This window comes from Petromyzon marinus, chromosome 13 (assembly GCF_048934315.1).
Source record: "Petromyzon marinus isolate PM22_M1 ecotype Great Lakes invasive population chromosome 13, UKy_Petmar_22M1.pri1.0, whole genome shotgun sequence".
NCBI lineage: Eukaryota > Metazoa > Chordata > Hyperoartia > Petromyzontiformes > Petromyzontidae > Petromyzon > Petromyzon marinus.
The window spans coordinates 10,791,709-10,863,797 of NC_133679.1; the positions used below are offsets into that span (position 1 = coordinate 10,791,709).

The 72,089-nt window shown below is 40.7% G+C and overlaps 1 protein-coding gene and 1 long non-coding RNA gene across 4 annotated transcripts; one reads left to right on the forward strand and one right to left on the reverse strand.

The window, feature by feature from the left end:
* Window positions 1–562: 562 nt before the first annotated feature.
* On the reverse strand, window positions 563–46,589 carry ZNF608 (zinc finger protein 608). Of its 3 annotated transcripts, none has more exons than XM_032953492.2 (9): window positions 44,282–46,589; window positions 18,825–19,224; window positions 9,928–10,015; window positions 7,251–9,660; window positions 6,607–6,973; window positions 3,987–4,117; window positions 3,451–3,604; window positions 2,195–2,258; window positions 563–1,950 (listed from the first exon to the last, which is right to left on the reverse strand). In XM_032953492.2, exons 1-9 carry the CDS (start codon window positions 45,278–45,280, stop codon window positions 1,944–1,946), a joined length of 4,620 nt encoding a protein of 1,539 aa, XP_032809383.2. In that variant the 5' UTR covers window positions 45,281–46,589; the 3' UTR covers window positions 563–1,943. The 3 variants fall into 3 exon arrangements, with proteins under 3 accessions (XP_032809383.2, XP_032809381.2, XP_032809386.2); XM_032953490.2 differs by having other exon boundaries at window positions 563–1,955; XM_032953495.2 differs by having other exon boundaries at window positions 563–1,955; window positions 2,187–2,258.
* Window positions 46,563–50,854, forward strand: LOC116942003 (uncharacterized). Its single transcript, XR_004402749.2, has 2 exons — window positions 46,563–46,736; window positions 48,369–50,854. It is a non-coding gene; the product is annotated as an uncharacterized LOC116942003 (long non-coding RNA).
* Window positions 50,855–72,089: the final 21,235 nt, after the last annotated feature.

The window sequence follows — 72,089 nt, forward strand, 5'->3', positions numbered from 1 at the left end:
ACTCACGCCCAACGCTCGCCCCAACACTGGCACTTGAACGTTCACGATTCGCTATCTAGGCATCCGTATGACTAACAACGTCCTCACGAAGTGTACGGCCAGATGCATGCGGTACTGTGACATTTGTGTTTAGTGTTGTTACATTATCACACGAAAAACATGGAATGACATACGCACGCAAAAACACGCACAAAAACATACGTGTTCATGTGTTGTGAAGTCATCCTCATTGTACAGCTTCAAATGTATCATTATCGCTCCTTTAAATACTTCTGAAGACAATTGCATTTTTTTGGAATCATGCATATGCGCGATTTTTCTTCCTTACTCCATTTTTATACTTTAAATGCAATAAGCATACATGGTGTTTCAGACAGCACTAACTGGACCTTAACTTCTTCCATTCACTATATCACAGTACAGTACTCTGTTCTTTTAGTCTCCGGCTGCCTAAGTAAACTGGATACTTGTGAAGACACCGATGCTTAAGCTGTGTAGAACGTTTTACCGAATGAATATGCCCTATGTATTACAACATAGACAAAAAAACATGACTGCGATACATTGTACAAAAAAGTAATCTTTTATTGAACCGCCTAATAATACAAGGCAAGTTTAAAAAATGAAAAGTAAAACTTTTCATGTGCAATGTACATAAAATAAAACCAGAACACAGCTTGTCATGACGTCCAAAAAACTGTACAGGTGTCTAGTGTAAACATTTTATATAATAACTACAGCTTCAAGTAACAAAACACACAAAACCCTGACCCATGATGTACAGGTAACTGCCAAACTGTACTGAACACAGAAAATGCTCATTAAAACACACACAAAGCCGGCTTGCTAAAAAAATGGACCTCTTGAGGAAACACATTTACAACCATGGTCCGAACAACGGATGTAAAAAAATTTCTCTAATGGCAGCCACTTTCAAATTTCATGTTGCCAAGATGTGAAATTTTTTGACAAAGCAAGCAGCGCATGTCCAGGCAAAGGTAAATTCACATATCGGTTTTGAAGCAAATTTCTGAGCAGCCTTTAGATGGTCTTGACCACAGTACCTATAGCACTGCAGTTATGGGCAAGGAAGTTATACAGGTGTGCTACTGTACATTCAATGAGGCACAGCTTGGGGGGAATCTCACAAAACAGCGATAAAAGCACCATCAAAAACCCCCAATATCTTTGTTTCTACAGGTAGGCCTATTTTTTACGATTAGTTGCGCAAATGTGCAAACGTTTCATTTTTCTTTTCTAGTATGCATTGTGATACAAAGTGCATGAATGGACATCCTATGAGTAAACAAATGGGATCAGAGGAACGGGTAAATGATGACACGGTCCAATCGCTTATAAATTACATTTTACACGCGTTTCGAACATCTCATGGTATTTGAATGCTTTACTGTCAAGCGTGCTCTTGCTTTGCAATGTAAAAGATCGGTTAATAAATTATAGTGACACTGGTGGAAGGTAAATGCGGGTTACAACTCGCGGGCACATGTGCATGATTAAATGGACAGTAGCGCAAGAGGATGTAGTATCACCTTTAACAGCTTTACTAACATACCGCCATTGTAAAACAATACATTTTTTTAATAAAACTAATTGGAAGGAACACTGAGCATCTGTTTTTAATACAACATGGATTGTGAAGTTTAAAACGGACAATGCCATATATGTAGTCTGTTGACAAAACAAAATAAGTTGTTTTTTCAAGGTTTGATATTGGCCAAAATTAACTCTAATCCACAGTAATAAAACAATATCTTTATACAAAGCTGGAAAGGGAAAGAGTAAGGAAGGTTGGGGGAATTGGGTTTAATCTGCCAAGAGCAAGGCAAATACAAGTACACCATTGAACTGATGTGTCTAAAAGCAGCTAGAATTATTTCATGTGATCCAATCACATGATACTGTAAAAGGCTTCGTCAGTCCCTTTACACTCTGTTCTGCAAAAACAAGGAAAAAAACAATCATTAGACTTGCTTAAAAATAAACCCAAACATTTTCCACAAACGTATATACAATACTGTCAAATCTACCCGCAGGTTTATGTAAAGTATATAATACTGCATGTGAATGTAAAGACAGTTCTAGAAACATGTAACTGCATTTTATAGCTACAGCAGCGAGGCCGTGATTATATCAATTAAACAAGTGTAAAATATTACAGTACTCACTTTCTCACCTCTGTTGGGATGTAAATGAAGAGGACGGGGTCTGGGCAGTGGCAGGAGGACCTGAGGGGACTCCTGACAACGACAACGACAGACACACACACGCAGAAGAACGTGGTCGTTGGAATAAATGTGAACGCTTACCCCACTTTGCACACACTTTCGTTGCAAAAAAAAATACACAATTGCAGCATGCCAAATGATCAGCGTTAATGTATTTCGGATCAATTCTGAGCGATTCCAGTTGAATTTGGATGACGCCACCGAATTGCACTCTCTTTTCAAATGCATGTTAGGTTGATCCATTGATCATCAATTAGGGCCCACTAGTCTCAGTTAAAAATCAATCATGGTAATTTGGGCTAGATTTCGAATATACTGTTTTTAGAATTGCAATGATATTTGTTTGATGCTCAGTGTAATTCTTTCTTTGTATAGAAGCCTCAATGATTTAAAAGGGTTAATGCATGCTCCTTGTTACTTGGGTACAATGAGCCACCTTAGTTTTCCAGAATGCATGTCCCAGCTCATGTTAATATGGATCGTTTGAACTTCACTCAAGCTGGTCATTCGATAAGAGTATTAAGGACACCCAACTTGAATTTTGGAATATAAATATATATATAAACTACGACATTAATGGAAATATGAGATTAAAGTCATTATTGCATAAGGGGATTTGATATTACAAGAATATAATCTTGCAATAATATTTTTAATGTAAATTACATTGTCAAGGTTTTACAAACTTTGATGAATGTAATGTCTCGCAGGGCAGTGACATGGCCGAGCGATCGCGCGGTTTGTCGCTCATTGCAGACGTTTGTGTTTTCAGCCCCACGACTGTCCTTTGTAAATACTTCGGGTACTTGATTCATAAATACGTGCCATCTGCTTTACAGTGGACGTTAATGTTATTCAATATAAGGTAGGCCACGTGTGCCAGCATCACAGTCCAACATTTTTAAGTCACCTGCAAACCACTGAATTGGGAAACATATAGCAACATCACCCTCCTACTGCTAAACTTTTGCTATCTTTCATGATTAGCCTTATGATATAAGAATGGAGCAAAATACTAATTGTTCCCAAGGATTTTCTTTCACAGGTCTGCGAAACATTGCGCCTTCGTGATTAGCCGTGGGCGCGATAAGAATGGTGCTTAGGCCAAATGTACAAATTATTTTATTTTATTAAGACGATCGTGTGGCCGGGAACTCGGACGGGAGGGATGCGAGGTACACGTTACATTGGGCAGTGGCCTCACCTGGGTAGTGCTCGTACTGCGTAGAGAGCCCGGGGTACCCCACCCCCGTGTGGGGAGAGTGATGGGAGTGCCTCTGTGGTGGCGGCGTCAGGCGCTTTTTACCCTTCTCTCCGCCACCCTCTTTGTCCTTCTCCAAGGTCGACTTATCACTCATCTAATGCAGAGAACGGATTATCAGGATTACGGATTTGTCTTTACCTTTCTCAAAGCCACCACTGAGTAACACTACATTAATTAAATAGTGCTTCTTTCTAGCCATGCACTTTGACACCTGACGAGTAATAATATTTAACACTCATGAAATATAAATCAACTTCAGCAGCCATAATTTGGCCCTGGCGCAGTCGGTCAAAACAATGATTGCCACACTCACTGAAAATTAACATGTTGTGGAGTGCTATATCAGTAAGCTGACTGCAAAAGGTTGATCCACTACACTGCTGATGCAGTCCATGTGATACACATTCTTAAACAGTGACAATCTGTCTGGACACTTTAATCCACATTTACATTTAACCACAAGTTAAATTGTTTACATTTGGTGACTGCTGATCAGAAGTCTTGCCCTCCATGGACTTTCCTCCCGTCTGCCTCTCACATTCGCCTTCCTCTTGGCCAGACATCTTCCCATAGCCAGTGTAGTACAGGCTTGGAGAAAGGTAGCCTCCTGGGAGAAGCAAAAAAAAGTTAATTATTTTTTAGCAGAGTTCTCACAATCAATCATACCCTTCCAACCTCTAAAAATATATTTAGCTGTACGATGCGGTTTCGGATTGTAACGCGTGCTGTTCGGCACAATGTTCAACGTTTTGCTGCACGTGTTGGCAGCTTCTTCGGGAACACCGTGCCAAACAACATGCGGTTCAACCCGAAAATGCAGAGAGCCGTACAGCACAACCGTGAAAATCTACGCAGAAAAACTCTTCCCCCGCACCTCTGATTAGCACGGTTGGCAATGTACAGCGCGAAATAAGTTAAGATACATACATATACAGTGGGGGAAAAAGTATTTGATCCCCTGCTGATTTTGTACTTTTGCCCACTGACAAAGAAATAAACAGTCTATAATTTTAATGGTAGGTTTATTTGAACAGTGAGAGACAGAATAACAACAACAAAATCCAGAAAAACGCATGTCAAAAATGTTATAAATCGATTTGCATTTTAATGAGGGAAATAAGTATTTGACCCCTCTGCAAAACATGAATTAGTACATGGTGGCAAAACCCTTGTTGGCAATCACAGAGGTCAGACGTTTCTTGTAGTTGGCCACCAGGTTTGCACACATCTCAGGAGGGATTTTGTCCCACTCCTCTTTGCAGATCTTCTCCAAGTCATTAAGGTTTCGAGGCTGACGTTTGGCAACTCGAACCTTCAGCTCCCTTAGATTTTCTATGGGATTAAGGTCTGAAGACTGGCTAGGCCACTCCAGGACCTTAATATGCTTCTTCTTGAGCCACTCCTAGTTGCCTTGGCCGTGTGTTTTGGGTCATTGTCATGCTGGAATACCCATCCACGACCCATTTTCAATGCCATGGCTGAGGGAAGGAAGTTCTAACCCAAGACTTGAAAGTACATGGCCCCGTCCATCGTCCCTTTGATGCGGTGAAGTTGTCCTGTCCCCTTAGCAAAAAAACACCCCCAAAGCATGTTTCCACCTCCATGTTTGATGGTGGGGATGGTGTTCTTGGGGTCATAGGCAGCATTCCTCCTCCAAACACGGCGAGTTGAGTTGATGCCAAAGAGCTCCATTTTGGTCTCATCTGACCACAACACTTTCACCCAGTTGTCCTCTGAATCATTCAGATGTTCATTGGCAAACTTCAGACGGGCATGTATATGTGCTTTCTTGAGCAGGGGGACCTTGCGGGCGCTGCAGGATTTCAGTCCTTCATGGCGTAGTGTGTTACCAATTGTTTTCTTGGTGACTATGGTCCCAGCTGCCTTGAGATCATTGACAAGATCCTCCCGTGTAGTTCTGGGCCGATTCCTCACCGTTCTCATGATCATTGCAACTCCACGAGGTGAGATCTTGCATGGAGCCCCAGGCCGAGGGAGATTGACAGTTCTTTTGTGTTTCTTCCATTTGCGAATAATCGCACCAACTGTTGTCACCTTCTCACCAAGCTGCTTGGCAATGGTCTTGTAGCCCATTCCAACCTTGTATAGGTCTACAATCTTGACCCTGACATCCTTGGAGAGCTCTTTGGTCTTGGCCATGGTGGAGAGTTTGCAATCTGATTGATTGCTTCTGTGGACAGGTGTCTTTTATACAGGTAACAAGCTGAGATTAGGAGCACTCCCTTTAAGAGTGTGCTCCTAATCTCAGCTCGTTACCTGTATAAAAGACACCTGGGAGCCAGAAATCTTTCTGATTGAGAGGGGGTCAAATACTTATTTCCCTCATTAAAATGCAAATAAATTTATAACATTTTTGACATGCGTTTTTCTGGATTTTCTTGTTGTTATTCTGTCTCTCACTGTTCAAATAAACCTACCATTAAAATTATAGACTTATCATTTCTTTGTCAGTGGGCAAACGTACAAAATCAGCAAGGTATCAAATACTTTTTTCCCTCACTGTATATATTTGAGTAACTCGAGAATGATGGTACAGCATTCAAATGTCACTACTGTACACAATAGGTTGCAATTAATAACATTTCAAACGGATGCTAATTTTTAACAACGTTTGCACTTCAATATCTTACTCTTTGGTTCATTCGGTAAAGTCACGTGGAAAGGAAAGAAATGAAATAATAGAATACGACTTTTCGATTGCAACACAAGCAGTCGTCATCAGGTGGAAAATAAACCTATTGAACTTCTAAATTTGAGAGAGAGGACAAAACACAGACACGGAGACACACAGACAGACACACAAGCAGAGACACAAATTTTGAAGTTCACTAGGTTTGTTTTACACCTGATGACGACTGCTTGTGTTGCAATCGAAACGTCGTATTCTATTATTTCGTTTATTTCCTTTCTACGTGATGACTTTACCAAAAGAACCAAAAAGGTAATTCCTGCAGTCACGAAAGCTTTAAATCAAACTTCTAAATCTTCTTGATACTTACAAACTGACACGCATGTAAAATGATTCAGTATTGACCCACTGTCTTAAATTAAAACAACTTTACGAGCAATGCGTACCTGCATAGAAATGCATCATCATGGGGGGCACGCCACGGTAAGCGGGATGGTTGGGGTCGTACATCTGCGCGTAAGGATTCTGCGACATGTACTGAAGGAAGGAGCCTGAAGCGTTCACTCCTGGCTGAGAGTCCTTTGAAGCCGAGCTCGACTTCCCATCGTCCTTGTCCTCCCCAGCGTCGGTCACGTTTGAGCCCGACAGGGGCCTCTTGCCATCCCTGGAGTCCCCTTTGCTTTCACTCCTCTCGCCCTCTTTGTTCGCCTCCTTGTGCTTCTTCTCCATTTTCTTCCAGCGTTCCTCTTCGGCTCGGTGCTGCTCCAGGTACTGTGCGTAATACAGCTGCTGCCACTGGTTTACGTCGAATTCCTGAAAGAGCGAACAAGGGCGGCTCTTTGTTATTTACACTCGGCTGCCTTATCGGGCAACGGATTCCTGGTGCTGCTGAGTGTAAGAGCTGGTCCCCCCCCCCCCTTGCAGTATCGAGTCGAGTTAAACCAAATACAGTGCACCATAAAAAAAGTATAACCTTTACAATAAAAACAAACATTGTCTGCTACACTTGTAAAAGCGACCCATGTTGGTTTGCCATTCATAGAAAATATATTATTTCATACATTCAAAAATAAATCTCGTATGACTGTACCTGTTTATAGAGTCCACTTTGATCCATTCCAGAGTGGTCAGCACATTCGGTTGTTGGCTTTAGTTCCTCTGTAATGGGGATGTGGTTTTGGGTTTGCCTTGCTGCAAGACCTTCCTCTTGTTGAGTAGACATCACTGGCAGCTCTTCAGAAAACACAGAGCCTCCTTTCAGGACTTCGGAACCTGTGCCTTTGGCAGTGTCAAAGTTTAAGGCAGACTTTGGGGCACTAGCAGTAGCTGATGGGACAGACTTTCTCTTTCCCTCCCCAGATTTTGACAAGTCTTTGCTCCGATGCTTACTCTTTTTCTCGTTGTGTTTGATTGCCGTCGGTGGGTCAGAGTTCGGGGTGCTGCTGAACGGCTGGCTACGATACCTGGGGTCATAGTAACCATAACCATACGCGTACTGCTGGTAGTAAAGTGACCGAGGAGAAAGTGGGGCACCCTGCTGGATGACGGACTGATGCTGCGAAGTGAGGTCAGGTTTGTCACCCTCCACCATTTGTCCATTGCCACTTCCACAACCTGAGCCATCGTCCTCCTTTTTAATTTGTCCAATTTGGGTCAGCATGCTGTCATTGGGAGCATTCACGTTGGACTGTAGCTTGGACGACGGCGAGTAGTAAGCATTGTAGTCGGAGTAAAACGACGTCTGATCATCACTCTGTATTGCACGAGTGTCCAGAGTTGTAAGCTCTGCATCGTTGAAGCCAAGCACTTTTGTTGGTGGTACCTTTTTGACATGCTCACCCTCCCTGTCTTCACCATCATCCGATATGTCCGAGTAAGCTGGGCTGTTGGTGTTTGAGGCCATGAGTCCCTCCAGACCATTCTGAATAACAGCATGCAGTGGAGTCAGACGCCCATTTGATAAGCTGGTACGGGCACTCTCCACACGGCAGGCACTGCCAATGGATGGGCTCGGAGCATTGTCTGTGAAATTGTACACCTTGGCAGCCTCTGCTTTGATACTTGCTATTCGTTTCTCTGGTACCTCTGCAGATCCATTAAACATCCCTTCTGTCTTAACAACGTAATCCTTTGTTAATGGATCTGAAAACTCTTTCCCATCTTTGCCATCATCTGATCTCCCGATTACTTTCAAACTCAACTTCAGGCTAACTGTCTCCTTACAATCTCTGTCTTTGGATTTCTTTTTATCCTTTTTCTTTTTCTCTTTCGTTGGAGTAATGTTTGGTGATGTAGCGACAATTTCCGGTATAGAAGCTGGTTTTGGCTGAATAGGTTTAAGCGGTGGGCTTTTTGGCATTGTTTTAATAACAGTTGGTATCACGGTAGCAGCATGAATTCCAATTGACGCTGCATTTCCCGCAGAGGGGGAATTGGAATAGTTTGTCCCCGGCATAGCTACCAACTGGGGTGGCGGAGGTGCGGGGGCAATTGGCCTGGCTGCCTTGGGTTTTGGGGATGTTTTATTCTCAATTTTGATGCTGGTCACTCTTTTTGATTTTTCTGTACTTTCCTCCTTGGGAGACTTACCACCAAAGGGGCCTTCTACTTCCAATTTTGGCATTTCACTCAGTGGGCTGCCACTAGCATTGTCCTCGCTCTGGTTTACATCTCCATTCACATTGGTCCCATTTTCTCGGATGCCTCTTTTGCTTAGGCCTTTTCCCTTGGAATGGGATGTATGCAGAGTCTCAGGAGAAGATGTGTCAAGTGGACTAACTGGCAGAGAACTAGATTTTTCTTTTAAGAGGTCCAAACACTGGCTACCATTTGATAAGGAGACAGAACTGCCATTCAAATCACAACCTTTTAGTTTCACAGGGCTGCTGCTGTGCTCCGACTCGGTGCTTTTGTCCTCATTGTCATTTCCATCCTCCTGCTTGTTTTCATTCTTTAAGTGAGCGTGAGCTTGGTGATATTTCAAGCCATTGATGTGCCTGTATTTCTTGTTGCAGTTCGGATGAGGACAGTCGATAAGGGCAGGCGATGAAGCTGACGAAGATGGAGTTTTGTAGCTCTGTGACTCCAAAGGGGTCAGCTCCAGCCTGGCCTGCGAGTTTATTACACTTGGTGTCATTAGATTGTTATTAGTAGTCCTTGGGCTTGGCCTTAACCTTTTGCCTGGCCTGCCCTCCTCCAACCCATGCTGGGGTGAAGGAAGGTCGGAGGCAGGCCGTCCTTTCCTCTTCCCGTTGGGACTCGCCTTCACATCGTCCCCGGTGTTGACGTGTGACGAGTTCCACTGTCCGTTGGCGGTGAGGCTTCCGCGGCGACCCTTGCCACCGTTAGCGCCACCTGTTCCCCTGCCCTTGCCGTGTGGGGCTCGGGGCTCGCCGGGATTGTTGATCTCGTTTTGGGAGGCGTTCGAGCCTGCGCGAGCTCTCTTACCCCGGCCGCGTCCCCCCCGTGCCTCCAGGTCACTTGTAGGAGAGTCGCAAAATCTAAAGCGGGGGACACAACAAGGAAATGATTAAAATAGCACACGCCGCCGTGAGCCTAAATTGACGGTAAACATTAACATGTGTATTAAACGTGCCATTTTCAATTATTTTCTGGTCAAAGTGCCTGGCATAAATTCACAACGCTGATGGGGCTGGAAATTAAAAAGGCATGTGCTTTTCAGTACAAGTGTGCATCACCCATTGCAATGTGTTTGGAAATATAAATGTTTAAGCATGTTGGATGTACTTTGTACAAGTCAATAATACCTTGGGGGTGCCCATTCATGTTTTGTGCAGTCCAGCAAAGTCCCAACATAAGACTTGTTACGCCATGTCACGTTAACAACCAGCATACCTGTTGAACAAAAAAATAAACATTTCAGTATTTTATCAGCATCGTTAAGTCATATCTCCATACTACAAAAAAAGAAAAATCTAATTACAAAATAAATTATCCTTAGCAGTATAATTTACAACCACTGTATGGCATTATACAACAAAATACAGTAATGTAATCAGATTACAATGTTCAACGTGGAACATTATTGGCTTGAAATAACAAAATCAACGTTTGTGTCCCAACCTCGAGATTTATATAAATGTTTTGTGTGTCTGCAGGTATATTTAAAGTCATTATAATTTCGACATGCTACACACACTGTAGTTGTAACAACCAGCTGACAAGTGGCAGCACTTTTCTACTCCTGGCCTAATTTACATTCTACCACATCATCACTGGAGCTAGAAATTTCAATATCCAGTGTCAAACCTCTTATGAAAAATGCTTAGGGCTGCTTTCAAAATTCAAATAGCTTGCATTTTTTTGTTAGAACGAGTGCAGCACATATCTAGCTGAACAATTAAGCAGTATATTTTAAATGTCTTGAAAATCTGAAAAATGAATACCTTGGTTAAAATCTAGACTTCCTTTTTTAAACAGAAAGCTTTCCCCATGCTGGAAACTCGATACAAAATAACGTATTCACATTTACAGCTTTGCTTCATATTTCATAACAAAAAAAACTGTGATTCCCTGCCCAAATGAGCACCGTTTACAGCCCTGACCCACAGTGGTGGAAATTCCACATTCATATGGTGGGGGATAAGTTCTGCCATACATAAGACAACCACTGTTGACTACCCCACCAAGTGGAACTCATTTTATTGACCCTGAAGGGATGATGGCCTGAGTCAATGCAAGGCATGATCACAAAGTTTAGAAATGGTTAACACTCATCATGCTTGATTTGGAGCTTTCGTGTTGCTCATAATGCAATATTTAAACCCAGAATACCAAATTATCATCAGCAAATCTATTACATTATAATGTTGAGTAAATTATGCGCTCAAAGTAAGTGTAACTTCAGTTGGTGAAAAACGTTTGGTTATATTCTGAAATGCTTTGATAATCAATAAACATTTATTCTTTTTTATATTGAAAACAATTCTTGAAACATACATACTGCATTAAAATCTCAAAAGGTTACATAAAGCCATTGCTAGCCTCTAATAACCTCATAATTATTTTTTTAGACCAGGAATGCCACATAAGTTTAATGCCATTAGCTGTGTTTGCAGTTCATTTTTTTTATTAATAAAGTCATACATCCTGCATGAAATACCTGAAATACAGCACAAAACGGAAACATTGACACTTAGGCTTCTAACTTGTAACACCTGTAAAATGTGTAACCTAGAGATTGACTAGTAGAGCAGTGTCAATGCTGAGAAGCAGAATCAAAAGCAGCCCGGCCATTCACAGAACGTGTTTTGACACATTTTCACAAAAGTCAGTATTTTATGGTCAATTGGATACACTCATTACAGTGTTACATAAAACGACTTCGATTTACTCACAAATTTTTTTTTACGTAAAAAACACCGTATTTAAAGGAATAATTTGGTAACATAGCAGTTAAAAAAAACACCCGAGTGATATTAAATAACGAAAAAGGTCTATGTTTATATTTTGTAATTTCTTCCTGCTGAAAGAATCAATCAATAGCCAACGGCGGAACAATGTCACAGTGAAATGCAAAAAGAGAGGCTTTTGTTACTGCAAGCTAACCCTATTAGTTTCAGAAGCTTGGTTCTTATGAAACCCAACTGGGAGTGCGCTTAAGATTCCGTGCCATGCGAGAGGGGAAATGTGCATTGTCAGCAGTCTTAGCAGATCTTGAATAGTGACCTTTTAAACAACTGAGGCCAAACAGTCTAGCACAAAGATTGCTTGCCCTGCTTTTTTCAATTATTGTCAAGCAGTTTTGGATACGAAAAAAAAACCTCTGCATCTTGTTTCACTTGAGTTTCCATCATGTTAAACAACTGTTGAAAAATACAAATGGATGTAATTTTTTTTCTACTTCATTGGGCCCTTACAAAAGCAAAGAGTATTGTTTTAACCAATCGCTTGCTTATTAGAACACTTAGGCACACGGGGCAACATTTGAGAATGTTTAGGCTTAACGCAAATTAAGGTAGCAGAGGGGCACATTAATGGATAGGAAACAACTTTTCCATCGCAGTGACCCAGCCTGGAATCCAGTCCCTACGTCCGGTGAGGGCCTTGCTTTGGTCAGTTAAGCCTAAAACAACACACATTACAATTGTAGACCTAGATGACTAGCAATTACCTCACACTGTATTAAAATAATTGTAATAAAACAAAAAAGCAAACAAAGCAAGTGGTTTACTATTACTTGTTATGCGATGGTTTTTTTTCTATTCATGACAGATAGTGCGGTGTTATAAAAGCCAAATCATACACCGCAGATATGTATTTTGAGCCTTTGAAATAAATTCATATCAACAATCAGTGTCAATGTTCTACTGAGAAGCGCAGAAGAGTGCAGCTGCCATGTACCAATAAAACCGTCTGGCTGAAGGAGATAGACAAACGACAGATGTTATTATGGCCTTAGCTTTATGAATCCTCCACATTTAATGGAGCAATACAAATAAAAAATGCCGCAGTAGGAAATAAATGAATACTATGAAGTACATACATCCAGTAAACAAAGTCCAAATGCTGCAGAAATATTTTTAAAATGTACACGAAAATAAAATGTAAATCTATGCTCTGAAAAATTCTGAATTTTACATACAATTCAAAACACAAATTAAATAAGGCTACAGTTTGTACTGTAGCTGCTCGTGTCTTGTAGTCATTTGAAGATTAATGCAACATTTTTTAACGCGTAGGGTAACTAAGAAGTGGTTTAAGTTCACGCTCATTTATTTCTGAAATGACTGGACTTTTTAAGAACCGAAAATACCAAAAGCTTCTCGGGATTTCCACATGTTTCACAACCGCAGTATAAACGATTCTTACATTCGAAAGCACCGTATTCAAAATACGACGCAAAACGGGAGTAACCAAGAGCCAAGTCGCATGCTTGCTTGAACAAATGCTTGACTTTGCGGTTTTGACTTTAAGCCTTAGGAAGACATACTGACTCACCGACCACATTCAAAATATACAAATAATTACGGCTACAAAACATTTATTCGGCAATTTGTTGTTTTGGGTTTGCTACAGGGACACCGAAAATATGCGTCACCAGTGAAAACTGAGTAATCTGGCATTGTGAAGAAGACACAGACACGAGGATTAGACCGCCTTGTTGCGTTGAGTGCATCCCAACAGATACACGTCATGACGGTGCCTGCTTAAAGCACCAGTAGGGATTGCAGAGGATTACGCTAAGAGTCCGACCATTGGCCCATCATAAAGTCTTGCAACCTATGTGAATTTTATATAGGGTACGCCTTGTTAATACTGACAAAAAAATGCACACAATTACTTAGTTAAAAGACAGATGCTATCTTTAACACTTCGCACCACCACAAGCCCCGCATTTCTATCTGCATAAGAACCTTATGGGGGTACCCCGGGGTTCCATAGTACCCCGGCTCTCGCATAATGTCCGTGATGCAGTCACTTTTAGTATGTCGATGGTCGGCGATTCGGCAATCGACTCATCTCGACGAGCTGTACTCACGATGCACCACCGCTACGGTGCGTACGAGCGTCCAGGGTCTGAGTGCAATGGTCCTTCGCTGCGTTTCGACATCGTGGAGTGGCACTGATTTCGCATTGTTACACCAGTCGCGGAGTTAAGTAACACCCCTGGAAAAAATAAGTGTCCCAGAAATACAATATCTAATTGCCTCGGCCATTTTCTATTATTTGGTACCCCGGGGTACCGCCATAAGGATCATATACCGCGTCAATTATATATTAAAGTAGTATTATTTTTGGCGTATCATCACTCATATCTGTTAATGAGCTGAAATTGTAACAATAAATAGCTCCAGGAGACACTCTTCACTTGGGGCAGTTTAAAACAATCATATGCAAATCAGTTGGTATGATTTTAGATTGGAGATGGATGAACGTATAATAAAAATGGCTCTAAACAGCTTTAATAATGAAAAACAAACCACAAGCATGTTCAAATATACGGTGTTATACAGGAGAATGGTTGTAACTGAACCAAACCAAAGGTTATATAAACAAGACGTATTCTATCTTACCCTGCTGCCAGGTTCCTAACCCCTTACCAATTACCCTAATGCATTTTCTTTCCCTTTTAAAACCCTCAAAGCAGTTAACATCAGGGAAAGTATCGTGAATACATTCCGTCGACTTTTCTGTGCAATAAATGTAAACACACTTGATATTTCCAGTGTAATGTTATGGTAAGATCCGAATAAAATGTTTACAACACAGCACTGAGAAAATTAATAAAAATGTGCACATTCTCAAGTTTGCAAAGCTTTTGAAAATACTGCCTGTTCATTATTAATACGATTTGGACTTGTGCTTTCCATTCCACAAGAATTACGGCCTAACCATCTCCCGCATTCACATTAGCACGACACATATGCTCTGCATGCTTTATGTAGCAGAACTTGGCACCGCTGAAACATGCTGCTTCTTGAACCTCCTTAGGGACCTAAATGCCAGGCCACAGTAACTCATTCCACACACAGAGAATCCTCAATGCAAAAATATGAAAATTTAGTGGTATCCATCAATTTTACACACTGCATACAATACCCCAACTGGATAGCAATATAAATTGTGGACGTATTGACACAATCGTGTGACTGAGGAATTATATGGCACTTTCGTACAACAATCCCGCACGGCTTTGAGAATTGCAGCAGGGTGCCTCCGGTGCCATTATACAAATCAAATTTGACTGAGTGCGCATTCATGGCTGCGTTTCCATGTCCCGCAATCGTTTGCAAGCAGAATAACTGGAACTGCATGAATAATATTTACGGGACTTCAGACATTCGCCCCCTGTCCATTCAGTAAAATACGGTAAAAATTTCTGCTACTCAAAAATAACGTCAGCAGAATTTGCATTTACAGGTGGTGAAACTAAGTAATGTAACATGCTGTATAAGCTGCTGTGTGCTTTGTGGGAAATCTTAGCATGCGTTAGTCTTTGATTTTGAGAATGAACTCTCATGTTAATTATATATACAAAATAATAATGTTAAAAACGTGGAATACCCATAATAAAGAGGTGTTTCTGTGATGTATGTGACCATGCCGTTCATAACTATGCCATTTCCAAGTCTCTTCTATACTTCAGTGTCCATGAATATAATAGTAACAAAAGAACTGGCTGCTGTCATTGTTTTCTGTATCAAAGCGTCACTCATGGAAGTAAAAAATGGTATCGATGCACGTTTTGTGTCCTTACCTTGATTAAAGGGCCACACATTGTTTTAGTATTATTGTATACAGTCTATTGCATGTTGGATTTAATACAACTACCGATTCATTGGCAAGCGAAAATTGAGAATTAAATTTAAAAACACTACAATGTATTGCTTTATGTTTCTATTTGAAGGCTAAATTTCGGACATTACCTAGTAGAATGTATTGCACTTTTGAAGGCTTATTGTAACACAATAAATACTGTGTTGCATAATCTGGACAGAGTATTCTATCAAAATCCCATTGTCTCCCATTAGTGCGATTCTATTGTATGCATATATCTTAAAATTATATTCAGTGCATAAGCTTATAATACTGCGGATAATGAAGAGTTGTTCTTAATAAATGTAGCAGCACTCCAGGATTATCCATCGGTTCATATGATCCCATCACAGTTGTATCAGTACTAGCTAAACTAGGGAACAATTACATGGTTGTCTGCACATGGTTCTAGCTACGTGCAGGAAAACTCTCACGCAGTTAAAACTCGTTAATATAGGCTCAACAATGCAAACACCAGGAGTCAAAGACATCAACAATAAATATCTTGGCAAGGTGAAAGTCTCGATTTAAAGCTTTCGTGACTGCAGGGATTCATATTCTTGGTTCTTTCGGTAAAGTCACGTAGAAGGGAAACAATAAAATATTTTTTTATTATTTTGTTTCCCTTCTACGTGACTTTACCGAAAGAACCAAGAATATACGGTGAAAGTCGTTGAACAGTTGCCATGTGGAATAAGTGTATCTACTAGGAAGGTAGTAATATTATGACAAATTAAATTGACCCATGCGGTCTAATAGCCAGAATCTTTTTAACCATTTCAAAACATGGCTTTTTTTGTACCTTATAATAAAGCAATGTTTCTTTGGTTTGTTATGTTACACACAGTGCCATTTTGACATCTTAAATGAGTAGTCAAAACACACCGCCAAAAGCGATTTGCTCTAATGACGGCGATGGGGATATTGACAAAGGGTGCCAAATCACGCACCTCCGATTAACACGGTTGGCTACATACGGTGCGAAAGAAGTTCAACATACATACAAAATGTATTGTGTTCGTAAATCCTGTATAGTAGTATGTTATCGTAAAAGTAAAGAGAGCCATAGACAGCCCATCTAGAGGGTATCTGTGGGGATACTCTTCCACACTGGCCTTGGGACAAGTGGGGGTACCTACACTTTATTCCACCACGTGCAACCTGCCAATCTTCTTCTGATGGAGATGCGGAGCAACAACTACGATTTCACATTCAGGCGGTCAAGCCAAATAACCGTGTCAGGAGCGGCGTCGGCCGTGAAGTCTCCTTCATATTTGTGGATCGGGCATTGCACCGTTATATGTTGTATGGTCTGCTCTCGATGACCAGTCACACACTGGAGAGTTTTAAATTTTCCATTTGTGCATCAGGTATTCGCATCTGCCATGGTTTGTGCTGTGGGTGTTATTTAGGGTGGACCTAACAAACTATGGTGCACCCATTTATATTGCTGGGTGGAGAGAGGTGGGTAGGATTTAAAAAAACTTGCCCATTATATCAACCGCCATGTATGTATGTATGTTGAACTTCTTTCGCACTATATTCTTGGTTCTTTCGGTAAAGTCACGTGTTAATCGGAGGTGCAAATGTCTGGAGATGGGAACTGGTGACCTCTGGATTGCAAGTCCAGTGTGCTAACCATTACACCACAACAGCATTCCCAGATATTATAGTACTGTATATAAAAAACATAAAAGTACATATTTTAAATCTGTATGATCTGCGCGATGAAAGCAATAAATATGACTGTGATAAATATTTTTTTACGATATGGTGAATCTTTTTTTTAGTGTACATAATTACAAAAATATAAATGTTATGCTGTCAAGTATAATTCTATTGCTGGAGACAGTCAAGCAGCATTAATGGCAGAATTCCTAAACCAGGTACCCAAAACAACAGGGAAAGACTGGGATTTTGAGCAGAACTTCCAACTAAACATATGACAAGAGAAGCAGCTAACTTCTAGGAGTGAAGCCCAACAGTGACCAAACAGTGAAAATAGATGTCCAAGACAAACAATGGATAACAGTCTCCAGTGATGCACTGTCAAGCCAAAGGCTGTGGGGGGAAGGCTTTGCCTTTTGTGCAGAAGAATGAAAACCAATATTGATGAGTATTATGCGCAAAACCACCAAAGCACCCAAAGAACAATGGGCTCAGTTGAAGTTGTATTCGCGTCTCGAGAATACATTCTCAGGCACACAACGATATATGATGTATGGTCATAGAAGGGTACAAAAAACCCATTGTGTGCTGAAGAGCGCAATTAAATATTAAATGTAATTGTTGTCAAAAGGCTCTTGGCAAAACTGCAGTGAGGGTGAAGTATCAAAAATATACAGGTAATGATTTTTAGCCCTTTAGTCAAACCACTGCGAGATGGTGGCCTCTCGATTACCTTGGGAGGTGTTTGGCCATCCTTCAACATGCTGGTCAGTATGCGTCAGCAAAGAGGAGATTTGGAGACCAGGACCTATTCATATATCATTTGCCACTAATGTTAGCAGTAGTCAGGAATACAACTAAGGTAGCCGGGATTATAGTGCAGTGTGCTAACCACAGTGCCACCATTCTACCTTGCAATGTTTTGTTGAAATCACTGCTGATGGAATGGCCTCTATTGGAGGGGAGCTCTAGAAAACCCTTAAAGAGGGCATTTGTCCTACTCTTTCATGCTGGCCAGATGTCCTGGAATAGTTAGGAGCACTCACACTTTACCCCACCAAGCATGAACCTGCCGATCGACTAACTGCGGTGTACACATTGATATTGCTGGGTAGACAGAGGCGAGAGGGTGGGGTTTAAGAAACTTGTCCTGTGCTTCAACTGAAGCGCCCGCGATCGAGCTCAAACTGGCGACCTCCTAAAGTCCATTGCGCTCACCGATACATCGCGGCAGCATCAAGAGTCTTCAAGGCAATGCGGTAAATATGCTGCTAAATAATATAAATGGCGATTTAAAGCTTTCGTGACTGCAGTGATTCATATTATTGGTTCTTTCGGTAAAGTCACGTTGAAGGGAAGCAATAAAATAATAAAATATATAAAAAATAAAATTCTCACGACGTTTCGACTGCAACACAAGCAGTCATCATCAGATGTGAAAACCAACGGCAAGAACATTTGAAAACATTTGAACATTTGAAAACATTTGAAAATGTTCTTGCCGTTGGTTTTCACACCTGATGATGACTGCTTGTGTTGCAGTCGAAACGTCGTGAGAATTTTATTGTTTTATATATATTTTATTGTTTCCCTTCAACGTGACTTTACCGAAAGAACCAATAATATAATATATATGGCATGACACCGCAATGCTGTGAGGTAGGTGCAACTAGTGGAGTGGGGTGGGGGGGGGGGGGGGTGAGGAAGAATAACATACTCTCAGTCTCATGCCAGACAATGCCCTCCAGGTTGATGCAGGTGCCCGGCTCGCAGGGTCCCAGGCAGTCGGGCTCCGTGACGCTGGCCGCCTCGCACGTGCTCACGCCCACGGTGCGCGTGCGGATGAGGATCTGCTCTTCCGGCTCGGCTTCCACCAGCGTGGAGGCGCACACCCCCCCAGCAGAGCATGCCATGGGGCATAGAGTGGTGCCACTGCCTCCTCCTCCTCCTCCTCCTCCCACCGCCCCGGACAAAGTCTGTTGCTGCTGCTGAGGCCGCATCAGCCGAGGGTCCTCTACCTCAAGAGAGTCCACAAGAGAGGGTGCGCAGGGCGGTGACGAGGGCAGCAGCATTGTGGGAGGTGGTGGGGGTGCTGGCATGACGAATTGTGAATCGGCCTGCAATCAAAACAAATAAAGGATCACAATGGGATTGTTGAACAAACAATTGCCATCAGCAAACTGATGTCATGCTTGATATGTCCATGCTTTAACCTAGACAAATGAGTACAATGTGCAATTTCAGGAGCAGGCACATAAAGAGACAAGTTTTTTTGGAGTTGAGCATTGAACACATGCAAGGACACATTTTTGTTTAATTCAACAGACGAAACAATACAAATATGTGTATAAAGTACGTTATTTTTTTAATCTTCTTAAACTGTGAAAGATAGTCAATCACTTAAATGTGCTTTTTTTCATAAGTCATTTTCAACAAAGTGAGTAAACCCCTATGTGCATATTAGGAAGTAAAAAAAACAGAACTTTCAAGATGCTGGTAGAGTGTATAATAAAGTAACAATTAATAAATCGCATTTTAAAGAGCACCTTGCCTCCCAAGTAGATGTCTAATTTAGCATACAAAAAAGTGGAAAGTTTGTACCAAAAAAGTGGAAAGTTCATACGATTCAAGATGAAACTCAAATACATACAAAACTGCATTTAACTAATCCAGGCCGCAGTTACTTTTATACAACGTTGTAACGTATATTATGTGGTTATTTCGGTAAAGTCACATTGATAGAAAAAATAAAAGTAAATAAAATAAAATAAACTGCGACATTTAGATCACAACACAAGCGATCCTCCTGATGATGATCGCTCCTGATGACAATCGCTTGTGTTGTGATCGAAACGTCGAAGTTTTTTTATTTTTTGTTATTTACTTTTATTTTTTCTATCTTCGTGACTTTACCGAAAGAACCAAAGAATATGAATTCCTGCAGTCACGAAGGTTAAGTAAAAATTTTACATTATAATGGTTAGGCAGACCGATAGGTAACTCAAACTAAATATTGTACTTTGAAAGTGATAAATTAAGTACTGTATATCTTTGTTAAGTATAAATTAGAAGTACAGTGCTATTTTAATATATATTTGCTTCATTAACACAGCAACACAGCTGAAAATACAAAAATGTGTTGGGTAAATACAATTTTTGAGATTGAAATCTATACTATGACCTGGGAAGTTATTTAATTAATAACACACACCACTAAAAAATAACGTTTTTTACAGTCAAAATACTTAACTTTATCAAAATAAGCAATCTAGCCGAATGTTAAAGAGTGCATTGTAACACGTAGGCTTGCTTTTGGTGGTGTTATTGAACATCAGTGTAAAAGTAATATCCATTGAACAAGATCTACTCAGCATTCACCTGGGCTATCAAGGCACTGACACAAAAGCAGGGGACGCGGGATAGAGGCGGCATTTACCAATTTTAATTTCCATTCATTAAAACCAACATCAGATTACAAACACCCCCCTCCCCCAAACGTGCATCCCAAAGGTTTACTATTCAAGCATGCCAAGTGGGGTGGGTGCTGGATTAAGGGAGTAGGCATCCAGAGACTTAGCATTTAAATAGTAAATGGCTGAACAGGCCTTATAGAGTACAAATTACAGAGTTCGCACTGGAAAATGCAGACAAGCTACCCACGGCCCTTTAAGGGATTCCAGGCATAAATAATCAACCATTACAGAGAATTTGTTTTAAAACACTCATATCTGTCCAGGACTATAATACCATATTCTCCAGAATTATGCAATTTCCCCCTCCCTGTATTTTCAAGCAAGCGTTTGGGATGTGACATATAATCTGCGGTAGGTATCTGCGTGTCGGATTTGTATAACTTTTACACCAGGTTCAAGTTTTGGGGGTCCATCTCACTTTTCAGAGTGTCTTAATAATCCAGAGAATAAAGCAATTTCATTTGTCGTTAAGAATTGAATACAAAATAGGCTGTGAATGTAAATCCAAGGCAAATTAATTAATCATCATTTAGTTTATTTATGATGCCTTAGCTGCCAACCACACTGCCAATAGTGTGGTGTGCCCTCTGCTTTTTCCATGTTAATTTATCTTTCATACAACATAGCTATGATCCTTGTTTCATGGAAACTTGTTTTAAATTGAGAGCATGAGTTGAGTATTTCCCCATAATATAGACATCTACTAGGATACTTTACACTTTGTAAATTAAAAGTAAAAAAAATATACAATTTATTTTGCTGCATTAACAGCTAGCACTCGTGCCTTCGTTGAGATTGCTTATCCATTACAAATACAGTACTGAATAAGAATCCAGTAGTTGGCACTAAAGTGTTAATTTCTAGGAAATTGAAGAGCACTTCAGGAATGTTTACTTAGCCCTGGGTTGTTCTACAAGCGAGATGTAGCCCAGTGCTGGCGGTGGAGCATGGCCAGGCCTAATGGCCTTCAGAACAAACACATGCCAGACCCAACTTTTAACAGGTCACTTGCTTCACAACGCTTGCTTGGATTTTCACAAAGAGCCCAGTATGCATGTTAAACAGGCCATTCTATCCATAAAATCACCAAAGACCTGATTATCATTAATCAGAATGGTTGTTTTAACAGCTGATTAATCGATAGCAAACAGTTGAGCTTGAAACGTGCATGTTCGCATACGTCCACACGCACAGTGCTTAAAGGCAGGCAGATCATATATGGACAAATATTCCCTTGACAGATGTGTTATACAGCATTCATCTGGATATTATTTTGAATTATCAGTACGTTATACAGAATATGTTCATCATCGGACATTGTCTACCCACTGCTAGTTGAATCCCCATCCCTCAGTCCAGTGCTGCTGCCACCCATCTCACTCTAATGAACTAATCTTACTGCGCTATCTCCACGGTGGTCGTCCTCTTGGATGAGTTTCCTGCCGTCACAAATCTCATTCATTGGCCATCGCATTGTCTTGCAACGTGTTCTATCAAAGGCCATTTACTTTTCTTTATACTGTAGTTGATACGATTTGTGCTTGTTCCCCCCATCCCTGCATTTCTTTTTCTGTCTCTCAGGATCGTTCAAAGGATGCAGCCACATTGGTCATGCCCCTTGTCCTTACAATTTTCAAATTCCAAAGGCACTCCGTCCTACTCTTTATTTAATTCTACTCCTGTTTCATTACTCGTTTTTGATTGTCTGCTTAATATTAACATTGCGTCCCTTCATCGTTTTTATTTCCTAAGAAAATGTGTTGTAGATTACTGTACTTTTGTTTTGCTTAATTATTTTGAGTTCAACTTTGCAGCATTCTGTAAATAACCTTGGTGAGAGCACAGCTCCTTGTTCGATTCTTCGTTTTTATTTCGCAGCTCTCATTGTGCATTCTCAATGTACACACGTCCGTTCTTTATAAATGGTTATGATGTTCATTTTGTTATGGATTGGTTTGTGAGGAACTTGGATGACTGCTTCCATATTCAATAAATAAAATGCCTTTTCATAATCGATAAAAGCCAAGCATGGTGGTATTTGATTTAAAATTTCTCTCATTTGATCGATTACCCTGTATGTGGTCAACAGTAGAATATAATGTTCATTTAGTACTCAATTATTCCGAACAGATTCTGGCAGAAAACATACGCCGAGCTAAATATATAGCAATAATGGACGACCAGCAATTGATAAAACTAATGAGTTAATTGTAGCCAAAGGAAGTAACATGTTTAGCGGCAGGAAAGATGATGACATGAAGTGCAAGTAGATTTACCATGAATAAAAAGATGCTGATGCCAGTGACTTTGTCATACAGTAGTGAAACAGAATGGCTGATGACAATTACGATGTGTCCACTATTCCATGGAATATATTAAATAAGATTTTTTTTTTAATTCATTACACAGCCCTTTCATTTCGAAAATTAACACACTATTTAAATAAAACACTGGACCTGACTAAAGCACAGTACGAAAGTAAAAAAGAAACAGCATGTTGACACATTTCAACAAAAACAAGGATTGAAAAATGAGCTCATATTGTGTAAAAAGAACAGGCATGAAAACAAAGACATGCCAATACCCGCCATCTCAGACTCTGTGGAGACTGTCAGCCTGCTGCGGGACAGCTGTGGATTACACCAGTGACGCATGAATAAACCACCCCCAGTGAACAAAGAGGGCTTTGATATAATTTGTCACAGCTATTAACGGTGGCCTGGACTCGGTGCTGTGGACAAAGCTGGTAACGCACACTTTTCCAGCGATCATTGCGATTTATTGAACCATGGTGCGCGTCACTATAAATCAATGGGATTACCACAGTTTGTCCATAGTGCACTTATTTTCCATCATTGCTTATAATTTACAATTAATTTCATCTCACTAAGAATGGCCTTATACGGTGCTATTTTGCACCTGGGCTTTTGAATTAAATGTCATTATAACAGGGCAGAGTAATTGATCTGACTTCATACACCCGCACGATTGCTTCTGGGCACAAGCCATTACACTTTATAGCTTCTCTTTTCAAGCAAAGCCAGGTAATTGCTTCTCTGTGTAACCCTCCGCACTGTATGTATTGTGATCCCAGGTAATGAAAGCAAGAATTCACTTTTTACCCCATGAGACATCTATTTATTAGTGCCTAATAGAGCTAGAATCTATTAGAAGACAATAAATAACACTCCTATTGAATAGTAAATACAGTATGGTATTGAAAAAAACATTATTGTATATGTTTATACATTTTCTCTTAGTTATTCTAAATAGCATACGCAGTTCAATCTACATGTTAAGCACTAAAAAGGCAATGACTGTTCAACAACATGCAAGCTCACTATTCAACAGAGGATCTGCAACATTTTATATTGATCAATGTAAACTGCAAGTCAAATAAACAGCTGTCATAACTGGCCAAGTGGCTCAGTTGCAGAGTGAGCGACACGCAATCGGAAGGTTGCAAGTTAAAAACCTGGTTGGCGGTTGACTTAACCCATCATCCTTCCAGGGTCAACAAAATGAGTACTGCTTTGTGGGGGAAATCAACAATGGTTAACCAATGTGGAGATATGCACCTGCCATAGGAATGGGGATTTTACACAAATTGACTCAGGGCTGTAAAAAAGAGACAAGCACCTGCCTCAGTGCTAATTTAAGCAGGCAAATCAATTGTATTTTTTTTTTAAAGCGGAGCTCTTTTGTGTAAATGAAAGCAACAATGCATTTAAACTCCACAAGCAGTCAGACCACCCCACAGGATGCAGATTTAATAGAAACATGCCCATGTGATAAGTCAATGATCTGCTCTAAAATTATATTTTGTATGGATTTAAATGAGAACAAAGTCTATCTAATCTGGAAACTTTAAGGGCAATACCTGTGCAGGTAAAGTCATTAAAACATACACTGTTGTATTACGTCCCTGTTCCACATGACACTTCAAATGTAAAATATATACGCTTTATTCATTGCAAATTTCATACTGAGGTAGAGTAAAATAGTAAATGCAGTACCCATCTCGTGGAATTTAGTGGACAAAATACTAATAGAGTACGCATGATTCATTTGAAATAGATGTGGCTTCAAAATGTTGAACGTATGAAATGATGTCCATTATTCACTTGTATGTGAATGTGCTATTCCAGCAAAAGTTAAATGTTAAAAGGATATTATTAGCCTATCAAAGCATGAATATTTTACCATGACTTATGAAAAATGCATTGTTTTTTCAGCTACAAATGTCATCTGCCCTTTCTGCTTGCACCACATACAACCACTCAACATTTGTTATGATAAAGCTCGTTAACATGTTTTCTTAAGTACAACCACAAAGCATGTCAACATAGCTAAACTTCCAAGATAAATTCTTGTTAAACGCTGAACATTTCTGCGCAGCTGTCGATTTTAGTTTGACTGAAACAAAGATTGTTATTGCAGTCAGCCACAGCTCGCTTTTCAACCTCATCTGGGTAAAAGCCCTTGAGATCCAAGGGGAGGAGCTGAGGAAGTGACAGTAGACTGGGGAAAGCAGACATCAGTGAACTAGCAAATGAATCACAAAAGCCCCCCCCTCCCCATTCCCAAACCTTTACAGGCCCCATGTGAATTCCAAGCAGGACAAAAGCGTTTTAAGGGCCCCATCCTGTTAGATACGTCCAAAACACAATTTGCGTTCAAACATAAACACTGGGGAAATGAAACGGACAAAGAAAAAGATTCCCTGCATAGCCTTAACAGACTGTTGAGGCAAGTGCTGTTAGCGAGCACCTGTGAAGACAAGCACAACACACAAAGGGGTGGGTGGCCAGAACCAGACCCAGCCACCTTTGTTTCCCAAGTGGTAACATTTACACATCGCATTATACATCGCACCAGGTACTCATTCGACCTAGAGGAGGCCCAGGACCAATTCAAATAATCGCCACTGGTGTTGGCGGCCATGAGCGGGCATCCAACTCAATGCGCAGCGCACTAACCGCAACACTATGACAACCAGGAGAAATATAATCAATTTTCCAAGAAATAACTTTTTTTGTCAGAGGCAATAACATTTAACAAAATGGTGGACTATATTGTTTGTGGAACACAATAGTGCAAATATGTACATTACACACATGTACAATGTTATGTACAGAACTAACATTTTTTTTTTAATACAGCACTGCATATGTGCAGTGTAAAATGTAATAGTGTATTGGGGGTACGTGGCAGCTAAAGAAAGGAACGTGTGGACAATAATGTCCACTGAGGAAATAAGCTTATATGCTGGTGCTGGATGAATTATTACGTAAACTATACTTTTTTTTACCAGGTAAGGCCCACTGAGCTATATAGCTCTTTTTCAGAAGCGACCTGTCACAAATGATAGCTCAGCGAAGTGGCATATCACGTGGAAATTTTCTAGCAGCCAAATGCTCAAAATTCACATTAATTCTAAATGTGGAGGGAAAAACCGGAGGACCCGGTGAAAAATCAACACGGCCACTGGGAGAACATGCAAACTCCAAATATACAGGCATAAGGATTGAGATCGAACCCACGACTTCCTGTATACCAGGTGAGATAGTTAACATCTCGGCACCGTGGCGCTCCAATTATTACATAACATGATCGTGAAATGCTTGCAGCATGGGAAGGCCTTTACAAAGCAGGAGGTTTATTTTGGCAGATGACGATGATGAAAATATACATACCTCTATAGAATGTAAGTTCATGTACAGTTCAGTCAAACTCCATTTATCTTGGGGGTAAATGGGGGTGGGGAGGGGGGCAGCTACCCGGTTCCAAATATCCGGGGTCCCAACTGGGGATTCACTCGTTTATCCAGGGGCGTGACCATGGATAAAATAGAGTAATTGGAATAATTTGCCAAGTAACTCTGTTTAACCATGGTCTGGACCCCGGATATTTGAAAGAGAGAACTGGGTTTCGGCAATACGGCACCAAATAATCAAATTCACAGATAATCGGGTTATGACTAAATGGAGTTTGACTGTACTGTACATGAACGTACATTTTACAAACCAATACAATATAACATTGTGTGTGGCTCTTGGAGATGGAAAAAAAAACATTCATTCTACAAACTATAGCACTGCAATACAAGTATTCTACAATTTCACACTACAGTACAATATAAAACTACACGGTACACACAGTACTGCATTATAATATATAAACAGATTTATATTCGTACAACCATTGCATATGTTTGCAAAAACAGTCTATGGCTATTTCAGTGTAATAGACAAGCAATTAGATATTTGTTTTTAAAGCTCAACCTGCCAATCAACCCAAACCTCAGGTGTCCTCTGACCAACATCTTTCAAAAAAGTGAAGCAAAGAGATTTACACAAAAGAAAAAAAAAACCTCCGGGAGAGGACTGCAAATGACGCCAATGGCTGGAAAGAGCAGAGTGCTGGTGGGACCCCCAGCCGGCCTTTATGTTTGGCAGGGGACTGCAAACGAGCTTAAAACAAATGCTTTGTTATAACTGAAACTAGCAGACATGTCCATCTCAACAGGCATTCTTTCTAGCTCGCTCCAAAAAAAAGCAACTCCCGCCAAACCTCACTTGCTCGCTCTCTGCGAACTGGAAAGTTAAAACAATGAAGGGGATTTTGTGAAAATGGCCCAGCGGTATATTATATTAGTACTGTGTACTAATATAACCTGTGTACTAATATAACCGTAGAGTGTGGTAGGTGCACATAAGCGTTGTGTGGGCACGCACTTTAAATCAATATATTTGGTTGCCATCAACCATGAATTAATAATTGTTAACAAAATAACGTTGCATTGCCAGTGCCAACTACAAATCCAAAAATATGCGATAATTTGTAAAATTACAGACCACACATTTTCACCACTCGTTGAAACTGTTAAATTTAAAGTAAGATCAGTTGGAAAAGTGTTGTCACTGACATGAACAGTGCAGGCACCCTTTTTTAATATACATGCGTTCCTTTACAGAGAGAGAGAAGACCTTGGTGTGGATGAAAAAATATTGAAACGTAAAACCCATTTAAAGTGCACCTGAAACACACAGACGCTTAACAGATTGTCCTTTGACTCATTTACAGCACAACCCCTCCTACACAAACAATACAAGGCTGTATTTGTTGCTTTTATTTTATTTCTCATTTTAACAATAGGGGGTGATGCCCTATTGTCGAAACAAGAGTGCCTCCCCCACTTACTCTCAAAATGATAGATGGCCCAAGACGATAAAAAAAGCCCACAAAAGGCTATATGACTGCTTAAGTCAACTGGCATGTTTTAACATGACAATACCTTGATACGCTACAAAGTGAATCAAATATAATAGTAATTTATTCCAGTGTTACACTGCAATCAATCCGTTTAACAAAAAAAATACCTACTGATAATCAACTACTGTGGTGAATGCCCTTTAAATTTTAACATGACTCGTAAACCATTTAAAAATCAGACATCAAAGCACATTCAGCCCCACACTTGGTGTGATGCAAATCTCGACTGTGCCCTTTCCTTTCTACCACTTGGTGTGTGTGCTACCACTTTTTGGATGTATAAATATTTTGGTTTCTACAGGTATATAACTCTTATCTAGAGATGCTTACATTTTTTTCCCCTCAAAGATGCCAGGAGAATATCTTGGGAATAACTACCAGATTATGTCTAAATGTAATAATATTGGCCAGATGCTCAAATATGAAAAGGTTGTTTATGCCAATCTGAAACCAGGTTTGACTTTCATGCTATTCTTACTGTGGTAAATGTGTTTTTTTAAGTTTCATATCGAGGTACAATCTTGAGGTACAATCTTGAGGTACAATCTTGAGTCACATTAAACATGCTTAACAAGCAAATCTGTAAGTGTAGTTTTTCTGCAGTAAAACTACTTTGGTTGCATTTTTTCAGCTAAACAGTCGAACAGCACATCAACTTTTACATTGTAAAAATTGTTATCGTTGAGAATGTGTTGTTATTTTAAGAATCATTCTTTTTTTTATGTGTGATGTGTTCTATAACCGTGTTGCTGCACAACTTTGCCATTCAGAACTTGACCATGTACAATTGTTTTTGGATTGATTTGTTCACGTGTTTTGTTGTTGCTGTAACCAGGTTTATATGATGTAACCAGGTCCCGACAATGGGTTTTACCTGTGCCAAAATAAAACCTAAAACATTAAAAGTCAAAACAACAGTTTAAAAAAAATGTGTTGTAAGGCCCCCAGGTTTGGAATTTTTAGTCTTATGACATGTTTGCTGAATCCTTAGAATCCAAAGGAGACAACAACCTATCCATCTTAGGGACCTCCATACATGCCCCCAAAAATGACATGGACAAAGAGTGCCTTTCAGGGCCAGAGTAACATTATCGAGATGTCTGCTTCCAATCAATAGCAATCTACTCAGTGCTTAGTCAGGCATGAAGGCTTTCCTCCCTGCTGGCTATGCCATTATCTGCCGCAGCCCTTGCTTTGCCATTGAGTTCCTAGCTTTTATTTTAACACGCTTTCTGACACCAGACCACCAAATTCTGTTCCATTACAGGATTAGCAGCTGTGACAGGCTGCACTTTGGTAGCGTGGAGCTCAAAGCATTATAATTGCTTCGATGTCTTCAGCTAAAATTCTTTGTTGTTTCTGAAATGAGATCATTCTACCAAGCAATACACTGGAATTAATGTCCACATCCTGGCCCCAACGACCTATATTAATCATATATTTTTTAGACACTTTAAATGAACAAAAGGCACTTTTGGCAAGTGCCACAAACAATTTAAACAATGCATTACAATAAAACATATGTTTCATAATGAACGCTATTGTTAGGACGTAAAAAGGTTTACCGTATATAAAAGACATAGAACAGTAAATTATACGTACAGTACCAACATTTCCCGAAATCCTTGTAAATCAATATTCCGGTCTCTTCAGTTCTCACCTGATTATACAAAATAAGACTTATACCGCACACAACGGCAGTGCACCCTGACAATGTTCTCCACGTTGCTGTTTAACATGGGCGGCATGAGTGAGTAAAATATTTGCATGCGATTGCAACTCTGTTCAAACACCATTTCAAAATGTTTTTGTTGTTATTGCACAAAGCAACAAGTGCACTGATTTGCCTGGAGAAGTCCACGTTTTCATCAGGGCCAATCTGATCCAACGCGGCTGAATTTGTTTCACGCCTATAAAAGGTAGTAAGTAGATGTTTCATAATAACACTGGGATCAATGTCTTAATAACAGAAAAGGATGGTCACCTTCATTTATGTTGGGTTCACTAAAATGCCAGCATATATATTTTTTTTGTAAACTATTGTATAGGCCAAGCTGGTGTCATGTCTTTACTGTATCTCCTGCTGGTTCCCTGAGATTGGGCCTGCATGCTTAACACTTTATTGGAGACAAAATGGGTTGCGAGAGATTTTATTGGCTCAGTAACGCACAAACTGTGTTGCAACACATGAGCAATGAGACGGTGCATTATTTAACAGATGTTTTGCAACATTTTAAGAATGTGACAAAGTGATATTCAGGAAAAAGTTGCACTAATTTTTTATTTTAAGCTTTCTTGCTGCCAAAAATTAAACAAGCTGGAGCTGCATTTATATTTTTGTTCGGACAAAAAACCCTAAACACTGGTTAAATAAAACTGCGAATATGAGAGATGACTGATAAAGTAAAAATTACCGTACATCTCAGTAGGGGATTTATTTTTGAATAGAAAACCTTTTTAAAAAAAGAGTATATGTGGTCATGATAACCTTGACTACTGATCTAGATGGTGTGTGATTAAATTTACACCTCCTTTCATAGGATTGGCAAGTCTTAACGTGACCTGAACAAAACAGACGGAAATGACAACCGCATAAGGACAGGATGTCTGGATCTAAAAACTCACTAATTTGTGTTGCAACTTCATGAGTGAGGTATGGAAAAAAAAAACTGCCTCTTTGCTTTAGAGTGCATCTGGCAGCTGGATAATGGTACAATTAAATCAACGGCTAATTGTGTTTAAACAAAACAAAAAGCAACCACAAAGTTTAAATAAAAGAGAATATAAATGACTAAGCATACAATAAAACACGTGTTCAATACTGTTAAAATGCTGTAGCTTTGCTTTCACTTATGGGATTATGTACAATACATAGCACTGCACAGTACAGACCTTCGTCTATCCACTGCTGGACTATGATCTCCCTACGACTTTAGTTCATGGGCATTGTTTAACCATACTTCACCACGCTGGTCAGTATAAGTTGAAGGGTGGAAGGGGATGGGGCAGTATGGTCAAACACTCATACAGTCATCACTTGCCAATTGGATTTTAGTTGTGGCTGCAAATAAAACTTAAGTTTCTGGGTACATATCACGTTCACTAACTGCTGCGCCACAACTCCACGACCCAACGTTATAAATTGCATTATTATAAACCATTAAGTGGGCTGCATTACCATGGACACTAAGGAACAACACATGCTATGTGATTGTGCAGATGCCGGGTTGCACAAAAAAAGCAGTTTTTAATCCACATTCCCAGAGCAGCTGAAACTGCAAGCATAGAATTACCTTGTGGCATGTTTGCAGCAATTAATTTCCTGTAGAGCAATGGAGTACTGTGTTTCAATTAAATACTGCAGTCGGAAAGCCTGAAGATAATGGATTTAGTGAGTTAAACGAGTTTAAACCTATACAGCACATCCTCTGCACCTGCAGTGTACAGATGCCATGTTTTTGTTACATCACGTGGTTCAACTAAACAATAAAACAGGTCCCTGCAGGGTGGGCTGGTAGGAACATTGGAATTTTTAACTTCGTTAAAGTATTGAAAGGGGACAGACGGACGGACACATTAATCTATTGAAGGCTGGTACACTCCGTTTACAACTTCGTTCCTACCAGTATAATTTATAGTCATATATGTTAATCTACTGCTCCATTAAGTAGTTGCAGTACTAAAAATAATTCAGTTAAACGCCTCTAATCTCCATTGATGTGGGGAAAACTATCCGTAGATCCTCTTACTTGACGATGTACAGCAATAGAAAACTAAATTTGTCAATTAAATAAATTGGTGGAAAATCAGAGTGAGTTTTTTTTTAAGCGAGCAAACTCCCCAAATCAGCGGCTAAAAAAAACCCAATGTGTATTTTCAGGAGGGTTTTTAGCCGTTCGATTCTTAAAATTCGCAAATTTTCCCCAATGTGTCGGCGTTCTATTGGACCACAAAGGTCATCGCGAATTTTAGGATTGTCAGACAAAATGTGGTGGCATAAAGACTAAAAATACTGGCGCAATAAGAGATTCAGTTCAGAAGAGTAATACAAACTCCACTAAATTAAATATTACTGCACTCCATTGTACACATAGACAATCATTATAATTTGCACATTGCTTAACAAATCTGATTGTAAATAACGCTGAATAAACCATATGTAATTACAGTATAGTGAAACCAATACAGAGACCATCAATTACAGCATGTACCTGTTGGACTAACATAACAAAAGGACAAATAAGAATAGGTTTCATTTAAAAGGACAAATGCATGCACACAAACAAACAAAAAACCCCACATGTTTAAAATGACAATTTTAAAAAATGTCAAGGAGAAAAATTAAACAGCAACAGAACAAAAACAAAAGCCTTAGAGCAAGTATATCTCAGGCGACCGAGGATGTATAAACGTCCACGATGTTGATCCTTCTGTGCCCCTCCACCCACCCACTCACACGATCCCAGCTCCCCCTGCCTGGCACACTTGTGGGCTTTCAACATGCACGCTATTCACTCACCGAAAATGACTGAGGGAGTCTTCTCACAGACAAAAGTGGGTCTTTAAAGCAATCGCACAACCTTTTTTAAGCACCGCAAAGGCTATGTTGCAACAACAACAAATATTTAATAATTGAGCCAATATATTTTAGAGTGTTACATCTTAAGTACGGAAATGAAGATATTTTGAGGTATCTGTTGGGAGACAACTGGAAAACACACCAGAGCACGTATCCCTAGTGTAGTTACTAAAGGCAGAATGAGATCGAAATGATGATGAAAAACAGGTGGACAAGAGCAGGTTTGAGTGTTTTTATAAAACTGAACTCAGGAATTAAAAGCAAGAAAAACATGTGCTGAAAAGATACCGTTTTTAATCAGTGGACATGCATATTAGCTGCTATGATCCATGAACAAATATGGACATTGACAAATAGCATGGAACAAAAGCTGAACAGTGCAGAAAGAAACAGTTATAGGTGCATGCTTGGAATTCTAAAAATAAAGAAATAGTGACACGTGGATCAGAGACACACAAGTTAGAGACATCACATTGTTGAGAAGAGTAAGTGGGCTTGGGCAGGGCACACGGAGCCTAACCAGAGTGACAACCAACGAAGGAAACCCAATAGGATATCCAAAGCAAAGACAGAACAATACAATCAGTTGCAGGACCTGGATGGATTTGTCCAAGGGAAACTGGAATATGCAGCGTGAGGATGGTCTTCATGTAGATCATGGCTTATGATGATGATGACACCTTAAGTGCAATCCTACTACACATGTAACTACAGTAGTCATGTCGATTCCATGAAATATTCTGGTATACATTTACATATAGTACTAATCTGTCCTGCTGTATTGAAAGTTACAGCCTAACCAGAATATGGATGTTTAAATTAATTGCTTACCATTGATTGGTCAAACATCAAGGCCATGCACCACATACAAAAAGGTGGGCAAATATATAATCATTAAATGTCTTTGATATGAAAAGCCATACCGGGTCAAAATTAAATGGCCTCAAATGTACCAAACAGTTGCCAGGTCAACACAGTGTGCTGCCCAAAGCTCAGATCTTCTCTCCACAAAAAAAACTGACAGCACTGATGAGGTCACTGGCAGTTCAACCACCGAAAGTTTGTTTGACCCACAGGGGCAGGAGAACGAGCATACAGAGCAGGCTTCAGCAACCACTATGGCAAGCGAGCATTGTGAGCACCGCACAAAAGACTTGCCAGGGACTTTGGCCGGACGCTTCCCACACTAATTTTGTTTCCAGTCACACCCCACCACATCTGAACACTCGTGTTCCACTCCGCTGGTTATAAATACTTCATCAGCGTCACCTGTCTGTAACGTCAACACAGCTGAGGATGTGCTTGGGGAGGACAGCTCTATGGGGATCGGCATTAGAACGGTCCTACAATTTTCAAATGAGTCTGCATGTAATCGACATATTCTACATTTCAATTGAACATTTTTGGAAACATACTTACAATACCTGTAACAACAAATCAGGAGCACACAAGTGTATAGTAAACTGCCCTTATAATATATATACAGCACAACACTAAGCACGTGTGCACACACATATAATAAAACAAATTGGCCTATAAACACATAGCCATAAAAGATGTGGCAAGGCTATTGGAAGATAAGCATTGCATACATTGTTGGGGAATTAAATTATTAGGAAAGCATTTTAAACGTGACCTTTAAGCAATCGTAATTGTTTCGTCACACACCAAAACGCCAAAAAGTATTGTACTATATCCAGCACAGTATTCTGCTTAAGAAATCTACGCTGCACAGCAACAGGACTCATTGGTATTGCCAACGAGTCCCATTGCTCCATCAATGGGCCTCATTGGTGCTGCCCTGGCTGCCTCTGGCCTCACTCATGCTGCTCTGAGTGCCCTGGGTAGCTTGGTTACCACGGGACTTGGTGTTGGCTCCTTCCTGTTACTGTTTCTCTGGGAATTATTGGTGCTGCTGTGGTGTCTGGGACATGCCAGCACTGGCCTGGCAGCCCCATTGTCCCTGGGACTCATTGATGCTGCCCCCAGTGACTTTGCCGACCCTAGACTTGGCCTCGTTGGCCAAGGGGTTATGCTTGCGGGATTGCAATCTTTCCCATGAGTCTCCTCACTCTCCTCATGGATGCCCCATGCAGGTTTCACCTTCGTCTCCAGCGTTGTCCCTGTCTTGAGAGCTGCAGTTGCATTTAGATGCTATACAAATTCAAATGTTGTTCAATCATACGATAAAAAAATACGTCTCGAAGTTTCATGGCTGGCTGCTGAATGGGCTCCTTTCTACCCTAACAATAACTCTGTTTGTGACTGCGGGCTGTTGCCACTGAAGTTTGCTAGGTAACTGGCTAAACGGGATTTTCCGTGTGACAAATAAACATTGAAGTGCATTGAAAAGGTGGATGAAGAAGTTCGGAAGACATAATAGATAGCTAGAACCGAAGAGGTGGGAGGAAGTAATATAGAAGACCGACACGGTTAATTCAAAATTGCTAAACTGGACGTGCTATTTATGTAATTGAGGAATATTTCAGAATCTTCTTTACATCTTCAACTATATATATTTTAAAAAAAACTTTCACAATACATCTTATCTAAGTATTTTATTTCGTAAAAAGCAGCTTACTTTTAGTGTTCTGAGTACAGGATTGTGAGAATAGTATGGAAATTATGGGTCTCCTATTTTCCATTGCAGCGCAATGGGTTCTCGACGAGTTATAATGATTATTTTTACAATTTTACAGGAAAAATTATCATGTATTTTTCTGTGCCAGTAAACGAGTGTTAAGTGGGGCTCGGGCAGGATACATTACTGGAAGTGATTGTGGCCGATGGTCAAGAATAAATGACGGAGTGGCAGCCAAGGAATGGAATTCATCCGAGAGGACGTCCCACGGGAGGAGATAACTTTATAAAAAAAAAAATCAGTTGCTCTGCAGGTGCCAAGTGGATTATTACATAACAGCATAGTGAAAGGTGTCAGCAGCTTGAAGAAGCCTCCATCCAGCGGTGGATTGATCAAGGCTGATGATGATGAAATTACAGTACAGTAGTATTTTTTATATCTCAATACATTCTAGATTAACATTTACCAAATCAAGAGCAACATCTACTGTAATGGGTTCTGTTTGTAGCTGCAACTTAATTTTGCTTACTTAATTATCTTTAACTTGTTTACAGCAGAATTAGCTGGCTGTGCTCTCACTGTAGCAAATGACTTAACGCTCTTTTGCTTTTAACAAACATCACTTGCAAGAAATAATTAAACATCAACCCCTGATGCTAGTTGGCAACATTTTGCATTTGAAATCAATTACATTTGCTACGTGATTTAGCATTTTTATAAGACAAGGATTATCCCATAATAATTTTTCACAAAGATACCATTTACTCTCTTGTTCATGCAATGCAAAAGTTTTTCATATGATTGCGATGCAAATACTGCATGAAGTAATAACATGCTCTACAAATGATGCCGATAACAATTATATTTTACTACAGTTAAAAACTTGAAATACAAGTGTCGAAAAGATAATGAAAAAATAAAAGGCTTGAAAAGTGGTTTCTTTACTTTGTAAAAAAAAAATAAAGTTACATTGTAACTGACCACCAGCAAGTGTGGAATGTAATGAACACGCCAGGTATTCCAACAAAAACAATGAGTTTCTTAAACGGGCATGAGAGTAAACAGCAGTTACCTATGTGGACTTTAAGCATGAAAACCCCAATGGAAACAGTTTAAGCTGCTGTTGAAAAATAATCCAACGACTTCTTGCCTAAAGACTCCTTGCCCAAAGGCAAGAAGTTACTGACCTATATACAAGGTTAATAACCCCCTAAATGTGTAAGAGAAGAGGGTAAAAAAAAACCCCACCTCAGAAGGTTATTGCACATGCATGCACATGTCCCAAGGCACTTCAGGAACAGTTGCTAGCACTTCTAAAAAAAAAACCTACATCCCAGGTCTTGTTGTAACTAGGGCCTCATGCAGATCAAGAGGTAAATGTTTTGAATTTCATGGGGTTGTTGTGGGAAGAGTGCCAAAGTTTCTGGGTGCGTGATTTAACCTCATTTCAAGCGGCGGGCATAATAATAAAGTTGCGTCACAAAACAGTCACATTGCCGCAATATGTAATGATATTTAAGAGAGCTTAACAAAAATGCCTGTTTTCCTAACACATCTTTTTTGTGTTTCTAGTAATGTACCGCATTTGTAAAATGCCTTTTGTTTAATAAACGTGCGAGTGGTTCATTATTTGGCGCAATGTTTTTCGTAACAAAAAAATACTACGCAGTAATATTTGATGGGGGGGAAAAGACGTGTCATATACCACACTAAGAGTCGGACTTGTAATATAGATCCACAGGTGTGGGAACACACCTCCACAGCAGAGCCACTGTAAATTCAGTCAGGCAGCTAATACACAGCAGCATCCATACATAAATACAAACAAATGTAAATGTGTGGTCAGTCATTAAAACACCATTCAAGGAAGAAAGAAGCACTTTTTTGCAGTATATTTACGCACACTCTTTGTAAGTTATATATTTTTTTACCATACATATAAACAAACATACAACAATCGGCAGGGGAGTATGTGGTCTTATAATAGATTAATCAATCACTGTTTATTTGCTACACGGAAAGTGTTGTTTAGTCAGTTACGCAGCTAGTATGCAATGGAAATCTGTAGTGCATAAGCACCGAACTACAACAACACCAGCATAGTGATCTGTACAGAGGAACTGGCAACAGCGAAACAGAATGCGTCAGAGGTGTAGGCAAACAGCGTGCTTAAACAAGAAATTAAAAAAAATTACAATGTATGTGTGTATGTTGAACTTCTTTTGCACCGTACGTAGCCAACCATGCTAAAGGGGAATGTGAACATGTAACCGCAAACGGGTTGGGTACAGGTGCCGCCGAACTGTGCACTCTGAGCTAGGAGTAGATTTGAAATGAAGGGAGGGAGGCAAGCCAAAGCTGAGAGGGAAGGGCATTCCAGTAACGTTGGGGCATCAGCGTGGAAGGACGTGTTACCAAACCTAGTTTTAACGTATGGTATTTTTTTAATAAGCACGAGGAGGTATTTCTGGGGTTGCGGCTGGGAATTTGTCGGGTTAGAAGGTGATTTAGATATCTGGCAGACTTGTTTAAAAGGACTTTTAGGATGAAGACAGCCCAGTGGTCTCTTTGGATGTCGGGGGGGGGGGGGGAGCAAATTGGAGGTGATATAGAGGTTACAATGATGTGTTTTCTATAGAGAGCGTCAAGGGCAAAGTCGTGGGCCGAGTTGTATAATGGAACAAGATGTTTTTTTTAGTGGTTTTAGAGGCTAGGTGGTAGATGATGTCACAATCGCCAAAGATAGGGATGATGATGGCTTTAAAAATATCAAGATGGAGCTGAGGTGGGATACTGTTTTATTTCTGTAGAGGAATAAAACATGTATTCGTGTAGGCCAACATATTAATGTGGGTCTTGAAGGACAGTTTCGAGTCCAATATAACAACCTGTTCAATGGGATGTGAGTCCAGAGATGCAATGCGCAGGCAGGGAAAACTAGGCTTGGAGTAGCCGAAGAACGTGACTTTGGCCTTTTTAGCATGAGGACTAACTTTAAGCCATTAAGCTCAGGTTATAGATGATCAAAGGCCTGTTACAGCTGTAGTTGCAAGTCATCCCTCGACTTCCAGAGACCATCAGGGTTGTATCATAGGCAAAGAGATTAATGCCAGAGTGCAAGTTTGAGATATCTCGATTGTTCACATGCAGGGAAAACATGATAGGGCAAGTACAGAGCCTTGCGGAATCACCTTAGTAAATAGGGATCTTTTTAGAAGACATTATTAATGGAGACCAGTTGGAACCGGTCAGACAGGTAGCCGTGGATCCAATTGATTGCAACCTTTTAAACATGTAGGCATTTTAATATTTGTAATGTTACATTGTAGTCAACCAGTATCAAATGCTGTGGGACAGGAGAAGGAACAGGATGGGCATAATGGCCACGAGATTCAATGCTGATGAACATATAGTCAAGAGTATCGAGTACCGCAGATCCCACTTAGGCCAATTGGGTTGAATGTGAACGCATTGCTGTTTATCTATGCAAGCAGTTAGCACACATTAAAATGCCTAATGAATATAGAAGAATGACAATACTGTAATCTCAAATGGTAGACGATGACACTGAATGTCAATTTGACAAAATAACGTTCTCACTAAAGACAGACCATTACAGCAGAACTCCAATAACCTCCGTTAATATGAAGGGACCAAATCATCCATGGATCGTTCTATGATCCACGAATATTTCACAGAAATGTGGTGAGCCGCAGATTATGGAAGAAAACATCTGTGCAAAAAAATAATCGATTAAAGGGGAAGCGCAGGCATGTGGCTTTATTAATCCACAATAAATGAGCGGATGAGGTTGAATTTTCTAAGACCCAAATAAAGAGAAAAAAAATCTGTCTCGTTCAATAATATATTTTTTTCACTTGATATCCAAATAAAAAAATAAACCTATATTATGTTCTACTGAATCGGGATGGCAAAACTGATAACAATGTCTACAAATAAAACATTTAAACATTACATAAATCCTGCTTTTGCCTGCAGATCTTGCTCCCACAGCTTTGCACTCGCCCCTCCTACTTCAACGGATCGCGGTTTGTGGTCTGCAGAAGCGGTTTCAATCCACCACGGATTACGGGGAGGAGAGTTCTCAAGCGCCAGTGATCCACACATTACAGTGATTCAAGGATTATTGGAATTCTTGCTGTTAACTGTAGTACTGCACAGTACCTGTCACTGTATTGGAACATCAGAATTGTTTTTGTAAATCATATTAAGCCGCAAAAGCAGCTGATGATCACGCAGCAACATTTGTACACACACACACGGTGTCTCTCCAGTGTGCAAAATCAAACATGTGAACCCCGCTCCAGTGGATCAAGAGGCTAAATATTGTTCGCATCACGGTGACTTGGAAGAGATGGTCGAGTGGAAAAAAACACAACTCAGCCTCCACAAAAATGACTTTTGCAAAGAGCAAGGTTTTGGCTGTGGGCCATGTGAACCTGTTTAAAATATAAAATGAAAGTAAAGGCGTCTGTAGTGTGGGCGTACTGTACAGTATTAGGAAATAAAACTGCTGTTCGTGTGGGGACGAGCAGGTGAATATATTACTAAACAAAATAACACATTGCAAATTAAGTATTGCACTGTTCTTAATCATCCAAATCAAATTACAGAGATCCTGAGAAGGAATGTGTTGGAAGTGATGGTGGTCATAATCACTTAAGGTACAATTACAAATCTTACAAACATAACGCTAATTTAGTTTTCCAAACGCTGTATATCACCCGTATCTCATGATCTATATAAATAGAATACAGTCAATATGCATTGGAAGCTCTTTCATATTTGTTTTCAGTGAACAGGCGGACTTAAAATGATTTAAACCACAGCAATAAAACGCTGTGCAAATGTGCCACAACTGTTTCCAGATTGGTTTCAGAAACCGTATGTAATTAAAACTGATGCGTGTGTAAACACAGCCAGAGTTAATAAGGAGGCCAGTTCTCCATGTTATTGTCACCAACCCGATGTAAAAGAGAGAATTTGATCACCATAGTTCCAGCCCTGTCTAAGTTAATAAAAACTGAGCCAATGAAAACACAGTCTTGCTTGTTTAGTATACCCTTCCACACTGACATTCACAACAAAGCCATACAAATTACAGAATTACTGCACAGTATTACAGTCCTGCGCTCTACTGTAGACTTCATTGTTGGTGAAGATTTGTGGACAAAACCAGAGATAAAGTACAATTTAACATCACCACTACAATTATGCGAAAAAATGTCCCTACAATGCTTTACAATCTGTAATAAAGGTAAATTGTGACCGTCATATTGCCCGTCTTGAATCAAGTCCTCGGTAATCTCAAGGTAATCACAAAATCGAGTATAGTACGAAAATAATGACTGTAAAATATGTAATGGAATCTTTTCTAGGCACCAAGGCATTGCCTTTTTTAGCTCATTAGCGCTGGACATTTTGAGTATCCAATTCATTCCACGTGACCGATATTGAACTACTGCGTTTAATATGACCAACGTAGGGAACATACTTTATTGGCTTCCGTACTATTACAGCACTGCCGCAATAAGAAATATAATTAGCGTCACAGTATAATCGCGCAGTGGTGAGTGCACTTGTGCAACGAACCTGGCTGGAAACCCAAGTTCGAGTCCTGGTCAGGTGAATAATATGCAACCTTGTACCTTCAACCACTACCCTCCCCATCCACAAATATTCTGCGCTGACCAGTGTGGTGAAGCATGATTAAACAACCACCATGACAAACAGTGGAATGAAGCAGTGGTGTCCATAAACAACTAAACAGGATTTAATATCTTAAACAATGAAGGGATAGTGAACCACAAAAGTCCAGTACTTAACTGTGGTTTGTGGAGTTTGTTGCAGATCTTTGGAAACACAGGGCCAACAGTTACATCTTTCCAACAACATAATTAACCGCTTAAGGGGTTTCTTCACTATGCAACACTACACTGTTTTAGTTTCAGACTTGTTGCAACATACGTGACTCACCACTTGACCATTGAATTGTTTGTCGCTGTAACTTTATGACCCGCCACTACTGGACATCTGTGAAATAGCGCTTCATAGCTCTTCGGATTTCTCCAGGATAAATAAAGATTCTGATCCTGATTCGAACCTGTCCCAATTAAGAGTACTGTATACAGCTTGCAATATTATTCACTTGAAGATACTGAATACTGCATTGTATTGTATTTCAATAAATTAATCAGAAAAATTGGGAGGAATTCTCATTCAGGTGACATTAAAAAAACCTTACTGAAGGATGATATTTGAAACATATCAACATATTTGGAAGGGCAACCTAATTGAAATCCCTGACAAGCGGCATACAGATGGTGAAACTGGAAGCAAAATTTCAGCACCTTTCAAGATTTTCCCTTTAGCAATTTCCCAGATTTATCACTGCTTTTGTGCCATTTAGTCTCAGCTACTACCTTACCCTCATCATTAGTCTTGTGCACAAGCATTGGCACGTCCCCATTCACCAAGTTTGTCTGCATATCTTGCGAATATAGCACTTACTGTGTTCACACGGTTTTTTTTAATAAATGTTTATGCCATTGAAGATGCATATGCCGACTCTTTAAAAAATATTGCTGTTAAATTATAATTTTAGATCACCGCCCAAGTGTTTTGCGCTTATCAGAAAAAAAATATGTAAAATTAATGTCATTACCTTAATATGTGCTTTCCTATTGTACTTTGCAGTATGATTTTCTATGCAGGAGAGTAATTTTAAGGGACATTCAATCACAGTGCAGGACTGTAACTTTAGTATATACTGAAATACAGTACACAATCCAGTACTGTGTACTTCAACAGTAAATAGCTTGCAGTACTGTTCTGTATCATGCACTGTATACACACATCGAATAATTACAAATATCAACTCTGACTGCATTACAAATGTGACCGCTAATTAATTATGTAAAATGTGTTTTCATATTGAAATGTTAGCTCTGACCTCATAACAGCTGCTCAAGGAGGGGTGTTTTACATCATTAATGAGAAACACATGTCCTTGGGTTAAAAAAAAGAATCACGCCTTAAATGTGAAATTTGTTAACAATAAGTGGCAAAGCAAAGTCTGAAAGTGCCTATTGTCTAAGTGGCTAAGGGGCCGAGTGCCCTTATCAGGCAGATCAAGGAGACGGGGAGTTTCACAGAACAGCGTCTCAACATTCCAGTGCAACTGCAAGGTGCTCTTCAAACGAACACGCCAGTGAGTGCTGAACAAAATGCCTCACTCTTCCTTCCACTCAAATCAACCGAAAAAAACCTCACCCACCACGCAATATCAATTAATTTACCTGAAACTAGTAGTTCAATTGGGGCCTTTTACAAGCGGTTTTAAAAGGTGCATAAAGTAAGCTGAACAAAATCAAAGATATAAATATTAGAACATTTGAGATGTACTGCTGCATTACACTGTATAGAGTACTCAATTTACATCCAGTTATGCTAAAATATACCATCTATACTCAACGACTTAATTACTGAATATTGACATTTTTATGGGCATGATGGTAATGGCAAGGAGAGAGTGAGAGAGAAAATACAAAGCTATAGTACAACTTTGTTAAACTCTTACAGAGGGCTACTTTGCCAGACAAAACAGCATACACTTTTCTGAGACACACAGGGGCATGTTTATCATGACCTCAACAAGCCTTCTTTTACTCTCTGGTACCATGTGACAGCATGTCTGAAGTTGCTCAAGGCCAGCAAATACTATTGGCAGTTTAGGAAACAACTTCAGCCAACAGAATTGTAGCTTTGAGGCTACTGTGCCAAGAGAAAATATTTTTGTAAGCAAAACGAATTTCCACAAAGTTTAAGTAGTTACGTAAGGGAAACGGAAACCAAAAAATGTTTTACGCTTTTAGCTCTGTTTGGATGTTGTTACTAAAAGTGGAACTGAAGCTGCTGACCTCAGCATTTCCTAAACATCTAGTTGACTATAGTATTGTTTGACTGAGCACATGTACAAAAGTCCAAGTCCATGTTGGTACTGCATTACACAAACATTAACCAAATAAACTTGCATTGGAAACTTTCTAAAAATAGTTAATTATTCAACATAATTCTAGTTACCAGCCGCATTTAAATACCATGAACATGATTTTGAACCACAAAAAGTTATTAGCTAGTCAACATTTCAATTGATGTCACCTTTATCAAGACAGCAGTATGCCTAAACAAACCCCAGAGATTACCTGGCATTTCCCCAACAAACACGACTATAATTAAAATTCTAAGTATATTTTCTAATTTAAAGTACTAGTTTCAGAAATATGGTTCAAGTACTGTACTGTATCTTGGCGATATCTTACTCAAGTGTCTCGTATTACAAAACAAAAAGTCATATTTTGGTAAATGTGTCAAAGATTAAAATGTATTCACGACTCTTAAAAGCTATTAATACGTAAACAATGGCCCTGGCCATCGACAAGAGGACGTTTATAAGACAGTTAATCTCTACTTTTAAAATCAAGGTTGTTAACCAGTGCCATTTTACAATTAACTTAATAAAGCTGATACACGTCCTCAGTCTGGACCCTTAAGTACTGTAGACCATAAATCAGCTGGAAGAGAAAGTCACTGTAAGCACCACAGGTCCTTGGTTTTCTAAAATGGGGCTCTCCAGCTATTACACAACTTTTACGTGAGTATAATCATGTAAGGCACTCTGTTACAGGCACGTTCCATTACGTACACACAGAGTATCACATTCTAGACGTCCAATGCTCAATCACTGCACATCAAGGAAAACGTTATACGGTACGATGCTACAATGGCATGTTGTCCTCACAAAACTTGGGTTAAATTCGAGTATGTTACAGCTCGCTTATCAATATCTCAACGTTTTTTTTATAATTAACACTTTACAATTGCTGAAACTGCCATTCTGGATTAACGCAAATGAGAAAAGCACTTTTCTGTAACTTTTAAAATCCTATACAGTCTATAAGTACTGCACTTTAAAGGGACCCAGGTAACTCGCGTCACACACACTGGGTGACCACCTCCACTCGCTTTTTCATCGATTGAAGCAACAACAACAAATCCACACACACAAAAAAAGCGGCAGCTGGTGCAGAGGCATGCAGGTACTGTCACTGAATTGTGACATCCGAGGGGCCCAAAAAAAAACCTCCCCCACATCACGGCCAAAAGGATAACAGCAAACGAGAGCAGTGGCTAAAACTTGGTGGTGGTGGTGGTGGGGGGGGGGCAAAAGTAAACAAAACTTTCACCTTTTCACTCTTGACTTTCTTGGCTGCGGGCTGGGGCACGTCTTCATTATCCGCGTCGTCGTCTTCTTGCTTGACGATGATGCAGTTGCCCAGCAGGCCCGAGTCGAGGGTCGTCGCCTTGCTGAAGTCCGCGAGACGGCATGACACCTCCTTGCCCAGGCCACTGTTGCCCTGGAGACTGTCGCTGTGGCAAGGACCTCCCTTTGATCCCAGCCGAAACTGTGGGCTGCTGCTGCCGCCACCACCGCTTAGCGCCCCTCCTCCAGACACGCATTGCAGCACATCCTCCTTCTCCTTCTTCGCCTTCTTGGAGCCTCCACGACCCGCTCGGGTCGGCTTCTCCTCCTTGCTACTCCGGCTTGCAGCGCCGCTGTTGCTGCTGCTGCCGGAGGAAGTGTTTATGGTGTTGTTGGTAGCGGCTGCGGCGTTCGCTAAAGTCAGAGATGATGCACTCGCATCTCCGGACCGCACCGTCTGCGCGTCCACCACCACCACCACCTTCTTGCCACCGCCGCCACGTTCCGCTGCACCGTAGGCGGCGGCTGCGGCGGCCGACGACGACGACGGCGGCGGCGGCGGCGACCTCCTCCCGTTTTTGGAGTTTTTGCTGCGCTTCACTTTGGATTTGCCGCCCTTTTCAGGGCTCGCCTGGGTTGGCTGCATGACTGCAGCCGCGAGCTTCATGCTCTCCGTCAGAGATGTCCCAGCTGCTGTGTCGGGATTAATATTCCCAGAACACTCGGCAGCGGCTACACACTCCGCCGCTGCTGCCGCTGCCGCCGCTGCCGCCTCTTTCCTATTGCCACCAGCGGTTGCAGAAGCACTCCCCACCAGGGTTCCTGCTCCGCCAAGTTCCAATTTCTGTCGGTCCTTCTCGAGATCGGCGTCCAGGTCAATGATCAGATCTCCGACGCCAATTTCCCAGTCGTCGCCACTATCGTACGCAGCATCGACTGGGTTCGGTTCCCCTATTGCAGCGCTGCTGCCCACCACGGACATGCTGGTATCCAACACAGTCGCAGCCCCGGCACCATGAAGGTCTGCTGCTGTCTTATTAGTCGCACGTCAACGCTGAATAATACAGTTTTAGCAAGCGGCTAACCGCGCACGTAAATTCACCCAAATGCTGACAAATGAGATCCGGCAAGAACAAAAAAAATATTGACACACACACACGCGCACGCACTGAAAGAGAGAGAGAGAGACACACACGCGCACAACAGAAGAGTGAAAAAAAAACCGAGTCGAACAGCGCCTTTAGCAAGTGCGATCGAGCAATCGTTGCACTTGCGGCGCCCCTCCGAACACGTAACATGTCACCGTTAAACGCATTAACAAGTTTTGTGCTGCTCCTTCGCCACCGCCGCCGCCGCCGTCACCACCGCCGACGACGCCGCAGCCGACGCCGCCGCCGCCGCAGCCGCCGGTCGCTTTAACTCCATGGGGTTCTTCTCCCATTCACAACAGAGGCAGCAGCAGCAGCAGCCGCGGCAACAGTAGTTGTTGTTGTCGTCGTTCCCCCACGGCTGCGACAAACGACTTGAGTCGCCGCTTGCAGGACGCGGCCGAAGATAGAAGAAGAAGAGGCAGCAGCAGGAGGAGGAGGAGAAGCAGCAGCAGAGAGGCTGCAGAGGCAGCGCCGCCGGTACGCGATACGGCGGCGGTCGTAGTAGTAGTAGTGGAAGTAGTAGGTGTGGAGAAACATAACCAGACGCCGTGATGTCTCCACGCCGGGGTTCCGGCCGCCCCCCAAACAAACAAACACGAACGGAAGAGGAGAGTGGGGGGGGGGTAAAAAAAAATCTAAAGTATCAACCACCCCTCCTTTAAACCGCGGCGGCTAATCCAGCACGCGATGAGGATTATCAAATAAGACCGCCGCCAGTTGCAATCCCAAGAAAACGCGGTGGCGCTAAAACTAAGATCATCATCATCATCTCCTCCTCCTGCCCCCCCCCCCCAAAGCCCTGTCAAGCACGGTTCAAATCCTCGCTTTTTCTCCTTCTGGTTGAACACAAACTTCTTGTAAATGTCGGTCTGGCTCCGTGCCACTCTCGCGAACGTGGAGTGAAAGAATCTATTGTTCAACCGTTACCTTGTTCATCGTCTGTCTTCGCAAGAGCAATGCCACATCAAAAGGCGACATCGAGAGAAAAAGAGAAAGGGGGGGTGGGTAGGAAAAAAAAACTGAGAGAGGGAGAGAGTGAAAGAGTGGTGGTGGTGTTGGTGGTGGTGGTGAGAAGCCACTAAAATCGTCGTGATGCGTCTCTTGTGTGTGCGTGTGTGTGTTGCGCTTGAAGCTAATAACTGTTGTTTTAAGGTATACACACACACACGGGCACACACGCAGACGCACGCGGGGTTTTTTTTTTAAAAGAAAGAAGACAGCGGCGAAGTAAAATAGGTCGGAATGTTGACAACCCCCGGGCCCGTCAGACGGTCAAAAGTTGCTTAGGTGAGTTTCATTTTACACCCACGGACGCGTCAGTCTGAGCAAGCACCACGGCGTTGTACACTCACACACACTCACGCTCGCTCGCTCGCTCAAAGGGGGCATTCCCGCTCAGTGATAATTGTATCCGCTAATAATGCATTACACGGGCCACGTTCTGTGCGAAGCTAAACTGTTTTCCCATCAGTCAGGGCTGGCCTAAAACCCCCACACACCACCACCACCACCACACACCACCCACCACCACCACCACCCCAACAAAAAAAATCCTCGCCACCCGCCTCCGCTCCATTCGAGGGCGCTTGTGTGCGAGTCTCTTTTCACACGAGCTTCCCCCGAAGGCGAAGGGGTGGTGATGGTGGTGATGGTGGGGGGGGGAGAGAGCCAGAGAGAGAGAGAAAGAGGCGAAAAGCGAGAGAGGAGGAGGGAGGAAGGGAGGAAGGCAGAGAGAAAGAGCTGCTGCCAGGAGAGAGATGGTGTGGTTTTGGTGGTTGTATGGGGAGGTGGCGGTGCCGGCTGCTGCTGTTGGGGGAGGAGGAGGAGGAGGAAAGACCCTAATCAAATGACACAGCAACTATTCCGCTGGAACACAGGCGTAATCGTTAAAGCGCCGATATGCATAAAGGATTTAAAGTATAGCGGAAGGCTTCTTGGTTACGACAACCATTGAGATGCTTTTGTGCTCGAGCCCTTGCAGGCGTGACACGCGCCTGTCCGTGGTTTCTATTGACAAGCATGTTTTTTTTTCTAAATCTGGTGGCTTTGTTTATTATTATTATAGACGACAAAGATTGTTCCGTAACGCGATGTTTTCTTCTTGTTGTTGCTCCTCTTGTGTCTCCCCGTTGTCAAATTTGAAGTCGCTATTTTCATCCGCGTAGAAGCTCTCCGCTACAGTCTCTATCGGACATCGGTTAAAGAGTTAAACGGAGGGGAGAGCAGGAAAAAAAAAGAAGTGCTCATTGCTTCTTTGTATCGCCTACAAAGATACATTGCCCTAGCATTTATGTTTAAACAGACTGTCGCCTGTGACTGAAAGCATGAGGAGAGGTGGAGGAGGAGGGGGCTTGTCTGCAAACGCGGCACATGTTTAACCATTCCGCGTTTTGTTTTTGTTCTCTTAACTATAACAAAAAAAACTTAAAACGAAACAACACCGCGTGTCACATCCGCCCAAAATTTTTTTTTTATCAAACATTTCAGCAACGACTACATTAAAACGCCTTATCTGACGCTAAACTGCTAATGTTTTTTTTTTAAGTTTTCTTCTAAATGCACGGTTTTCTTTATCGACTGCAATATCCACTAATAATAACAGCCCGCCCCCCCATCTACTATCGTCAATTCAATTACCCCCCCACCAGACTCCCACGCACATCTTCATCAAACCAAAACAACGCAACTTGACATAACACCACCGTACATATTTGCATGTGTTTGGTGTTTAAATTAACGTTAACGTTTTTAATTTACTGCAAAAGCCACCCATAAAACTCCCCCCCACCCCCTAACCCACCCACCACCACCCACCACCACCCACCACCACCCACCACCACCACCACATCCCACAACCATCACCACCACCACCACCAAACTCTCCGATCTTCCTTCCCCCCCCAAACCCCCTCCCCGCAGAGCAAAGAGCGCAAGGACCGAGGCGGATGAGGGCCAATGAGCTTCGGCCGAGCGGCAGAGGAGCGAGCCCATTGGCTGCCGGGCCGGCGCCTTTGATGTTCGCCGCCGAGCTCTGTTGACACGCAGCGAGCGCGTGTTAAATGCATCACATGCGCGAATACTCGCGGGCAAGGCACGCCTTTGCTTTGCCTCTTCCCGCCCTCAAAGTCTTGAGTTCATGTGTTCATGTGGCTCTTGCCGATTGCACCGAGACTACGTTTACTACTGTGTGGTTGCGGCAACAACAACAACAACAACTCACACGCATCACCTGCTGCTCACTTAAACGTTTTGGGGGGTTACTAAAAAGGGAGTGAAACTGGCTTGACGGTGTGAGTGAGCAAATGGGTTTTACAATAACAAAAAAAAGTACGGTGACTTTATTTGAGTTAAAGTTACCCTGTCTGTGTTTATGCCCAATAAGTAACTTAACGCTCTAGCGCCATTGCCTTGAAGTACGGAACATTACCTAAAAGGTGGCCAATTATATAATGTACAGTACCTCTTTCGGGGCAATGCTATTGACGAATTTGTTGATTTCGCCTTGTGTCCGCACCACTGCCAACGGAGTACCACCGCACAATTTTCGATTTTCCAAAAATGGGTTTCTCTTCTTTTAAGGGTCATTATTGGCATCGTGTACCATGATTAATGTGTTATAACTGTAATTGGATGGAGTCCGTTTCGTGTAATTTATTTAGACTAAAACGCATTAACTGTGCACCTGAGTGCATCAACAAAATATAAATGACTTATTCGTCTTGCTGTTCCCAAGCCGTTACGTTTTTCATCTGTTCGCAGAGTATAGCTGCTTACGAAGGACCGAAATAACTTTTATCCCCATAGTACTTTTTCGAACACTGTACAAATGTGAATTTAAACCTGGGTACTTCATATACTTTGCGTGTTTTCATGAAAATATGCTCCTTTTCAGTGTTATGAGTAATACATACGTTGACATTCCGTTCCATTTCATCCCATGAAAATAGATGTTATTAGTTGATAGCATTATCAGCTTTATATGCTTTGTAAGCCAGCAGTATTCTAGCACGCAAAGTAAGCACGGTTTCAACCTGCTGGGTTTCATCAGCAGAGTCAAGCGTGTTAACGCATTCCGCTGGTTGACCAAATGTTTTCGGTAAGAACACCCCCTATATATACCACGGGTGTCCTTTTAAGTGTTTTATTCATTTTGCTAATGGTTCTTTCGATTAATATGATTCCATGTTTCACATACTCTGAGGCATGTTGATGTGTCTAAAAGTTTTGAACATTTACCTTACCTTGTGGAATATACTTGCTTAGTCAAACTCTCAATCAGTATATCAACGTTTAGTTAGGATCGTTTTCAGTCCTTTCACCCTTGCATTTCGTTCCTTCGTACATACAACCCAAAGTGAGCGCGTGTTTTGGGGCATTAAAATTACAATTTAAATTACTTTGGATTCCTTCAGCATTAAAACCCAGATTTATTTTGCTATGTTTCCATTTCCCCTGCGGTGTTTTTGTTGCAGAACACAGCAATTCCCGCACTCGTGTAAGAGGGGCATGTTGGCACACACATGCGTTCGATTTATACCCACTGGCAGCCCACAGACAAATACGTTAGTGTGTATAAACTACAGTATATCGTGTGCAGTACAGGTACTTCCATATAGTCACTTGCGGTGTATACCGTTTATAATACGTAGCGCATATAAAATCATGTCTATGAATTATATAGAATTTGGCTGCTGGTAGCAAGAAATAAAGATGCCAATTTTCCCCAGGAAAGCCATGCCCCAACTGCTATTGTAGACACATCCACTGAGAGAGAATAGGTTGCATGTAAGACGAATTTAAATCCAAATTATACCGTATTGTAAATGCCATTTGTTAAGACAGAAAATATGCATAATGGAAAACAGATTCATTATTCCACGAAATTAAGTTAACTCTTTTTTTTACATACAAGACGTGTATTTTTTTCTGGTACTGCAGTGGGAGTAGTGCATGAGAAAAAATAACAAAAACCTCAACATATCGTTAATACAGTCACATTGCCATGAATAACTAATAAAAAAAAACGCATAGGTGACATAGGTGACATTTAGGGGATGGTGATACTATATTTAATTTGTATAAACTAGGGCCATTAATCGAAACATCGCCTATTACAAATTTAGGTTTTCCTTTCAAGACAGTCATCTTACTTTCCTGCGCTAGTACATAACTAAAACACACATTGTTTGACACGCATATTAAAAAAATGAACCATCCATGGTGGGTAAAAATGTTTGTGTGACATATCAGAAGTTACGTTCTTGATGTCCCGCATATGAAACAACTGTGACAGCAGCGAGTACGTTTCCTTACAATGATGCACCAGAATAGTTTAACAGTCCTTACATTGTACTGGAGAGATGCCATTAAAAGCCAAAGCTAACGTGACCGAGTCAAAAGTGAAAGTGTTCAAGTGTTGTTTTTAAATTGCAGTTCCATGGATTTGTAATATTTAATGACAACCTAGGCGGTTCGTGGAGGTTTCAATTGAGAAGCCGATAATTAGAATGCTGGGAGCAAGCAGACGCTAACATGATTGCAGCCACTGCCCGCCCCCCCCCATTGTGAGCAAACAGGGGAGGTTACTCCACAACCCCCACCGCAAACACGCACAATCCCTCCCTCCCTACCCTTCCTTGCACCGAGACCGTATCCGTGCTCTTTCCATCATCTTGCTTGCTCCCCACCCCCCACTTAAAGCTACTTCCCCGTTTTTTTTACCCACCACCCACCACTGGTGCCTTCGCGCTGGTTACTGCTGTCGCGGTGCACATTCGATCGCCGACTTCCTTTTCAGATGCCTTAAAGATGCTCTTTGTGTTTGGGGCAGAAACTCTTTGATGCGGTACAATTTATCAATTAGACGCAGTACAGTACATTTTTTCTCCCTTCACATTTCTGCAGCTGTTTGGTATTAGGATGTAGAGCTGGGAACAATTTCACAGACTCTGTTGTGGCCCTTTTGACTTATCCGAAAGGATTACTGAGAAGAGGGTCGCATGATTATTTTTGAAGATGTATTGTAATCCCATTAGTATAAAGGATATATTGTACATATTTTAAAAAGCACACCCATATTATGTAAGCCTATCATTTTATTATAATGGGAACAAGGGTCTAGGGTATCCATTGGCAAATGTACTGTATTTTTTTTCCTGGGAAAGAAAAGCATTAAAATAACATTTGTGGAGGTATCGTACAAAAACCAACCCTAAGTCCCATAACTCACTGTGGGTAACAGATGTGAACATTTTCTTTTTGAAAAAGCGTGCCCTTTCATTTGTACAAAGCATTCCTCTTTAAGAGCGACATGGGGCTAACTGGAGCCTTATTGGTTAAGAGGCCCATATTCTTTTCCTGCCACCACCTGCCCTTAATTCCACCCCAAACTAGCACCCCACAAACCCCTCCACCTCCACACAGACGTCTGGTATGTCACTCCTGGCTCTGCCACTCTGCCAAACCGTTTATTATCTCACAAAGGCCGTATCCAAATTTATGTCACACCCATTTTACACTCGGCTGTAGATTAACAAGCATCCTTAAACGCAGTGTGCGAGAGCACTGTACATAAACTATGTCTACTGCTGTAGAATCCATACAAAGAAAAAAAGCTATTTGTCTGAATAAAGTACCGTGCACATTTATGCTGTTGTAATATTACATTACATTAGTAGTGGTGCGTAAGCACGGATAACAAACACTCAACACATTCGTGAATAACGCTGCACTAAATAAAAAATACAGTATATACATGAGGCAACGGTTTGGGCAATGATTTTGTTTCAAAACAGAAACATGAACCATTGCCCGAAACGTTGTCCATTATCTTCTTGGTTCTTTCGGTAAAGTCATGTAGAAGGGAAATAATAAAATAATAAAAAGAAAACAATAAAAAAATTCCCACGACGTTTCGGCCACAACACAAGCAGCCTTCCTCAGGTGAAGAAACAGAACTGTCGGAAAGACAGCGCTCCAATGAACACTGCTAAGCTTGGCAGCGTATTTTAAGCTGGGTGGGAGGAGCAGAGCGCCTTGACAAAGGAGTTTACATATCAACAGAAGAATTTAGCATTGAAGTAGCTGTGTTTATGTGATAGATTAGCAGGATGTTAAAATCAGAAATTAGCATGTAACTGGGAGATTATCATGATGTTAGTGTGAGGGATTAGCATGTAACTGGTCACAGAAGTAGCTATGTTAAAGTCATAGTCTACATATCAACAGAGGTATTTAGTATATTGACGCTAAATAACTGCAACTACCCACCTATCATGCAATATACCGATGTGAAAGAACTAAATATAAACTACATCAATATAATCAATGTACTCAATATATTCTCCAATAAGCTGAGCTATTAACATAAAGTTACTGGGTATACACTACACTATATAATGAATACCATATAGTAAACTGATAAAAAAAAACTAAAATCTAAACTACATCAATATTATCATGGAGAAATTTCAGACTGACGCCATCCAGACTGCCACTCTACGCCCGACCTTATGGAAGAGGTACGTGGATGACACTTTTGTCATCTGGCCACATGGCCGGCCTATTCTAGACCAATTCCTCGACCACATCAATTCCATACACCCAGCCATCAGATTTACCATGGAAGTCGAAAAGATGGCAAGCTACCTTTTTTGGATGTCCTAATTAAAAGGAGACCTGATAAACACAAGATCCAGGTCCGATTCAACACATTACATAAAATCCGTGATCTGGTTCCGTCTGTAATAGATGTGGTTCCAGACATACAGTACCCGGGCGACTATAAACTAAGTTGCCTCTGTGGTAGCAGTTACAATTGAGAAACCAAACGACATGTCTCGGACCGCATTCGTGAACACAAAGCAGACCTTAAACACGGTAGGACCAACACCTCGGCCGTGGCAGATCACTGTTATAATTCAGTAGGCTCACATGACATTGACTTCTCCAAGACAGAGGTTCTTTGCACGCCATCGGGCTACCATAAGAGATTCGTTCATGAGGTTATCCACATATACAAACACAGAGACAATTTCAACCGAGAAGATGGATTCTGGCTTAGCAATCATTGGAAGGATTTGATAAACCATTTCGGGTCTTAATTGATTGTTCACGCTTATGGTGGCTTTCAGACAGCATATATTAATTTTTCGTCTCCCCCCTCCTCTTTTCCGAACATAAATGGACTCGTCCTTCTGAACAAACTGTCAAATCGCTGTCCATGGTGCTAACGTATAAAAATAAATAAATAAAAACCACCACTTCTTTCAAATGTTTCTTGCCGTTGGTTTTCACACCTGATGATGACTGTTTGTGTTACAGTCGAAACGTCGTGAGAATTTTGTTTTACATATATTTTTATTATTTTATTGTTTCCCTTCAACGTGACTTTACCGAAAGAACCAAGAATATGAATCACTGCAGTCACGAAAGCTTTAAATCAAAATTTAACCTCCTCTACGGGGAGGGTTTCCACATAACTTTAAGATCCTTGAACAAACTCCGGGATAAGAAGGCTCAGCTGATCGAGTCTCTCACGTTTCTGAAGAGATGCCGCGACTCTGGGGTAATACCAATCGCATTTACACTGACCTCTGCTGCTGTAACTTCTTGTAATGCGAAACGAATTCTTTTCAAAACTAGCTTAGCTCTTATCTCAGAGAAAATCAGACTTATACGCACCGAACTAGATCAGTTAGACAAGACACTCTACAAATCACACTTATCATTGACGTATTGGGAACATGTAGACAATATGACTGCCTCTTCAGCTGTTACTATGTCGACCAAATGTAAGGACAACCTGATTTCCAAATTTAACCTCCTCTCCAACAAAAGACCGGACCCATACACCAAAAAGCTAGACGTTAACAAAGTCGTAATTAATCGCAGTAACAGTTCTATTTCCGATGGTCTGAAATCCGTTTTAGCTAAAGGTCTAAACTTTGCAGTCACACCTAAACACATACCAGTTAATGATATCATTGCCCAAGTAGACGTTGCTCTCAAGGGCCTGGGTCACATCGCTGCAGACGTAGCAAGATCTGAAATCGCTGCAACCCTCAAAAACACTAAGATGCCAGCTAGCAAACTCAGCAAAGATGAGCGCTTTGAATTATATAAATTAAAAAGAGGGATGACATTGTTATCCTCTCAGCCGACAAGGGCAATGCTACTGTCATCATGGATAAAATAGAATATAACAATAAAATTAAAGAATTACTCGACGATGGCAGCTATACAAAAATAAAAAGAGATCCCACCAACAGCCTGGTCACACAAACCAACAAAATAATTTCTGATTCAACCGCATTAATTGATCAAACTAAACAATTTTCGTTGAAACCTCCTGCTGCCAGGCCACCAAGATTATATGGCTTACCAAAAATACATAAAGTAGATACACCCCTTCGTCCCATCGTCTCTACTATCAACTCCCCCACCTACAAACTGGCTCGTTTTCTGTCTGAAATCCTGCGGCCTTTCACTGGAAAAACCACCTCTGCAGTACAAAATTCTACTCACCTGGTATCGACAATCAAGGGTATTTCCCTGTCTCCAGACGACCTGCTTGTCAGTTTTGATGTAGTTTCCTTATTCACTAAAGTTCCTGTACCTGACACCATCGCAATCATTGAAGACTTGGTTCATCAAGGACTAAACACTGAGGTACCCCCCTGGTGAGACACTGCTTAACCAATACATACTTCACTTGGAATGGAACTTTCTACAAACAAACTGAGGGCACCCCAATGGGCTCCCCCCTATCTCCGGTTATAGCTAACATTTTCATGGAGAAATTTGAGACTGACGCCAACCAGACTGCCACTCTGCGCCCAACCTTATGGAAGAGGTACGTGGATGACACTTTTGTCATCTGGCCACATGGCCGGCCTGCTCTAGACCAATTTTTCGACCACATCAATTCCATACACCCAGCCATCAGATTTACCATAGAAGTCGAAAAAGATGGCAAGCTACCTTTTTTGGATGTCCTAATGAAAAAGAGACCTGATGGTTCAATGAGCCACTCTGTCTACAGGAAAGCTACCCATACGGATGGTTATCTGAAACCGGATTCCCACCACCATCCATCACAGAAGAATTATCTCATCAAGACTCTGCACCATAGAGCCCAATGCATATCCGACCAGGAACACATAGGCACTGAACTCAAGCACGTACACCAAGCTCTTAAGGCTAATGGTTACTCCGACTATACAATCCGTAAAGCTACCACTCAAACCATGAAGAAGGATCCTCTTGAGGAGCCTTTCAAAACTATCACTTTACCCTACATTGCGGGGATCACAAAAAAGATCTCCAAAATCTTGAATAAACACAAGATCCAGGTCCGTTTCAACACATTACATAAAATCCGTTATCTGGTTCCGTCTGTAAAAGATGTGATTCCGGGTATACAGTACCCTGGTGTCTACAAACTAAGTTGCCTCTGTGGTAGTAGTTACATTGGAGAAACCAAACGACATGTCTCGGACCGCATTCGTGAACACAAAGCAGACCTTAAACACGGTAGGACCAACACCTCGGCTGTGGCAGATCACTGTTATAATTCAGTAGGCTCACATGACATTGACTTCTCCAAGATAGAGGTTCTTTGCAAGCCATCTGGCTACCATGAGAGATTCGTTCATGAGGCTATCCACATATACAAACACAGAGACAATTTCAACCGAGAAGATGGATTCTGGATTAGCAATCATTGGAAGGATTTGATACACCATTTTGGGTCTTAATTGATTGTTCACGCTTACGGTGGCTTTCAGACAGCATACATTAATTTTTCGTCTCCCCCCTCCTCTTTTCCGAACATAGATGGACTCGTCCTTCTGAACAAACTGTCAAATCGCTGTCCGTGGTGCTAACGTTAAAAAATAAATAAATGCAAACCGCCACTTCTTTCGAATGTTTCTTGCCGTTGGGTTTCACACCTGATGATGACTGTTTGTGTTACAGTCGAAACGTCGTGAGAATTTTATTGTTTTATATATATTTATTATTTTATTGTTTCCCTTCAACGTGACTTTACCGAAAGAACCAAGAATATGAATCACTGCAGTCACGAAAGCTTTAAATCAAAATATTGATGTATTTTATATTGTAGTTTTTTTATCAGTTTACTATATGGTGTTCATTATATAGTGTAGTGTATACCCAGTTACTTTGTTAATAGCTCAGCTTATTGGAGAATATATTGAGTACATTGATTATATTGATGTAGTTTATATTTAGTTCTTTCACATCGGTTTATTGTATGATATGTGGGTAGTTGCAGTTATTTAGCGTCAATATACAAAATACCTCTGTTGATATGTAAACTCTGACTTTAACATAGCTACTTCCGTGACCAGTTACATGCTAATCCCTCACACTAACATCATGCTAATCTCCCAGTTACATGCTAATTTATGATTTTAACATCCTGCTAATCTATCACATGAACACAGCTACTTCAATGCTAAATTCTTCTGTTGATATATAAACTTCTTTGTCAAGGCGCTCTGCTCCTCCCACCCAGCTTAAAATACGCTGCCAAGCTTAGCAGTGTTCATTAAGACACTGCCTTCCCGACAGTTCTGTTTCTTCACCTGAGGAAGGCCACTTGTGTTGTGGCCGAAACGTCGTGAGAATTTTATTGTTTTATTCTTATTATTTTATTATTTCCCTCCTACGTGACTTTACCGAAAGAACCAAGAAGATGAAACTCTGAAGTCACGAAAGCTTTAAATCGAAAGTTGTCCATTATATATACTCTTCAGGGCAGTATTATTGAAAATATATATAAAGGTATTTAATAAAGTACATTTTAGTCATTAGGAAGAAAGTGATGCTGTTTAGGCCAGCTAATATTAAATGAAGACATTTGACATAATTAGACAGTTTATCCAATAAATTAAGACATTTTACCAAACAGAGAGTCCCACCACAAAGTCAATACTCGAAGCAGAAAATATTCCATTTTGTTATTTTTTTGTACATGTATGAGGAATGGTTAAAGTTAGAATGGTGAGATATTAAAAGTACACTTACTACTTTATTTTAAAATATTAGCTTCTAAGTTCAATGATCCTATTCTAGTATATGATTAGAACAAAAGATGTGGGCTTCTATTAAGCCTAATGCTAGGTTAGTGTGACATTTCTATGATCTCATTCTCAAAACTGATTTCCCAACCCACACATGTATCTGTATATCTGCTAAGAATGCCTTACATTTTTAGGTCATGTGGAAAAACATAAATGAAAATAACGTACAGACCTTTGTCAATCCACTGCTGGATAAAGGTCTCTCCATGTCATATTGCTCATGGGGATTGTTTGGCAATACTTTACGACGCTGGGCAGTGTAGGTTGGTGAAGGAGAGCAGGATGGTCCACGTGCCACTCGCCACAGATGTTAGCCGTTATCGAGAAGCAAACTCAGGTTGATGGGCTCATAGCGCAGTGCAAAAAAAACACTGGCAATGCCACTACTCCACTCCCTATAGAAATATGGTGTAAAGACATTTTTTGTCAGCATTACCATAATGAAAAAAATAATTCGGTTGCTAGTTTCCTATAAATAAATCAATACAGAATACAGAAGCCATAAAGGAGAAAATGAATAAAGTGCTTATATTGAATGTGTGCAGCTTCGCTACTTGCTTTATATAATACAGTACTTAATAAGTGATACATCAAGTGCGATTCTTCAATAAATCTGTCATAACCACTGGGGCTGATCACTAAATCCTGTGAACTGGAAAAACAGCCTTAGCTCATAGCAACTGGGCAAATATTTTGGCAGTCAAGAAGGACCACTCGCACATAAAAAAAACAACCGTGACTCGCAGTACGATTTGACTCTGTGTTAATAATTAAAACACACGAGCCACGGACTGAAACGGATGTAAAAACGACGTTATGAAAATTCCTGTACAAAATGTTAACGTCATACATTTTACAAATATGTCTGTATAAGTATATTTCTCTAAGCCATATTTAGTTTGTGTGTGGAACATCTCTATTTAACACACAAGTTAAGTTATACAAGCAGCAACTAAAAAATATAACTAATCATTAGCATTTCGAAAGAAAAAACTGTTAACCATTTACGTAAAATAAAATTAGCTAAAATAAGTTCCATAATTTTGTTGGGAGGTAACCCTGTCGAAATAAATAGTAAAATGAGAAACATGCGCATTCTTACAGCGTTCATGCTGTCTGGTAGACGGTTGCATTGTGTCTACAACAGCCAGCAATGAGCCATACTGGCCATCACATGCATGGGCAGAGAGAGGGACATGGCTCTTGGCTGCAGCCAGTGCTGCTACCGCCTGTTCCACCTCATCACAGTTGGAAAATCGGCAGCTGTGAAAAGTGTTCCTCCAGTTCAGAGAACTAGGTTGGAAGGCAGGTGTTTCAAGGTCAGGTCTGCATGGATGGTGGGCAGAACCCAGGGCGGTGTTTACACCCGTGACAACAGCTACAACTTTAAGTTGGAAACTGTATTTTTCTTTAGCACTGGCCACCTTTGTTAAGAGGCTGAGTTGTAACCCATGAATGAGGCATCTGTGACACTACTTCCATGGCAGCTGTTTGTTCTTTTAGGAAAACATGTGATGACATGCACTAAGGTTTAGGGCAACATTGCTTTGAGACATGCCTCGTTGAATGAGACCGTAAACGAATAGATCGTTTGTCAATATTCATACCAAAATGTGAATTTGTTGAAAAAACTTTCTGAAGTGTAAATGACTTGAATTTTTGGTATACGCACGCTATAGTATTTTTGTTCAGTAAAACCATCACAGTATGTACATTTCTTAACATGTGTATTCATCTTCATTTAAATACAGTACATATGAACACAATGAAACAAACCCTTCAAAGTGGACATTGTGCAATTAGAAAAAGTATTAAATTTTGTATTAAAATAATTTCTGGGTAATATTCTTGCTACACATGGACAGCTTATTAGCCTTAATAACACATTTTTTGTGGAAAGCACTCTTGTATGATCAAGCTGTTCTTTCACTGAAAGCAGTGATCAGGACAGCCCTTTAATCTGTGCTGAAATGCTCCCCCTCTAAGCATCATAGCACATCAAATCAGGGAGCGGCCATAAAAAAGCCATTACACAGCCTTTCGACTGGGTGCACCTGCAACCGCTGGTGGCTGGGAATTGGGCCCACACACCCGCTCAGCAAGTCATGCATTATACATCATTCCCTCCTCATGCAAACCTCTGGGGGCAGTGTTGGTGGGTGTGGGGAGATGGCAGTCAGCCCTCGTGCAGCATCCACACTGCACACACATGCACCCTGACCCGGGCGGAAGCCCTCCGGTCTTAGCAGCCTGCTTTAAGATCCCTGTCTGCCTTTGTTATCTTCATAATGACGTCTATCAGTGTTGTCTTGTTGCCTGTTGTTTACTCTCCTCTGTGTACGATGTGATCAGGCGCGGGGGTAATTTTAATCGTACGTTATTGCGAATGGGCACACTATCAGCGTGCGTGTATATATTCATGAATACATACAAATACTGTAAATTGATATCGTGTCTTATTTTTAGATTTTGTCATTTATAATGGAATGCATCTGATAGGATCCCCACCGAGGAAATTAAATTATAAAATCGGTGCGCAAGTGCTATGTTGCATTGTTACATCGCTGGATCGTCAGAGGCGGTGGTGGATTGGGAAGCTTTCATCCAGCAGTGGATCGACTATGGCTGATGATGAATTTTTATTTGGCAATACAAATGAGCGTGCCAAAACAAGAGATAAAATAATAATATGAAAATCAATTTTTAACCATCATGTTACTTGTGTAGCTTGAATATAGTTGCTTGCTATGCTCCATGCACCGAACAAGAGATGTATGAGTATTACTCTACACACATTTGTCAGCCAGGTATTATGAGAATGGATGGTCAGCTTTGCCCCAAATTTGATGTATGGATACCTCAGCTGGGCCCTTTCGAAATTATTAAGTAGCCAAGATTATAGTTAAAGGTCAAGGTTTGGCTTAAATCATAAGACACCCGAGAAAAGAAATAGAAGAAAACTAAGGGTCATACGTAATGGTATTGACCAGGCAACAGCTCCAGAGCAGAAAAGCATTCTGAGGACCGGGGAACATTTCAGCCGTGCATTTCTCTTGAGTTCGTACATCTTGACACTTTGTTTGATTAGAGTGCCTTTGTTTCTGAGCCAACGGCATTTGTTCTGAAGTATCAGAAACTGCGTCTGTCTGGCGTGTTATATAACACAACGGAATTAACTTAGGCAGCAGAATATAAAGGAGTATTAAAAAATAACTTTGGTCATTCATATCGCGAAAGAGATGTTTTCAAATACATAAACCGATTCCTGTATAAAATTCACCTCCATGCTGACGACTATATATAATAACAATAATAAATAATCATGTACTGCCCGATATGAATGTACTACTAGATGAAGGTCTGCCCATGCCTTGCTGGTCATGGTGGTTGTTCGATCAAACTTCACCACACTAGTCAGTGTGGATTGGTTAAGGGTGGGTACTAGGACTGGTTGTAATACCACTTGCCACAAATCCTAGCTCTACTCGGGAAATTAACTCAAGTTCAACATTCTTAATGTGTGTTTACAGACCTCAAAACGTGTCAAAAGGCATTGTACCATGCATGCTTTGGCTCCCAGCCATCAGTTACGAAATTTATACTAGTTTCCTTTATCTTATGAATCATTACATTAGTCATAATTGCCTATGAAGAATGTGCAGCACTTGGCTCAGATATAATAGCACAACAGCTCGGCAATTGTGACAACCAGTGGTTAAAGACTTTGTGTGGCGTTACAAACACTATTCATGTCTTGTGTGACACAGCGAGCTGTTCTGGCCTTCACGTGGGCTGCCTGAGTCATGTAATCCTTTAGCCTTACTGGGTGGGTGCCTCATAAGCCCAATCCAGTCGCTTATGTATAATTGCCCTATGTACTGAAGGCGTCATACAAATAGTAAAGCCACCAATCCATTTAATTAAGTGTCCATCAGCTTTGTACATTGATGCTATAGTTAAAATAAAATAATTATAACTCCTTTGCACGATATCTGTGTTGAACCTGATTAACAGTGGAAACTGTATCTCTGCCATAATAGTGCGTGTGACGATTTTAATGCTGCAATTATAAGTTCCCCACGTTTGTCAGCCAACGGCTGGACGAAAGCCTCCCTATGCCGCGTTGGCTATGGGGATTGTTTGATCGTACCTCACCACCCTGGTCAGTACCACTTGATGAAGAGTTGGGGGATGGGGGGGGTGTGACCAACATCGGTTCAAATAATCACACCCCACTGATGTTAGCCATGGTCTGGAATTGAATTCGGGTTGTCGGAATTTTACAGCGAAGTGCGATAACCACTTTCAATGCCCCACCCGACGTATTTATTATCATTAAAAACACACACTTTTTTTTACAGCAGTCATCTTTAACCAACCAAACGAGTAACGCACTTTTCGGCAGTGGCTCTGTAGCATATACTTGAGCCTATGTGGATATCCCCCCCTGCTGTCCCTTAGACATTTGATCCAGGACATTGCCCCTTCTTCAAAAGAAAGTTTCTCCCATTAAGAGGGTTCGCAAACAATGCATCCCCAAGGCCATTTATCAAGATTCACCCCCCCCCCCCCACCACGCGAAAATTCCAGCCCGAACGTTCAGCCATTACAAAGATTATGGATTAATTTAGTCTACAGCTTGCTACCGCCTGCCTCTCTCATCTCATGTCACCACGAAGCAGTCTCACATCATAATATAGCCATGACAGTGACATTTCAGTAGTCACACCGGCTCTCCCCCACCACCCCCGCCGCTGGTTACCACTGCAGGTCATGGGCCCCCAAGCCTAAACGCATGTACAGAGTAAGTATCGAAATGTATATATTTTTGTTCACTCGAACTAATTTCAACCAAAGCGCAGGTACTGAGTATTTATACCTGTCAAGTTTGTGAATATATGTGTAGTTTTAATGGACAAGAATAGAAATGGACATTTTCAGTGATTGTATTGTGAAAGTGTTAATTGGCTGCATGATGACTGATGTACGGACAGACGTGCAAGCTCCGAGTAAAGGCTTTGGATATTTACATACAAAAAGAGCAACATTACAGTTTTGCTCAGATTTTTACACCATTGAATTCTGCACTTGTTTTCAGCATGATTACATTTTTCACTGACAATGTGCTGCTTGGTTGTGCAAATCCCTACAGGGGTCTATCTCAGGCGATGATTGGTTCTTTTTAGCTCGCCAGCAGTGTAGCCACTCGTGAGTGATGTGCAGCCCTGGGTGCTAGCCAATGGTCTGTGCATATCAATTCACAGCAGTTGCGCCCTTCTTTCTTACACTTCCTGCTAAGAGACAATTTTAACTTAACACTCTGCACTTGTCATGGCTCAGGTTGTCCTGTAGCCAAATATTTTAATTGCCGTGCATACGTGACGTGCCTTTCAGAGTATTACAGCACACGTATGGACAGTCCAGTGTAATTTTTAGCACGTCAAGTTACTCGTGTGCTGCACATTATATATACACGCGTACAGGTTCTTATGACGTGTGGTTACCAGATAATTGACGGCAAACATTCACAATCCGCTTGTGTGTCCTTCAAGTTTGCTAACGAAAATGTGCAAAACATGCGTCAGTTTTATACATGTTACTTTAATAAAGGGATTTGAAAAGAACCGTCAAATATTTACGCTAATTATATATTTGAAAGTTAACGTTTAATCAAGAGCATTCGCACGAAGACATGTTTCAAACCAAAATAATAAATAGTACATATCATTAATACTATAACGGTTTTATAAAGAGCACAACCACGTGGACATGAAAGAGCATTTATACGGTTGATCAGATTGCTAATATCACACACTTCATTTCTATTATATTTTCTGGCCTATGACAGATTCGAAAGAACAAACAAGTCGTTTTTACGCCCCAACAGGATGGCTGGGTTAAGCAGTGTATTTTGTAGCCGCTGGTCAGCCGCTGTTGGGGATTTGGCTGACTACCCAGATCACTTTACAGCAAAAGCTCAAGGGAGTGGAACAGACAGGAGTGGGAGGGAAGGGCAAGAGGCAGTTTCATTTTTAAAATGCCGTACCCAGGATATAACAGCAAATGAAGGGCAGAGAGCAAAGATGAAACAGCTATATCTACTTCTTATGATAAACTGCAGGCAGCGTTGGGGTGTAAATCAGGTTTGGCTGGTTATAATAACGTGTAAGGGACGTTCAGAGTGGCGTGCAACGTATTCACTATTCACATCATGTGAGATTGTAATGCTGTGTTTTCTAAGAATTAATTCCGTTAACATTGCACTTTAACTTAATTTGCTTTAAAAAAAAACGTTGTGACATGTGTTTATATATACAATACTAATAGCAGCTGTTAAAATAAGTGGATATTTAAACACATATTGCTAAAATAACCGTCAGTATGAATGGAATAATCTAACAATATTCAATATGTTTGTAGAAATTTCAACAATGAATGCTGACAATGTGAAATCTCGAACATGCGATAGATTAAGCCATTTTCAAATTCCAGGCTGCCCACTTATGGTCAAAAAGGCCACGAAGTAAAATATGACACACGGCATGACAAACAAAAAAAATGCTCGATATGCTTGCGTTATCTGAGACGATGCTCCTGTGGATATAGGTCCTGTGTAATCTATTTTCGAAAATACAGCATTGCGTGGGAGGAAACGAGCGTCAGAAAGTTTATTATTTTCCTGCCACCCGCCAGTGTCCCCTTTCTTCACACCCTCCCCCACCCTGTCAGGCAGAGCCTACACCCAACCAATTTCGTCGCTTTGGGAAAGAGGCCGTGAAGTGTGCTAGCTGAACCCCGTCTGGGCTTGGGGCATGACTGAAAAGGACACATCTCCATTTTGTTCCCATCACTTAGCTCAAGGGATGCCTGTTGAGGGAAAGGGGGCAAACGCACAGGCAATAAATGAATTCCTCCTGGCATGGCCACTAAACCAGCACGAGCCCTATAAAGCTTGAGGGTACCCCCAAAAATAAATGCACCGCACCCCCCCCCCCCCCCACAGAAATTACTGCGTAGGTTCAAAATGGGAAAAAAACGCAGTATACGTCCAACTGTTTTCTCTATACACTTATTACGTTAACAAGTTGTACATGCTTGCCAGTGCCTTATTACAGACCACAGCTGTCACTGCGCGGTATTTCAAATTCTGGGATTTGTATTTGGAAGTAAATGGTTCCACGTGATTCCCTTTTATAAAGCTCAGTGGTCTTTTCATCGCTCGTTCTCTATCTTTGCTCTGATTTACAACATATTTGACTCAATATACCATTCATTTCTACTGTCAATCTCTTCGGTGTAACATAGACATAGTAAAATAGAGAATGTGGAAAAAATAGGGATATAATGTAAATGTATATATCACACGCATACTGTACGCAGAGCCATTTCGAGTGCCTGTTTTATGCAAAAAAAATTGAAAATAAATTATTGTCAAACATGTTTTGCTTTATAAATTATTAAACATCACCGCGTTGGCTGAAAAAATAATACGTATAGGATTACGTTAAAATAAATCACAATATCCAGAAAAAAACCACTTAGTTGAAAAGCAAATAAGAGCTTAATGCAAGAGATGAATGTTTACTAAGTTGAAGCACATTACACGGCAACTGGCTAAAAATGTTTTTATCTGACCAAACAAATTCGGAATAAACATCCTTGCATTTTAGTTCGACTCATCCAATAACACTTTGACGTATGGCATTCCATACCAATCTACGCAGATTTTTTTTTTACACACAGCCTTCCAAGGCAGGCAAGCAAGAAGGCTGCATCTGTTATTAATTTTCATGCATTAGTCATGCATTAAGTGGGTTATTTAAAATACAGGGCTCACGGAGTCCGGCAGACGCAAGAGGAAATGGCCGTCTTTGGCTTTCATTCGCTCCCCCCCCCCCTAACAAAAGTCAATGACAGATTAGCACCTTTAACTTGTACAAACAGCCCCGTCTGAGTGGGCTCATTTGTGCCATAATCACTTTGCCACCACAAGCTCACACAAACCAACCAGGCCTTGTTCTTGTCCCTTCCTCCCCCCCATTTGTGTTCTCTATTTACCCCCACTCCCCTGCCCCCACCTTTGTGCTTAAACCCAACAGCATCAATTGAGATTCTGCCATTGTTGTTAATGTCTAGCACATTGGACTTACGATCCAGAGGTTGCCGGTTCGATTCAATGTCCTAGCCGCGACAGTGGAAACAAATAATAAGTAATATTTAAAAAAATACTTTAAAAAAAACACGCTTTAATGAAATGTACCGTACGAGTAATGGCAGAACTCCACGACTCCAGGAAGTGGCACCCCCGAAGCTTGCCCACAACGTTCGGGACCAGGGGCGGAGCCAGGATTTTCAGCCCTTGGTGACATTCAACAAATGTTAATTTCAAGAATTATTTGGAGAGTCAGGCTGTTGAACTAGACGCCATCGGTTGGCGACACACTCTGGCAATGCAGTTGCACGGAGTCCGCCAGACAGAGTGTCGTACACTTATACGCAGAATGTTTCAGATTTTCGATTTTTTATTTTTTTCGGGGGTGACAATTATCTACCCTGTCACCCCCCCTGGCTCTGCCCCTGTAAGGGACTATGGTGATTTACAGCCAACGTGAGTTGAGCGTGGACAATTAGACCCAAGCCGATACATAAGATATAAAAAAGATTGCTTAAAAATATAAAAATATAATTCTTTTTTAAATGATAGAATATAGTATTGTCATCAGTATGATATACGTATACCAAGTTTACAGTCGATACGACATTGGGAAGTGGGTTAAAATTGAGTTACAAGATTTGAAGTCACGACAACAGAGTTGAGGATACAACAGACAGAGTGAGTTAAATTAAAGCGTGTAATAAATAATAATAAAACTGTGCAGGTTTCTTGAATACCCCCTGACCTCTGTGTCCGCCCAGCAGTGCAAATTGTTACATCACAGGTCTCGGCAGGCCTCCTGTGGTAGGACAAAATGTGGGTAACTCCCCGCTATTCCGAGAAATCTGGCTCGCGTGGACCAGTAATGGCCAAATACTATCTGGACGCTCCCCTTTAGTCGAGGCCCTTCTAATCGCAGAGGCAATAGGAGGTATTAGCAGTGCTGCTCCTTTATCTTTTCTCCCAGCATTAGTGGGTAAATATCGCCTAGTTTTGTATGGTCATGCATTGCAAAGTAAACAACATGGACCGTAATGGCCATGCAATAATGGTTCATTAGGATTACTATGTTTCGTATATGTGTGTGTGTGTGTTTTACACACACACACTCCAGACATGCAGTGTTGCACACGTTATATCGTGTTTATTTATTTGTGCTGTATTTATACGAGTCAGAAAATATATATATGATTGCGTAATGAGAGACATCAACCACTTTCACGAGGAACTCGGCACAATATTTTAACAGCAAAAAAAAAACAAAATAAGTACTGTGTAGATATTATGACTGCGCAAATTCGCAGGGCATAAATAATACAGCGCATTGCGAGAGTGGAGAAAACAACGAAGGCGCAACAATTAAGTCTCATTATTTTCTGTGCTCATATTCGTGGGCAGCAAATAAAAGCAATGCTGGTTGTGTACGAAATCAGTGCGACGCTGTTTACAGTTTCGCATGCAATGAAGTAATCCCTGGCAGATGTTGGGTTTCATGCCGTTAATACAAATCCAAATGGCTGGGGCCAAAAATTGCTCTTTTTCATACGCAAAGCCTCCCCCCAGCCTTGCTGCACGCAAATCAATATGCAATCGAGCCCGGTGGGATAAATAGTCTGAATCCAATCAGCATGCGGCTGGGCTCTGGCCAATGAAAGCTGTTCCTTTTGTCTGATCTCACCCGTCTCAAAATGTCTCACAGATGCACACCAAACCTGCCTGCCAGGCAGATTGGATAGGATTTGCTTCGCAAATATTTGATGACATGGTAAAGCAAAATAGCTCAATTGCTTTTTTATTTGATCCTGCAGTATAGCATAACCGGCTTTTCTTTTCAATATCACCCCCCCACTTCCCCCTTATCGAATTAAGTATTGAGTCAAATTAAGTTAAACGAGGTTTTGTATTGGATAACATTTTTAAGTATTTCCAGTAAAGTGTAATGTGCGTGTGTTTTATCATGCCTTTTTTTAATACGTACCAGCCATTTGTGGGGTAAACTTGGGGAATATTGTGTAATACTTTTTAAAAATCAGTTGAATGCGCTTGAGCTCAATACTATATATATATATAAAACTGTGATTCAATTCGTTTAAGCACAATTATATGATCTTTTTTTTGTTATATCTGGTGACAATGATATGTAATACATGTGAACATTTGTCATCGTCTCGTTTGAGGTAATATTTTGACAAATGATGGTTCTGATGAAAAGTGTGACATTCTAAATTATGTCAAAAATGTGAAATATAATTACATTTTTAGAAATTACAACATGAGATCATTTCCTCGTGACTGCGAACCACAAATGAGTGAATTCCGTATGCAAATGTACAATAACTGTAAATAAGGACAACTTCTAAGGTCAAAATAAAATCTATTCCGCAACAAATTTCGTTATGTCAAGGGGATGTGCACTTTGAATAAACAATGGCTGTCGAAGTCCCGATGCTATGGGTACAATGGTAGCTCAAATGCTGTTTGGCACATTTGTTTTGTGGCCACTAAATGGAAGCCATCTGCCCCATTAGCCAGGGCTGTCTGAACGCCTTGCAGTGAAGCGTACACATCTGAGAGATTAGTATTCCATTATATCTGCTTCTTTGGTGTATTTTCAAAAAAGGACACGTTGCCATCAATGTATGTTGATCTAAATAACTAATGACATACAAGACACTAATATTGAAGCGTTGTTAGCATGATTTGCTGTAATACTAACAATCCGTTTAGCACGAGCCGAAATAAATATATACGTTATATATACTTCGCAATGCAAATTATTTATGTATTTACTTTCTTGAAAGATGGGTTGTTTATCATTAAAATATAATACGTAATTCTATTAGCTTTTAAATTTCAAAGTGCCTATGAAGTTTTCACAAAAATCCCATTACCTTCAATGTATTGTATGTACGCTACAAAATTGATGTTCTATTGAAAATGTACATTGATGATTTTTTCAGTCTTTTTGTAGAAATATATTTGACTTAAAAATCTCTACCATACTGTACGAAAAATATATAAACGTGTGTATACATTTATAAGCACGGTGCTGCAATACAAATAATGTGTAATGATAAAAAAAAACTCTTATTGATGATTAATATCTGTTTGAACGTGTATTTCAATCATTTTTGTTTACAAACAAAATTATAATCAGACCAATGTTTTCATTCGCCAACACTTTTTAAAAATGAGTGAAAAAACACCCATTAAATATGCAAGGTCAATTGCACAGCATAAACATTGATGCAGAGACCTAAATTCATTGGCCGGCTTAGACTGACGGAAGATTCTGTGCAGCATTTTATGCAAATAAATTACTTTAAAACAGCAAAAAAATATTTTGCAGCTCATTAAGTTAGCCACAGGGCCAAAAGCAGCATCATTGCTAATTGCAAATAGATTTTCTGTGCAGGTTTTTTTTTATTCACAGTGTGGCATAAGGTGCTGCATGCTGAAGAGCACGTATTAAGGAAATTTAATCTAGTGGCTCTGTCAGCGATCATGACCCCATTAACTCAGGGAAACATTTATTTTTCCTGGCCACATGGAGAGGGCTGTAGCTTTAGTCGTTGATGTTCCATCTTCCCCTGCAGGGAATGATCTATTGGCCAGCTAGCCCCAACCACATTCCCACACTGAGTCTCTTAAGGAGGATCTCTGCTGGCGACAGAGCCAAGCAGACCACTCCACCACGTATGGGATTTGAAACAATTTGAATTTGGAATAATTCTTACGTAAAACTATTCAGCTGTGAGATTTATTATTTGTGAGCACCCGATAATGAAATCTCTCCTTTGAAAGCCCTTTCTTTTTATTGCTACCCATTAAGAAGTTTTTGAATATAATGTGGATTTGTGCCTGCATAAATTCCGGTTTTTCATAACTACACACTTGCCGAGAAAATTAATCACAACCGAGTCATACCTTCGCATCTGATACATGTTGAAAAACAAGCTGGCAGTAGAGGCGTAGGTAGACTTATATAAATGGTCATACAAGGCAATGTCCCTTCACTGTAAATTTTGAATGGTTTATTCTCCACACAAAGTAACCAGGTTTGTGTAAAATCTCCCAGTGATTCAATAATCATTGTTTGAGGAACTATGGCAAGTCCACTTTAACCAACACAATCTCTATCTTTATTTGCGGAGGCGAGACACCGTAATATAAACCACGAGACAACGTTAATATGATTTGATGTATGTAAGATAAATATGTAATGAATGCGACACAAGTTGTCTTTATAAAACTGCTCTTTCAAAACTTGCACAAGTGATCGACCTTGCATTTTAATGATTACGCCAAACACACTAACTCTACAGTATATAAACGCAATGACGTTTACAAAAAACTATCTCATTGAATTGAAATGTCAGCTTCAATTCACCAGCAGTCACCCATTTAGTCACATATGCACTTAAAATGGCCAGTTTGTAGTTTCCACGCTTGCAGCCAGATTGAAAATTACGTATTATGTAACCGTGATGGCCTTTGAACTGTTTATTCTACTACAGCTGACCTAATAAACTTAAACCTGTCTGAAATTACGTGCTTAGTATGCTCCTAAATACCCGTTCTTCAACATGCATTCCACAGGAAGGAACGGTGATGCTTAACAAGATATATTTATGCTGCCTTGTTTTAAACACTACAGGATATTTAGTAGGTATTCACGGTTGTGATGTGTAAAGCTCTCAGACGTTTTTTTTTTGTCGTACCGCGTGTCGTTCGGCGTGATGTGTACTGGGAGCTTCTTCGGGAACACAATCTTTCCAGTTCCTGAAATCAGTTCCTGAAGCTGCTCCGACTATGTGAAGCGAAACGCTGCACGCGATACCCCCCCCCCCCCAAATAAAACAGATCAGAGAGCCTATACCTCGTAATATATGAAATGAAAAAAAACAAATATTTATTTCAAGGTTCTTCTTGTTGATACACTGAGAAGATCCAACAGGTACTCGTAAATTTCGATCTAAAGCTTTCGTGATTGCAGGGATTCATCTTCTTGGTTCTTTTGGTGAAGTCATGTAGAAGGGAAATAATAAAATAATAAAAAATAAAACATTATAAAAATAAAATTCTCACTTATTTTTATTTTATCATGTTTAATTTTTATTATTTTATTATTTTCCTTCTACGTGACTTTACCGAAAGAACCAAGAAGAGGCACTCGTAATGCCCAATGTAAAATGCCAAATGGCTACGAGAACAATGGATTCCGGCATTTCGTTTTTCCAAGCTCCATATTATTCACACATACAACTTACTCACTGGTGGGATTAGCCAACAATCCCAAAATGGAGAGTCTTCATGAATCAGGGTTTTTTTTTTACTCAGGGAAGCTTTTCTAGACGGATAAATACCATTAGAAATACGGTAACATTCGTTTGAAAGAGAGTGCACTGGTCATATGAGCCTGAGGCGTATTTGCCAACTGTTCTGCTTTTGCTATAATTGCAGGAAGCAGGAAGACAATGTCTCGAGGCCTCATGCCTTGCAGAAGCAGAGCAGATATTGCCATGGCCATGACTCTAAAAACACAGCAGTCATTCAGCTTTCAAGACAGCCTTGGCAAAAGGTACGCTGTGGGCACCCACCTCCAGACAAACGGAAAAATGTTTGTCCATCAATTGAATTTTCGATGCAGTCTTCACTCAGGTGATTTAAAATGCTAAACAAATTATTGTGTTCGTTATAAAGGAACAGCTATTGTCTGAAATGCATTGATGGGGTGACAAAAGTCCATCCTTTTCCAAAGAACTTGAAACAACATTTAGTCGTTGTCACGTACCGTCCACCATTAGCAATGTAACGATGCAGTTAGGCCATATAGGGGGTTGGCACTATTGTACCACAAAGGAAGAGATCTGGCCTGGTGTAAACAGCAGCAGGCTCCGCAGTCACATGATCATCATCACTCATGGTCAATGCACGGGTGGACGAAGACCTCCCCAAGCCAATGTTACCTCTCGTGCTCCTGAGGTGTACTTATCCACTTAGTATCTGCATGCAAACTCATATCATCACGCCATCTCGTCTCTGGACATATCCTCTCAGAGAGTGTAGTCAAAACTTAACTTAAATGAAAAGTACACCGCAAATTACTCAGTTCGGATTACACGTCGCCCTCGACTTACGGACACCTGACTGATGAATGCCCGCACTTAAGAACCAGCTTCCGTGACGAAATTTTGTTTAGCATCGGCTTGAAACGCGAACTCGCACTTGCAAATTTCGATTTAAAGCTTTCGTGACTGCAATGGTTCATCTTCTTTGGTTCTTTCGGTAAAGTCACGTAGAATGAGAATAAAATAATAAATTGATAAAATAAAATAAAATTCTCACGCTTGTGTTGTGGCCGAAACGTCGTGAGAA

Coding starts and splice junctions, on each gene's coding strand:
- ZNF608 (XM_032953490.2), bottom strand. CDS start 45,280: ATGTCCGTGGTGGGCAGCAGCGCTGCAATAGGGGAACCGAACCCAGTC. Junction 19,225..44,281: donor AGAAAGTCAAGAGTGAAAAG/GTGAAAGTTTTG, acceptor TTTTGATTGCAG/GCCGATTCACAATTCGTCAT. Junction 9,661..9,927: donor CATGAATGGGCACCCCCAAG/GTATTATTGACT, acceptor CCCCCGCTTTAG/ATTTTGCGACTCTCCTACAA.